The 70,150-nt window shown below is 46.0% G+C and overlaps 3 protein-coding genes across 6 annotated transcripts; 2 read left to right on the plus strand and 1 right to left on the minus strand.

The window, feature by feature from the left end:
* Positions 1–2,779: 2,779 nt before the first annotated feature.
* CEBPB (CCAAT enhancer binding protein beta) lies at positions 2,780–5,143 on the minus strand. The gene has a single exon (XM_076351674.1). The coding sequence runs from the start codon at positions 4,904–4,906 to the stop codon at positions 3,920–3,922; it is 987 nt and encodes a 328-aa protein (XP_076207789.1). The 5' UTR covers positions 4,907–5,143; the 3' UTR covers positions 2,780–3,919.
* A 9,901-nt stretch (positions 5,144–15,044) lies between these two features.
* PEDS1 (plasmanylethanolamine desaturase 1) lies at positions 15,045–37,206 on the plus strand. The gene is made up of 6 exons (XM_076352007.1): positions 15,045–15,303; positions 18,740–18,859; positions 30,207–30,298; positions 31,845–31,989; positions 32,658–32,870; positions 36,017–37,206. Exons 1-6 carry the CDS (start codon positions 15,045–15,047, stop codon positions 36,136–36,138), a joined length of 951 nt encoding a protein of 316 aa, XP_076208122.1. The 3' UTR covers positions 36,139–37,206.
* Positions 37,207–42,042: 4,836 nt separating this feature from the next.
* UBE2V1 (ubiquitin conjugating enzyme E2 V1) lies at positions 42,043–60,280 on the plus strand. 4 transcript variants are annotated; one of them, XM_076352010.1, is made up of 4 exons: positions 42,043–42,093; positions 53,694–53,842; positions 57,268–57,393; positions 57,781–60,280. In XM_076352010.1, exons 1-4 carry the CDS (start codon positions 42,072–42,074, stop codon positions 57,925–57,927), a joined length of 444 nt encoding a protein of 147 aa, XP_076208125.1. In that variant the 5' UTR covers positions 42,043–42,071; the 3' UTR covers positions 57,928–60,280. The 4 variants fall into 4 exon arrangements, with proteins under 4 accessions (XP_076208125.1, XP_076208126.1, XP_076208127.1 ...); XM_076352011.1 differs by having other exon boundaries at positions 42,043–42,087; XM_076352012.1 differs by lacking the exon at positions 42,043–42,093 and adding an exon at positions 45,350–45,365.
* The last annotated feature ends 9,870 nt before the right edge of the window (positions 60,281–70,150 follow it).

Raw genomic sequence — 70,150 nt, forward strand, 5'->3', positions numbered from 1 at the left:
TAAACATTGTGCACAAAGCTTTTTTCAGGTTGTAATTTTGATATCTGAAGGCTATTGCAGAATTTCAGTGAGGAAAAAACCATACTGTTATCAAATGTGATCAAGTCTCCCGCCCAATAACCCTTTGGTACGTGTGTGCAATTTGGGTGATTTTATTTGATAGAGGAGAAACAATTAGTATAGAAACAAGCATGAATTTTCCTGCATTTCTAAGAGTCACTAATGGAAGGCAGCGGGAAAAGTGTGAAAGCAACAGCGCAGTGCCAGAGCTGCACGGGGTTGGTTATACATGCTTTGGGCAGATAAGCAGAGAGTAATAATTTCTATTAACAGATAGAAGAACTGCTAACAAAATTATAATTGTATTTTTAAATATTTTGTTTTAAAATGATACATATGATTCCTTTTGCAGAACTGAGCACAACTGAATTCAAACACCTAGCAAATGATAAAACGGTGCTAGACGCTTCGGAAAGGGGATGTCAGTGCTAGGGATTTGGTCTTACAGACTTATTTCTACATAGGAAGAAACTCTGTTATTTTAGTAGCAATGAGAAAGACCTGTAGGAATCAGACAACGTAATAAATAATTTGAAAGGGGGAAAAAAAAAAAGTCCAAATGAAATGCTGTTTATAAACTTCCATAAAATTCAAAACAGACTACTGGAGTAAGTGCCTTAACTTCTCTGCATGGTTTGTCTGCATATGGACTGCAAAGTCTTACCACAAGCTGTACTGAGTCGCTTTAGGAAAAGGAGCGCAAAAGACCCTGTTAGAAGACAACCGAGACGTACCAAGTACTGCTTTCAGTCAACGGAATCTTATTTGTAATGGGAAACTGTATCAATATTTGGAGCTGAGCCACTGTTTGGACAGGGATTTTCCAATTCCCCCACTGTGATTAGAAAAGGTATTTGGAATCTTTTGTCTACTTTAGTGCTTGGAGTTTTCTCAGATTCATTTCCAAACTATTTTTTTCCAGACTATTTTTTTCTAGGAAATGTTTTAATTACAGGGGCTTTTTCATATGCTTGTTTATAAAGCAGGGTATTTCATGACCTCCATGCATTTAATAGCACTACAAAGCTCCTAAAATCTAAGCTATGTGGGTAATACAAGATTAAGAATGACGGATTCGGGAATTCTTTTTCCGACTCTTTCACGGATTCCTTCTGAGACTACTGTAAAATTGGTGCATTCATGGCCTCGATTTTCCTGTCTGTAATTGCATCTTTCTGACAAAAACTCATTGCTGCACGTTTCCTCCTGAATGAGAAATCTGTAATCCTAATTAAGAGATACATTGGAATACAGCAGTACTTCAAACATCATTCTTTAAATTGCAGCAACACCGCCCTGGCTCTCCTGAACTGTGGCAGCCAAAGTTTAAGGACAGGGATTAGCTCATTCATGCCTGATAGAGCTCTATCTCCAAAACTGGACTATTATTTAAACAAATATAAATACCTTTAGTACATCTTATCTTTCAGTCTACCCTGCCTTCCAGCCCCCACAAACTGAACTTTTGTTGGAAGCTTTGTCATTTATAAAGAAAGAAAGAAAGAAAGAAATGTATCTGAGGACATCTTCAGTCCTCCAGCAGTTCCACCCTCCGCAGCACTCGGTTCTGACTGGGAACACTGCTTGAAAGTTTGGGTAACATTACATGGCCTACAGCACAACAAGAAAATAGGATCTAACGATGTGGATAAGTTTCGTAACTAGAAGAATAGTAGAATAAACAGCCACAGGAGGCTGGAGTAATCATCGTCACGAGGGACAGTCAAGACAAGATCTAACGTCTATCTTGCCTGCAAGAACTTGAGTCATGCTGGTATAGGAGCTAGCTCACCCAAGAAAATCTATTCTTAGGGTCTCACAAAAACAACTTAACTGCACTGTACAAATTAAAAAGCAAACGGGAGAAATCTGTATCGGGACTAACACTCCACTGCTTACTACTGCACAGCTCCCAGCAGGAGCTATGGAGGCATTGTGGGAGCAGGGAATGTGTAACAAATTTCAGTAAGAGCTCTGGGAGATTCACCCGCAGGAGGCTATAATCTTAAATGTCAAAAAAAGCAGAACAGTTCTTTCAGGAGAAAACATGCTTTGCTTAAAGAAACGCTAGAAATAAGCCACAAATTCAAGATCTGTCCTTCTGCAATCCACTGCTGTTTGTATTGGAATGTATAGCAGCAAATTCAAGTCCACTATCTTTATACTGAAAAATCCTTCTGCGTTCAGCTGTGAAACAGAGCATAGACGATTAAGGAGTTTGTTTTCTGGGGCACTGGGAATCTGGATCTAAAAACTTAACGCTTAAATTTGGCCTAACAGGAAAATGGAAAATGCTGAGTAAGACCCGATCATTTGCCCAACTCCCTCCACGTAACCAGCTTGAGACTGTTAACTTCTTACAGACCTTGACACAGCAGCATACGGTGGGGGAAGTAACACAGCCTGGGAGCCCTGGCAAGGCTGGCTTGTTCCATCGGCAGACAGAGCCTTAGTTCTCTCTAAAACAAAGTTATGGCCTGCTACAAGCTTCTTCCTCCTCTGCAAACCCCCCCCCCCCCCCTTCTCTGTCGCTTGCCCCCAACAAACACGCATGCACACAGAAACAAACACCTCTCCACAGAGAAACTCTTATCTACAGGTTTTAGAAACACGTCTCAAGAGAACAGATAAGGGAGTTGTTCATATGCCTCTCACCTGGCCGGGTTTCATGAGAGCTTCCTGAGCAACGACCGAAATTACCGACATCCAACAGAAATGCTACTTTCTCATGTTTATTCCTGTAAACTACAAACATAAGAAATGCTGAATCATAACCTAGAGAATAGAAACTCTGTAAAGGAAAAAAAAACAACCAACTTTTAAGCGTCCTCCCTTACTTTTTCTTCCTCCCTCCCACTTCAGACTTGGTGTTCCTTTGCCAAAGATTGGTCATGGTTTGGATAGCACATCTCGCTCTACACGTTCGGAACAGCAAGAAGTGCAAAAAAAACCCCAACACAAACACCTCCTCCCCAAACAACACCCCAGTGGCACCTAAAGCAAGTGATGAGAGGAAATAAAATGAGGCAACAAGAACTGGCTAAAGCTTCCAGCTCTGCTCTTTGCTGGGTTTCTCTTGGGGTTGTTGGTTTTTTGTTCTGTTTTGTTTTGTTTTCCTTTCTCTGAGTCACAGAGAAAGTCGAAAGACCAACAAAAATCCTGATCCCTGATCACAGCGGTGAGCCAGATTCAGCTAGAATTTCAACCCTGCGTTTAATCTACCTTTAAACGTGCCTTCAAAATAAAACAAGCTATTTTTTTAACCTAGTCATAAAGTTTATTAAAATTGTTCATTAATGCTTCAAATGTAGCAAGAATGCATAGATCCCAAAATATACATATGTATTTTCTTATAGAAATAGATTATTCTTTATAATAAAAAAAACTGTAGGAACATCTTTAACAGATTACTCAATTCATGACTGACAGTTACACGAGATTGCATCATGTACACAGCATTCCCAGCCATGCTTAAAGGATTGCATCACTTTGCCCTTGCTCTCCTCTCGCTCTTTTAAATAACCCCAGCGCCCAGCAGCCTGCAGAGCCCGCCCGGGGCCGGGGCCGGGGCCGGGACCCCCGGCCCCACCGCGCCGGCCCCACCGCGCCGGCCCCGCTGACAGCCCCCGGTGAGGTCCCCGCGCCGCGGCGGGGCCTTCCGCCAACATGTAAATAAAGACCAAAAAAAAAAAAAAACAAAACCAAAACAAAACCGACCAAAAAAAAAAAAAATAAAAACCAAACCAACCAACCAACCAACCCACCCGCCCCCCGGGCTCCCCCCTCGCCCCGGCCCGAGAGGAGCGCAGAGCAGGGCAGGGAGCCGGCGGCTCCGCTCGCCCCGCGGCCCGGCCGGGGGTCAGCAGCGAGGCGAGGAGGCGAGCAGGGGCTCGGGCAGCTGTTTGAACAAGTTCCTGAGGGTGCTCAGCTCCCGGGAGAGCTGCTCCACCTTCTTCTGCAGCCGCTCGTTCTCGGCCGTCAGTTCCAAGACTTTGTGCTGCGTCTCCAGGTTGCGCATTTTCGCTTTGTCGCGGCTCTTGCGCACCGCGATGTTGTTCCTCTCCCGGCGGAGCTTGTACTCGTCGCTGTGCTTGTCCACGCACTTCTTGGGCTTGTTCTTGCCCGCCGGGGGGGCGGAGTAGCCCCCGCCGCTGGCGGCGGACTTGGAGGACTCGGAGGGGTTGGGGGTGCCGGGGGGGCTGGAGGAGGACGAGGTGGACAGGTTCCCGCTGCTGCCGCTCGGCACCGACTGGTAACCCAGGTAGGAGCGCACGGTGCTGCCGTAGGGTGAGGACATGCCCCCCGGTCCCGGCCCGGCTCCCCCTTCTTCCTTACGGGGCCCTTTGCAAGAGTCCAGGGTCTCGAAGACCGGCTCCACTTTGGTTTCCACGATCTGGGGCGGGAAGCAGCCCGGCAGCCCCCCCGGCTTGTGGCTCTGGCTGGCGCAGGGGTGGCTGTGCCGGGCGAGGCTGATGTAGGTGTAGTCGGGCTTCTTGCTCCCGCCGCTGCCTTTATAGTCCTCGGCGAAGAGATCGGAAAGGAAATCTTGGCCGCCGCCGCTGCTGCAGGGAGGCTCAAAGTTGCCCCCTGCTGCTGCTGCGGGAGGAGGCGGCTGCGCCGGCTGCTGGGATGCTAAGGGGTCCAGGTAGGGGCTGAAGTCGATGGCTCTCTCGTGGTCCCCTACGGTGAGCTCGGTCATGGAGCGGCCCCCGGCCGCCCGCGGGTGCAGCTTGTTGAGAGCAGCCAGACAGTCCGCCTCGTAATAGAAATTAGCCACTTCCATGGATTTAAAGGCGGGCGGCTGGATGGGGAGGCATGCTGCGTCCCAGGCCACCAGGCGTTGCATGAAAGCAAAGGGGGATGCGGGGAGGAGAAGACGACGCAGGGGGGGCCCCCCCGGCAGAGGATCAAGCTGCCGCCGTCGGGGTGGGGGGGCTCCAGACCCTGCCTCAGTCTCTGGCGCTGGGCACGGCCCCCGGCTGCGCTGCCCACCTGGGCTGGATCAGTTCCTGCGGCGCGGCGGGGCTTCACCGCTCCGGGTGCTGCGGCGGGAGCTGGCGCGTCTCCTCCGGACCATCTGGTTCTGGGTCCCGTGTCCTAAAGTCTCTGACTTAGGAAAGTTCCTTTCCTCAGTTATTTATAGGGGCGGTGGATCCCATAGCAACAGGCGCGTCACCGCCTGGCCGCCTGCCACGCTGCACGCTCGGTAACTGCTGGCCCCGGCCCCGGAGGAGGCACCCGGGGCGGGTGTGCCGGTGCGGTGCCCCGCCGAGCCGGCCGCAATAAAAACGGGGCTTTGCTGGGGAGGGAGGGAGGGAGGGGAGCGGGCTGCAGGGCCCCGCAGGTGAGGGGAGGATCGGGGCTTGCCGTGGTGAGGTCCGGCGGGGGCGGCAGCGGGCACCGCGCAGCCCCGGAGGGGCCGCGGGGACACGCGTGTGCCGGGACGCCGCTGCTGCCTCCGTGCCAGCGTGGGCTCCGTCTTTCGCGCCTGAGAGCGGGGCTTGGTGCTCGGGGCTGACGGTGCAGGCGGGCGCAAATCCCGCCTGGGTCCCGTTTTACTCTCGGGGAAATGAAGGCAGGAGGGATTTTTTCCGAGTCCTTTTGCCGAGGCGGGGGGAAAGCTGCAAACAGAAGACGGATCCCGTTATTCTCCGTCCAGTGCTTGACTAAGTGAATCCCACTGGCAGGCAGAACTGTCCGTACGGACGTGCACCGAGCCGCTTTACAGCGGCGAGCGGAGAGCCGAGCGGAGTTGGAGCAGGGCACGGCGCTGCTCCAGGCTTCCTTCTCGCGGCTGCAGGCAGCCAGAGCCGAGCAAACCCAGAGCTCCCCTCCCCATCTCTTCATGCAGGGATGATGGCCTTAAAGTTTGTCTTGGTGTGTTTACTTTACATGATATGGTGCAACTGTCAGGGTACACAGGGGATAGGGAATCCGCGCGCTGAAACCAAAGGGGACCGTATGTAGCGCGATTCAGAAGGAAAGTGAGATACGTGCGTAGAAACATGGAATCCAAATGCTTTTAGAATCGCGGGGTAAGTTTGGGAAGGAAGACTGAATCGCGATGTCCGTTTTAATTAAAGACACCCACCTTGGGAATCAAACTTATATTTTCACTCTCTTACTCCCACATTTACCTGTCTACAAGCTGGTGATTCATCCCCAGAATAAAGGACATTAATTTAAAACAAAACATATAATTAAAGGAAGTAGGAGTGTCCTTCACCTCAGTAAAGAAGACCTAGCACTGCAGGGAAAATGACACTGCCTCTTAGAATAATGTGAAGCAATCCTGCGGTGTGGGAAATATTGTAACGTTAAGCCAGAGGAACAGGTATTGCATTATACGATTCAGTCAACTGTTCATAATGTTCAAACCTCAGAACTTCGAAAAGAGGAAGAATTCAAGAATCAGTCAGTGGATCATCGGACTTTTTCTTTCTTTTATTTTTTTCGTTTGCTTTTTCTTTTAACAATTTAAAAGGGTTTTTTCTTTCCATAACAAAAGTACCCTAACAGGTTTTCAGGCTTCAAATATTTCTAGTTCCATCTTTATCTACCAAGTTAATCTTTGGTGAATGCACCAGAGATTAAATTGGAGCTGGGCCTGGCCAGAGAGCTGGGTCTGGAGGTTGTAGTTGGAGCCCATACCTTCATAAATACAAACATCTATATTGGGTGCAAATACTGGCAAGTTGCAGTGAGCCAGGGCTTGTTCTTCTGGCTGTTTACTCCCTCATTCTGCATCTTTATCCTGCATTCTGATCTGGCAGTTACATCCAGTGGCTGCCCTAACTGGCCCTTGCAACTGAACTCTTGAAAATCGGTCTCATGTGCTTCCCACCTCCAAAACATCTCAGGGACTCACAAGCAGAAGGTCTCCTGCCATGGTGGCCTGCTGAAATGCATGGTTGGTCTTTCTTGGCATTAGCCCGACAGGTCTCCAGCTGGCCACAGCCGTTGGCTACAATTGAACGTTAAAACTGGTTGGTAAATTTCCTGGGCAATTTTTCAAGATATTTTCAGAGATCTAAATTTGCCCTCTTCAAATTTCTGCCCTGATCTCTGCTGCTCTGCAGCAGAAAGTTGTACTCTGCCCAGGCTGATCGTCCCTAACAAAATAGAACATCTGTGCAACTGTCATGTGAAACAGATTATATCAGGGATGGTGTGGCCCACACCTCCTTTCCAGGCCAGTGCTGAGTAATCCCGTAGTCACCGGGATCACACGTCAGTCGGGGTGGTAATTGAGGTTGGATGCCCAGCTTGTCCCCTCCTTCCCTTCTCCCCCCTCACCTCCCTGCTGTACCTGGATCTCTTTAAACTTCCTCCAGCTCACCTCAGATCCCAACATCCACTCTCACGGAGCCGACGTCCGTTCTCAGCTTCTCATGGGAACCTTGTTGGCGGGACTAACCACTTACCCAAAACCCTAGCATTTGGCAAGCAGGTTTTGAGCTAAGTCTGGTCTCTTTTAAATTGTTTCTGCACTTGTTGTAACAAATGCATGGCCAGAAATGGGGTTTTTGAAATAGGAACAGGTGCAAAGCGAGGCTCGCACCACAGAGGATTGGGTGGGGGTCTGGGCACACCGAGCTCTGTCCCTGCAAGTGCCGTGGCTTGGCCTGGCCAGATGTGCAGAGGCTGCTAATAATCGTCCTGGAAAACCTCCTCAGAGAGATGCTTTAGATAGGAAAAGAGATGCAGACATTCCTGCTGAAGGGATCTGGGCACTGGTCTCACGCTGTGAAAAACCCGAGGGCAGCAGCCCTTCTTGCAGCATGTCTCCCAACAGAGCAATTTTCAGCAGAAAGGCAGCACTTCTGTGAAAAGCACCTTCTTTCTCGTGATTTCATGATTTCTTTTTTTTGAAACTAGTCAGCTGAGGAAGGAGACAGCATAACTCACAAATTACTTAGTAAGAACATCAACATTTCTGAGCAGAAAAAAAAAATTCTGATGCAATAGAATCCAGATTTGTCTACATTCATGTGTGAAACAATATAGATACTGGGAGGGTAACAGAAGGATACCAGAACGGTGAAAAGGTGGAGGGAAGAATCTCATCCTCACTGCTGCTTTCTGTCATGAATTAAATCCTGCTCTCCAGTTTCCCTTTTGTACTGTAGAAGCCACAACTTTCCAGCTCCAGGCTCAGACCTACAATAAAGCATTGCAGAGGCATTTTCTTCCTGGAAATCGTCTTCTTTTCCAGGATTTCTTGCAAGCTCTCCAGTTCATGTGCTCCAGGTCTACAGCAGCTGTCCCTGGAAGGACACCAGCTTTGGGGAGATGCTCTTTAATGGTGACCGCTCAAACACTGAAGTGTTTATAAGGAGGTCTGTGGACAGAGGATCATACTCTAGAAAAAGGCTGGCTGTAATTTCTCATGCTTCTTGCTGCAGACTTGTCTGGTGTTACTTGCCTTGCAGTAGCTCTTAGCAGATCAGTAAGATCAGAGCTGCATTACGCTAAACCCTGTGTGAACGCAGCTGCTCACCCATAGGCCTGCGGTCTAAAGCAACACAGAAGGGCAGAAGAGGGGCAAAGAGGAAAGAAGTTAATGTCAGAAGTTGACAGCTGCATCAGCGAACAAGATGCTGTAGTCAGGTGAGCTGAAGAGGAGAATGTGAGGGGTTCCAGAGCAGTATCCATGCACGCGGGCAGGCTGGGAGAGAGCACAGAGGTGGTGTGGGAAAGTCTCTGGGGGGTAGGAGGGGACCTTGCCTGAAAGACTGACTTAAGTGGAGCAATGTTGCAATAAAGGCTGCAAAATAGAGAAGTAAAATTGAAATTTACTTCTGTGTATGTTGTGCGCTCTGTTTTTTCTTCTTCCTAGCCCCAGGTCCTTCTTTATACAGCCCCACATCTCACGCCAACAGCAAGCTCATAAGTTGTACCTGGCAGAGGCCAGATTTCAATCTATTGCTTTCCACTTGCCCTTCTCTGCTGTGAAAAACAGCACTTATGAAATGTCAGACAGAGAGAATGTCTCAACTCGGAGAGAGGTTGGCTTTCCTTCCGTCTCCCCCCACCTCTCAGACCAGGCTCGAGACTTTGCCTCATTTTAACATAAAACCCGATTGCCACATGCTTTCCTCTCTTCTGAAATCGCAGCTGCGATACTCTGCCTTGCAGTCCCCAGTGGCAGGGAGCTCCCCAGGCAGTTGCAGGCCATGTCTCCCGGCCTCCTTCGGTTCTTTTGTTACAGACCAGAGTCTTCCCCCTCCCTAAGTGCTCCCTCACCCCTTGTTCCCATGTGACATGGTGATGCTCGGGTATTTGTTGGTCTTCTGCTGATTTTTCTGCTCACCTCTGACCTAGCATGCTTGGCCTTTGCTGTGCTGGGTTGCTCAATCCCCGCTTTATCTACATGTTGCTCTTTGCCCTACCGAGTGCTGCAGAGACGACACCTGGAGATTGGCACCACTGCCTCCAGCCGGTGGGACAACATGAGCGAAATACCTTCCCCTACCAGACTGAAAATTTTCCAGAGCAAATTGGAGGTCAGAGCACCCACTCTGTGGCTCAGCGAAAGAAAGAAAAGGAAGGGAGAGCCAGAGCGCACACAAACGCCCGTGGAAGGGAACGGTGACAAAGCAGAAGCTACAGTCTCCAGTCCTGCATTGCAGAGAAAGTCCATGTTGAAGCCATTTGGCTGGCAAGACGTGGGCTTTCTTTCTGAGTGGGGACTGTAAGAAAGAAGTGACTTTGTATTTTATGGGTAGCCTGTTTCCTTGTATTCAAAACAAAATGGCAGAGAAGCTGCTGTCCACTAATTTTCCAGAAGTTCTCCATAGTTGTCTGACATTTCCTAGGTAATCGTAGCCTCCTGCTTTGATGAATTTGTTACAGATCACAGGTTAACGCTTTTTTCCGGGGTATCCAAGCTTTCAAAAGATCCATCAAGGGAATAGGAACCCTATCCTTCCAGGATACCCTGCCAAGTGTCAAAAGATCCCAGTAAAAGCAGTTGGCAATTCATTTAGGAAATTTCTAAAGGAGAAGAACTATTCAGAGGTCCTCAGGCTGCAGGCCAGGTAGCTGGAACTCCACGGTTTGTATTGCCAGGGGCAGCAAAAACCAAGGGAAGCCTTAGAGTGACAGGAGAGTGGGCTTCCGTGAAGAATTAAAAGATTTTTTTCTTTATTAAAAGCATTAAAGGTCTGTGCCCTAGACTGTACAATGACTTATTTTTCATCTGCTCTCCTCTTGTGTCGAGCACCACGGGGAAAGTGGGGCTGCCGGGGAATCAGTTAGGACTTGTTGGTTGTGAGTACTGGCATCTAAGAACAGCCCCTGGGCTGGTGTGTGTCATCTGGCAGCTGGCCTTGGTGGACTGGCTACCAGGTGGGGATAGCCACAGCGTACCGTCCTCCGCACACCTCGCTTCTTGGTCCCTGTCATCTCCCTATCTTTGCATTTATGGCTTTGGACGGGAGTCGCAGGAGTGGCTATTCCAGCTCTCTCACCCACTGACACTTTCCCATGCCAGAGAGAGTCCAGCAAGGGAGCTGCAGCCAGTTTCTGCTCCCTTCCTGCCTTGTGGCTCAGGAAGAGGCCAGAATTGCACATGTGAGGGTGACAGGCGAGAGAAATGAGTCTGAAAGCTGCTCTGCACCGACGAGCCAGTCTTGATGGGCAGCTCTCAGGTACGGAGGTGTAAGGGGGAAGCGTGTGGAAAACTAGAGGTGATCTGACTGGTGTGAACAGGGTGAGACAGTAGCCAGGGCTGTGCCAACGGAAATCATTGCCATCGTTTAAGCTGAGGGGCCGGCCTCCCTCCTGGCCCCACTGCTCTTGAACACACCGCTGGGGCGGCAGCCGCTGTTGGCGGGAGGCCGGTAAAGGATCAGGTGATGAGTTTAATGAGGAACGCACGAAACCTCGTTGTTTGCCTGATGTCTCTAATACCTCATTAGCAAACGGGCTCTGCACCTGGAAGCGTGGAAGGTTTTCCCGTGGGTGCCTCTGCCCCGTCCCCCGTCCCCGGGGCGGCTCCGGCGGGGGCCGCTCGCCAGGGCGGGGCTGACGCGAAGCACGGCAGTGTCGGGAGGGCACAGGGTTTTGCTCGCGGCATGCTCCTCGGGGTCTCGGAGACCCCCGCGGCTCGGCCCCCCCCCCCCTCCCGCTCCGCCTGCCGCCGGGCACAGCCTCGCCGCTCCCGCGCGGCCCGCGCCCTGCGCCGGGGCAGCGCCGCCGTCACCGGGCTTGGAGCGCCACCTAGCGGCGCGCGGCGGGGCCGGGGCGGGGCCGAGCGGCGCCGGGGCGGGGCCGGGGCGTTGGCGGGAACGGGCACCCCCAGAGCCGTGTCGGGCCGTCCTTTTCGCAGTTCTTGAGGCGACGTGAGGTGCCTGCCGTGCAGCCGAGGCTGTGTCTTCTGGGGCCGTGTCTCCGCAGGCCTCTCAGAACGAGAGCGAGCGGCCCGCCCCCGCTGCCCGGCAGCAGGCAGCCCCCGTGCCCTCTGTCTCCTCGCTTCACCTTTAAGGTGGTGTTTCCTCCTGGAAGCTATGCTAAGGCACATGGAGGACAGGGAGGTGATTCGAGACAGCCAGCATGGCTTCACCAAGGGCAAGTCCTGCCTGACCAACCTAGTGGCCTTCTATGATGGAGTGACTACATCAGTGGACACGGGAAGGGCTACAGATGCTGTCCGTCTGGACCTCTGTAAGGCCTTTGAGACGGTCCCCCACAACACCCTTCTCTCTAAACTGGAGAGGTATGGATCTGATGGGTGGGCTGTCCGGTGGGTGAGGAATTGGTTGGATGATCGCATCCAGAGGGCAGTGGTCAACGGCTCAACGTCCAGATGGAGGTTGGTGACGAGTGGTGTCCCACAGGGGTCCGTACTGGGACCGGTACTGTTTAATATCTTCATCAATGACATAGACAGTGGGATCGAGCGCACCCTCAGCAAGTTTGCAGATGACACCAAGCTGAGTGGTGCGGTCGACACACCAGAGGGACGGGATGCCATCCAGAGGGACCTGGACAAGCTTGAGAAGTGGGCCTGTGTGAACCTCATGAGGTTTAACAAGGCCAAGTGCAGGGTCCTGCACCTGGGTCGGGGCAACCCCCGCTATCACTACAGGCTGGGGGATGAAGGGATTGAGAGCAGCCCTGCCGAGAAGGACTTGGGAGTACTGGTGGATGAAAAGCTGGACATGAGCCGACAATGTGTGCTCACAGCCCAGAAGGCCAATCGTGTCCTGGGCTGCATCCAAAGCAGCGTGGCCAGCAGGTCGAGGGAGGTGACTCTGCCCCTCTGCTCTGCTCTGGTGAGACCCCCCCTGCAGCACTGCGTCCAGCTCTGGAGCCCTCAGCATAAGAAAGACACGGACCTGTTGGAGCAGGTCCAGAAGAGGGCCACGAAAGTGATCAGAGGGATGGAACAGCTCTCCTATGAAGAAAGGCTGAGAGAGTTGGGGTTGTTCAGCCTAGAGAAGAGAAGGCTTCGGGGAGACCTTATTGCAGCCTGTCAGAACTTAAAGGGGGTTTATAAAAAAGATGGCGGCAGACTTTTTAGCAGGGCCTGTTGCGACAGGACAAGGGGGAATGGCTTTAAACTAAAGGGGGGTAGATTTAGACTAGATATAAGGAAGAATGGACTAGATGACCTTTAGAGGTCCCTTCCAACCCAAACTATTCTATGATTCTAAAAGCCTTTGCACTCAGCAATGCTAAATCCTCATGGCTCCACCCTTTCTTGGGATGCGGTGGTACTGCGGCTGTACCAGCTCTTGGAGGTTCACCACAGCCTGTGAACTAACCTACCGTTTCTCCCTCCTCCCCCAGATAACAACAGAGAGGAAAAGGAACACTCTTCAGATGTGTCCCCAGCGTGGGTTCGTCTCTAGGAACGGACCAAACCCTCTCCTCGACGGTCTTTTGTCTTGTCACACTGAGGTGAGATTAGAAGGGGCTTCAAAGCACCTTTTTCCTTTTGCGAGGTTTGTCTTTAGGCAGCTACACGGACGTTATTACAGAAGGATGCAGCTTTTTTCCAGCCAATGCCAAGGCAAAACTAATAACCATTTTCCAAGAGAATTTGATAACCCATCCAAAGCCCAACCTCGCTGCCCATTTGCTGCCTTTTTCATGCTGACAGCCCTTGTGCCTTGACAAAACAAGATGACTAGCAGGTCTTGAAAGTATCTTGGGAAACACTCCCAAGAACCGTACCTCAGCTAAAACCGTTTATATCGTTCCTCTGATTTACACATTCATAATGGGGACATACGGTCACATATCTCAAAAGACATTTAAAGGTGCCGTATCCTACTGAACTGACGTTAATTCATTCACGTTTACATCACTTCTGTACTAATGTTATCAAGGTCACTGTGACCCTAAGAGGATCTTGGCAAAACCCTTAGCATCAGAGCAGCCTAACCTCACAAACGTCTGATGAAAACATCGGCATCCCTCGATGCCAGAACGTCCCCATCCCTCAGTCTAAACGCAGCCCGGTCCAACAAATTGAGGCACCCCAAGCTACTGCCTTTTAATTGGCTTATGACCCAATTAACAGAGAACAGAAAAATCCCCCCCGAGATAAATACCTTCTTCCGTGTCAGCAGCAAATCGTTACCATTTATAGTTTCCAGAAGTTTTGAGAGATGTGTGTGTATATATATAAATATGAGCCCAGGACTCATCGAATTCCTGAGCCATTTTTTCATTAAGAACCGCTAATTTGAGCACGTGATTCCAGCCAATTATTAATTAACTTGTGATCCCCCAAACAGCAGGGCAGACTCCGGGAGGCACACGGCATGCCTTTTAGCCTGCTTCGGAAACGCGGTGGTTTCAGAGCACCATGAAGTGACGGTGCAGAGCAGTCCTTGACTGTTGGCTTGGTCAAATTTGGGGAATTTCCCGGGTGGTTTGATGCAACCGGCGTTTCTCTTCCAGCTCTCTGGAGGGGGAGCCCGCAGGGCAGCCCCCGTGTCGCATCCTGCAGGAGCGGGATCAGCATTTGCCCCTCGGGTAGGTGTGATGTGCTGGTCTGCGCCGTCAGGGCGGGTACAGCCGCAGGGCCCAGCCGACACCGGCCTGGGGTTGTGCTTTACTGTCATTTTGGCCTTGCCGTCAAGGCAGAGGGGGGCACTTCATTCACCGCGGCGTGTCGTTTTCCAGCCTTTGGGTTGAACAGACATCCGGCTTAGTGTCTCCCGCTCTCTAAATGGATCGATTCTTAATGTTTAAGGGAAATCTACTTCATTATTTGAAACGCTTCTTATTTTAGTGCTGTTTTATTTGATATGCAAATAAATCTTTGCAGAAATTGTTTTTTTATAGACATGATGCAGTACTTGGATATGGCTAGGGGCTTTCTTTTCTGTTTTGTCCGTGCTGGGTGTACTTATTTGGAACACAGCGAGTACAGCGGCGAGCGGCTTTAACCGCGTCTGTTAAGGGACACGGGCTGGATTACCAAACGGAGGGACCGAACACGATTTTATTGGCACGATTACGGTCTCGCCGTGTCACAGTAAACGCAGGGGCTTCCAGAAGCCCAGTCACTGCCGTACGCCTAACGACTACCGGCAGCACCCGCACACCCGGTGACGTCCGGTGGGACCGTCTCCGCACCGAGGAGGGGAGCGCCGGGCAGCAGCGCCGCCAGGGGGCGCGCGAGGCACCGGCCGGAGGCGGGCGGCGCGGGGTGGGGGGGCACCGCCGGGACCTGCCCACCCGGCGCCCGCGACGCCGGCACGGCCCCGCGCCCGGCCCCGGGCACCGCCAGCGCCTCCGCCCGGTCCCGCCGCCAGCGGCGGCCCGCGGGGCGGGGCGGGGCGCCCCCAGATGCGCCGCCGACCCTGCCGCCACGCCATTGGCTCTTCCGCGCCGGGCGGCGCGGCCCATTGGCCCGGCGGCAGCGCGGCGGCGCCGGCCACAGGCGGGAGGCGGTACCGGGGCGTGGCTAGCCGCGCCTGCCCGGCCCCCCGCGCCGCAGCGCCGCGGCGCGGCCCCATTTCCCGATGCTGCCGCGGGCCGCAGCGCTGGCGCCGGGCGCCTCGCCGGGGCCTGGGCGCCGCTCGCCGCCGCCCGCCGGCCTCGAGGAGGAGGAGGAGCCGCTGCGGGGCCGGGCCATGGCGAGCGGCGGCGCCGAGAGCGTCCCGCGCCGGGCGGAGGCGGCGGGGCCGCAGGCGGAGGCCGCGGATGAGCCCGAGGGCGGCAGCCGGCGGTGGGGCGCGCAGCACGCCGGGGCCCGCGAGCTGGCCGAGCTCTACTCCCCAGGTGAGGGCGGCGGCGCGCTGCGCCCCGCGAGGGCGGCCGGGGAGGAGGGCGGGGGCGGCTCCATTCAGGGGCCGGGCACCTCTGGCGGGGGTGGCTCCCCTCGGGCCCGGCTCCCCTCGGGCCCGGCTCCCCTCGTCGTCGTCCCCCGCCCCCAACGGCCGCTCTGAGGCGGCGCGGCTTCAGGGAGCCCCGGAGGAACGCGGGGGGGGGCCGGGCCGGGCCGGGCCGGGCCGGGCCGGGCCCGGCCCTGTCGGGGCTGGGCCCTGCTGGGCGAGGCGGCCCGGGGCTGCGGGCGGTGGGGTGCCGCATGCTGGCGGCCCCACGTCCGCCTGCTGCCCGCCCTCATCTCGGCCTGGGCAGAGCCGGTGAGTGTGGCTACTTAAAGCAGGTCTGAGAAACGGGCTGTGCTGCTGGGGTGGAGGTTTTCGAACTAGAAACCGCCCGGAATGAATGCTCCTCCCTTTAAAAACGAACAAAAAGTTAACCTTTCCATCCAAAAGCAGGTGTGCAAATTTGGTTGCTAAGCAAGGTAACCACAGAAGCTTTCGCTTCAGAATATTTATTCAGTGAACCACTCTGAGATACCCAGTCCTGGCGCCTCAGAGAGGGGCGGAGGGATGTTTGAATTTTTGTTTTGGTCTTGTCTTCCCAAAGCTTGCTATTTGTCAGAGCTCAATAAAGTGACAACAGCTATTCGACTATGCTATGGAAATAACTGCAAACTCCTTATAATAAAATATGCCACTTGTTTTTAGCTCACAGTGTGAGCAGTGCTAGGTATTCTTGCCATTCCCAGTGAATTCATTTGCAGGCGAAGGATTAGGAAGGGGAAGACGTGTTTCCAGCATCTTGCAGTTTCCAGCAGGTCAGCTGAACAGCCTAGCTTACACATCCAAGGCAATTACTGGAGAGGCAGGTGTTCCTATTTGCACAGAGCCAAGTAATGATAAGAAAGCAAAGGCATTCATTACTTTGTCAGTTTTCTAGACTGTTCAGGGCAAGTCTGCCCATTTCAGCTTGTATTGGTCACCTCTTCCTTGCCTTGGTGGTGTGTGACGTCACCACCCTGTGAAGGTGGTGTGTGACATCTTTCAGCTGGTCTAGGTACACTGTTCTGATCCAGGCAGTGACTGATTCCTGGGCTTTACAGAAAAGCAGTCACTAACTTTACTATTGCACTGTGCTCTTGCTCATAAGGAAAAGATTTTCCTCTCCAAACAACTTGCTACCCTTATCTTTAGCTTGTAAAAGGAAGTTCCTGGGAAGTCTGTGAAGTTGTATATGCGTAGTGATATCTGTCAGCAGTGAACTGTGATAATATATTAGATGTGCAATTTTTTTCTGGCATTACATAAATAACTTAGATAACATCAGAATATGTGTTACAGTGGAAGCATGTGATGTTGAACCACTGAATTCTTAAGAACGGGGATTACGTATAATTGTGCAGAGTGAATGTGACCCTGGAGTATTTCCACAATTTCTTTAAGCATATACTTTGTGGCTTTGGCACTTTATTCCTTCATGTGGGACATACTTTTAAATTTGAGTGTTCTTTAAACACGAGTTATTCGTGCTGACTCCGCTTCTTCGACTGATTCCCAGTCTGTCCAGAGCTGGGGCTGCATTTCTGGACTCAGATATCTCCAGACAGTTGTCTTGGGATCCCTGTGTTCAGAGTACAGTGGTGTTTGCATAGACTGAACCCGTGGGACTTGCTAGTAAGGAGCCTAGTGTTTCCCTGCAGTCAGCTAATTGTTCCGTGAGGATCTACCCACTTAGCTCCTCTAATCAGGGTGTGGTTTTCTTATGCAGGAAGTGAGTGTTAATTAACTCTTACTTTCATTACTCCAGGGATCTCTTTATAGAATCTCCCACATTGTGACCTGATGCTGTCTTGAAATACGCTTGTTCTTGTGTCTTAATTTAATTTTACGATTTTCTTCTCTGCTACTGCAGAGGATGTTAATTTATATACTGATGGCCTTTCTAGAACAAAACTCTGAACTGTAAAAAGTCTTTGTTCACCCTTCTTTAAAATATTGCATTGTAGGCACATTGGAGGTAATACTGATCCTCCTTTGATGTTCCTAGTTTCCTTTTCATTGCATGGTATAGTTAAGAAGAAGGACTTGACTCAGCATTTAGGAGGAGAAATTTGACCAAACAGTAGGTCAACATAGAGGATTAGTAGGAAAGAAGCTCCTGTCCTGAAGACGTGCCAGACATGGGAGTGTGCCTCCACTCCTGTGAGAGGATGCTTACCTTGCATGTAGTTGTTACTGATTGTTCCCCTGCATGTTGCTTTGCCTCAGACTCGAGTGGTGCAAAGTGTGTAAGGCTGCAGGAGGGAGTGAGGAATGGACCGTGGGGTTAACTGCTCTGGGGAGCCATGGGCAAGAGGCAGCTGTGCTGACTGGCCCCCTAAAATAGGTGAAGACAGACCTATCTGCTCCTGAGCATGTTAAGAGCTAACTACAGCTAGGACCCTTCTGGGCCAAGGTGGCAGCTCAGATCTCCTTGGATTTAGGCATTAAAGGTCTGTTTCTGATGCCTTAATCCCTATGGGTCTTGTATTGAGCGCTCCCTCGCTCTCAACGTCAGCGTCTTGTGAGGATCTAGCAGTGATTAGCAGCAGAAAGCTTCTGCCTGTCAGTCTGAATATTCAAAGTGTTACCATACTCTGATGTGTCTGTTCTCTTTTTATAGGCAATAAATTAGGTTTTTGTAGAGGTACAAAGTAGTACAGCGAGGTACAAGAGAGAATTTGTGCCGGGTCTTTCTCTTTGCTTATTCTGTCTCTTCTCATCTCAGAACGGCTGAGAGGTCGTAGCCTTCTGTCTGGGAGCAGGAAGGCAAAGACGAGACTGCAGGAGTTAAGTAAGCAAGCTCAAAAAGTATACTTGCAATGTTAGGAAAGCAATTCTAGGGCCACCAAAATACAGGATGATGCTTTTTCCTGTTAGTACAACAGCTTTATTTACAAGCTCTGAGATTTTAAATATTACAGATCATAAGGTGATTTAATTACAGGGCATCTGAGGCCAGAAATTTGTTGCCAGATTCAGCCATACCAGCAACACTGAATATTGAATGAAATGCAAATTTGGAAAAAGATGTGATGCGGAGGAACGTTATGCCAGCCACCGCAGGGGAAAGGAAACTAGGGCAATGTGAGATGATGTCTGATTTGTCCTTGTTATTTGGGCAAGGGCAGAGAGAAGGGATAAGTAGTGGCTCGGGGAAGACGAATGTCATTTAACAAAATATGCACACCTCCCATGGATAAATAAGTTTCTGTTTCAGCTCCCTGTCAGACAAATGGAGTGAGTCATTCAGGCAGTAGAATCGTCTGTCTGTATTATTTCAGACTTCAAAATGTTCTCTCAGATAAAAGTAAAACATGCTTTTTTTTTTTCTCCTTTTTTCCCAACAGGAAAGAGACTACAAGAATGGATCTCTGTCATCTTATGCTTCTCTCTGATCTGTTTCAATTTTTACAATCTTCTCTTCTACTTGCGACTGGAACACACGCCCTCTGTTATTGTTGGGATATGTAAGTAGGAACTGTTCACTGCCGTGAACAAGGCAAGACTGTCTGTTGTAATGCTGGAAACAAATGTGTGATCTTTTAGGCTTGACTTTCTACTGGAAAGGGAGAGGGATGTTTGTGCGTATGCAGTTGTAGTGCCTCTGAAACTGAGACCATCTGCAAAAATTGTTACTGTTTTGTGTCTTTTTTGTTTCAGTGTATTCTCGGTATCTCAAAGGTGAAGTTTTTAATGTAGCTATTAAAGTTTGGTGTTCTTACATAGTCATTGCAAGTGTAAGGACTATTGAGAGGGAAAATAGCTGTCAAGACTGTCAGAGTTGGAAACAAAATACAGTGATCGACAAAAATATTTACAAGAACTTTTCAGAAAGCAAAAGCCCAAGAGAAGTCTATAAAAGGTGTTCCAGGCATCAAACTGGCTTGATTTCTGGGGACTGATAACTAAAATGAAGGTTTTGGAGTATTATGCTTTCATGTCAGATGTGAAGTTTGGCCTTTGTCCTGAATGATGACTTTTTTCCAGCAATATAAGAAAAGTTGCAGCTTTCTTGGGTTAATAAATGTGACTCTTGGTCTCTTATTACTTTGTTTGATTGGAAGCGTAGGCAAGCAAGCTCAGTCTCATATCTTTGCCTTAGATGTGTAGAGGTATTTAAGTTGGCTGGATCTTGGCAGTACAGAGCTAGCTGGTCTAGATGCAGTGTGAGTTGGTGATTTCACCTTTTCAGTGAAGGAGAGGAAGAACTAGTAAAGGATTGTAGTTTGATGCTATACAGCTTTACTGATAGAATCGGGAATTGCATGGAATTAGCTAAAGGAAAAACTTGTCTCAGAATAAGCTGGGTGTGAAAAGGGACTCCACAACATTCATTACATTCATTACATCATTCAAAGCCTGAACCTGTGTACAACTTGAATGTTGCTTAACACTCAGAGCAAAAAGTATCAGTGTTTACGTGAGCTTTGTGTTACTAGAATGGTATTGAAATGCTGTTGCACAGAAGCTTTCTTGAGAACAGGCAGAAGGGAGGGCAGTGAGCAGGCTGAGCTGAAGCAGGTGGTCATCTGTGGCTGGCTCAGTCTGGCATTATCTGGGCAGCAAACATTACTGGTAGCTGTATGACCATGTATCTATGGGAGGGGACATGGGAAAAGGAAAGAGGATTAAGTTTAGAAATCGGAAGAGTTGGCTCTGCAGTGCATGCCTTTCATAATTTTCTGGTAAACTTCTAATATGGGATGAGGGAGGGAAGAGAATAGCAACTAAGCGTTTCACCAGTCTTCTACTGTACTTGTGATGCATACTGAATGCAATATTAACTTCGTGTGTTGGGTGTGTATATAAATGTTTATGTATTTTCATATGAATTGCCTTGTTAACTGAAAGAACATATAGTGTCATTCATTAGGACACCATATAAGCTAGCTACAGGTGTTCAGCTTCTGTGCTTTATAATAAAAGTAACTTTTTTTATAAACTGTGTGAGGTGGTGTGTGTGTTAGAAGAGAATGGTACTTGTTTGTAATCACTGTTGCATATTGCTAATGATTTAAAACCAAAACAAACCAAACAGCAGATTCTAATAGCGATATATGTGAGATGCTGTGAGTTTCAGTCAAAGCTGAGGAGTGGTAATTCCTGATGTCTGTTTAAAGTTTATTGGCTTTGTGTTGGGGCTAAGGGGGAGCAGTGGCCTCCCACTGTGAATCCTACCAGCTCACCTGGCCTAATTTAGTCTTGCCTGCTCTCAGCTGATGAGGTGGAGGTGTTGGGAGGAATGGAGAAGAACATGGCATGAGAACTGCTCCACAATGATGAGGACAGATCTAGACAAGAGAATCGGTAATGATGGTTAACCTGTAGTGCAATCTGTTTGCAACTGGCTTTCATCTCAAAGTTAATATTGATAAAAGCTTGAGTTCTCAGATATCCTGGTTACCAGTTTAACTGATAAAGCAGCCAATTCACTGATAATATTATTTAAGTAGTAGTGAATGATTAAAGTAGCAGAATCTGGATTCTGTGTAAATAAAGCAGTGTGGAAATAACTGATAGTGTGTACAAAAATGAGTGCAATAAAATAAGCGCTGCACACTATCTTGTTTTGCTGTCTTCCTTCAATACATTGTTTCTCCAGATAAAGTGTGAATGATGTCTGTAATTTCCAGTGATGATCAGGTTTTATTAAGTTTTGTGAAACTCATCTCCATAAATGTCCTGATTCCTAAATACCGCATGCAACACAATGGGTAAGATAGGGAATATTGAGTCACAGACATCGTCAGATGTGTTCCCATTGAAGGTTTTCCTGAAGCTTAGATTAGAATATTGACCTTTGAGTTGAGGTCACAAAATAAACATTCTGCTAATAACGACATAGCTCTAGATGAAGTTCACATCAGGTCTTTGAAAATCTGAAAGCGATCAGTGATCCAATGGGCTGGATCTGATCTGCTGCGCAGACCTGTTCATTAAGATGCGTTGTTGGGATTCCCTGTGTACTCTTATGTAAATATATCTTTTCATTTAAGGAATAGGGAGTAGTCTGAACCTTCTGCATCACTTCACCCAGCCTAAACCCTGTATCTATAATTAAAGGCTGAGTTAATCTTCTTTTTTCATGCCTTTAAAGGCAGACATAATTGTAACATGGCTAATACTGTAAATATCTTAATCTACAAATTCTTGGGACAAAAAAGATCTGATCCTCCTCTTACTGGCAGTCCAAAAGCACTCACTTCCTTGTGTGTGTGAGCAGGCAGTCTGCGAAGAAATGAAGTTGCGTGGCATGCTGTCATTTGCTGTGCTGAATCACCTACCGGTACTCACGCTGTGGGGTGAGGGAAGGCAGGCGAGAACTTTATGGCGTTGTTTTAGAATAGCTTTTGAACTGGGTTGTTTTCTGCTGACTAAAGATGATATTGCCGGAAAGGAAAAGGAACCCGTTGAGTCTCTTGTCTTCCAGGCTGGTTTAGCAGAGATATGAGACAATTCCTTTCCCCTCCTCACTGTCCAAAAAAAAAAAAAAAAAAAAAGGCAGGGGATGGATTTTTTTTTTTGTTTTCTGTGTTAAATCCAGTCATGCCCTATTCTCAATGTCTTCAGCTGCTGAGGAGCTATGAAAATTTTCCTTTTCGTGCAAGCTGACAACTATATAGATTTGAATTTGGTATTTTATTTGCATGCACATGGTTAACTCCAGGTAGGCTTGGTTAGGAAGGCTGGGTGTGGTGGAGGTTTAATAGCCCCAATTTTTCAGCTGCAGCTGAACTGTCCCACTGCAGCGGGACACCATCCTAGCAGTACTGCAGAACCAGAGCAGCCTCTGCCACTATAATAGCAGCTCAGTAGTGCTGGGGACAAGGCTGGCATAGGTATTACTTGTGTGATAAGCAGAAAAGCCTCACCAAAACATGTAACATTAGGCTTGAAAGCTCTTATACCTTCAGGTGTGTTTGTGGTGTCCAGCATATGATTCTATATACATGAGTTGTGTATATATAGGTGGTACATTAATACCATCTAGATAAAAAGTTTGGCAAGTTGCACCATGGATTCTGGTTTTCATTCTTCCCTCCCTCCTCATGTCTTTGTATAGGGTTTTAAAGCCTTTTTTCCAAATTGGTTGACTTGTTTCTGACATTTGACTTTTATCTGCAGCCACGTTTGTTCTTAATAGATACTGTTTATTGCAGTCCTAAAAAAAAAAGTTTGTGTTGTAACCTGTTTATATGCGTAAGAACTGCCCCACGTAGGGCAGATATCTTTAGAAACATCTTGTGACACAACACAAGATACAATTAATCATTGCTAACTTGAGAGTTAGGGAACTAATTCTTTTAAACCCGTCTGAGGTACACTTTCATTATTGCAAATGTTGTGGGTTGGCCAGACAGAGCATGCAGAAAGAAATGGCTTAGTTCACTTTCAAAATAGAAACTTGTTCTGATCAAGGCCCAAAACCTTTTTGTTTCAAGCTTGAGTAGCTCTGCAGAGCTGCACTTGGTTAGCTGCATTGCAGAGCCAAATGAGTGTGTAATACATATGAAAGCTCTGACACACACTGGTGTAAAAGCGCTCTAGAGACCATGAATGCTGTATGAAAGGGGCTGCTGCGCATGTGGATCAGCTGCTTCAAAGTCCCGCTGCCTTACAGCAAGAGACAGAACTGTAACGATGTCACTTCACTTTGGATTTACTTTGTACGTTAAAATGAGTTTCCACTTGAAATTTTAATGTAAAAGGTCCTTGAAATTACACCAGGGAAACCTCACTTAACAAAGGAAAATTATCCTTTATTTCAGTGTTGGTCCAAATAAGCCAAATCTTTGTCACCTGTCTCACCCCACCTGAAGTAAGTATTGGTTACATTATAGCTGTAGGTAACTGTGTTTTCCATCCTAAACTGTATCATCTCTTAAAGATGGAGACTCCACAAGTTGTGATTAAATAGGCAAAACTTTGATTCTCTGTTTTGTTGCACTTTGTATTGCACAAATACAGTTGCATTGCACTAACACGATTTGTGTTACGTCTTCTTCTGTTGATCCATTTTGTAGTGGTTGTGTGTGTTAACTTAGGAGCTCTAGGCCATTCTGGCACCAGAGGATCCTGGAGGCTGTTGGTTTTGAAAGTGGAATTATGGAATATAATTGCTAGTTTGCACTCGGGCAGGTGATGTTGACACCAGTTATCTGTTCTTCATGTAGCTTGGATTAGGGGGGTGAACTCGAGTGTGCTAGGAGCTGTTCTCGGGCAGGGTGGGTGAAGGCTATACCCTGATGGGGGAGAGATGAGCCCTTCTCCCTGCCTGAGACTGCTTACCCTGGTAGTGGGGGGAAGCTGGTGACATGGCCCCATCTGTGCTTTCCCACTTGTGTGCACAGCGGACGTGCTATCGCTCTTTGTCAGCAACGGGGACTGGGACAAAGAAAGCTCTGTGTGCTTGGCGAGTTGTCAGGGGCTCTCTTAAAGTTGCAGGGGACTTTGGCTCGAGCATTTAAGAACTATAGGTCTCAGTGGCCCTGATTCACTCAGAATAGTGCCTCTTGCACTTCAAAACACCAACACGCGCTGGAGTGTTGCCCTAATGAAGGAGTGGGTTATAGTGAATGGTGACAGAGTGATCTGCTTCGGTGGGAGAGCGCAGGCCTTGAACAAAACCAGCATTATGGCTGCTTACGTCCTGCGCCAGGCAAACGTTCAGGTATTAGGTCTCCTCTGGGTGCCAACCTGCGTGCACAAAACTGCCCGGTGCTCCCAAGAGCTGAGCTCACCCTGCTTGATTCCTGGGAGCGTTTTAAATGGATGAAACCAGAGGATTAGTTTGATTAGTCATACTAGTGAAAGTATTGGATTTTTTTTTTTAGTGAGGGAAAATTTGGTCTTGGTTTTCATTTAGTATCCATTGTTCTCTGTTCTTTTAATCACTTTCTTCTGGGATGGCTTAATTGCTTTTTCTAGTAGTGCATTTTTGGGGAAAAGAAGTACACACAATGGTACTTTTTGTTTAAGAACCTGAGGGCTAGGTAAAGCTGTCAGGATTTTGTCATTTAAATGTGACGGGTTCTTTCCAAGCACTCCATCAGCTGGAGAAATAGTAGCAATAGCTTGCTTTGTGCTAATAGACTAAGATTAAAGACGTGAAAATAAAATTTGGCGGTTCCTATCGTTAAGTTTATCTGGTAGTGATTCTTAGCCAAGTCATGCTTTTGGTAGAGGAATATTTGTTTTAGGATCTGCTGTTGCTCGACTCCGGGGAGATGGTACCCTGATTCCTTGGGGATCTCCTTTTCCTGCTAGCTTCTGGCGGTGTTGCAAGCTGCGTGGTTTCTGCTGAGGCTGGGCGTTCAGGTCTGCCTCAGTTAGAGGTGAGGCGAGAGGTGTGCCCCGTTCTCAGGCGGCATTGCTGGGAGGCAGTGGATTATACGGGGAGTAACTGGAGTATGCGGGGGAAGAAGAAATGTCTGCTATATGGGTAGTGTGCCAATCTTGCAAAATAAGCTTGTGTGACTTAGGATAGACTTTTCCCGTCTCTGGAGTGCATGTATTATAGACATGGCTTATTTGAAACCCCACTTATAATGTAATATAACTACTATATATAATAATAATACATATAATATCCAGGCCCTTCTTTTATTTCATAGTTCAACTGTGTTCTCTGCTTACTTGCACTGTTAGGTCCAGTTCTGACTGAATGTTTCTCAGCTTTAAATAGCCAAAATGATTAAGTCTTCTTTTTTGCTTTTAAGCTGCTACACTTTATACTTGTTGAAGTGCTCAGGGATTATTTTCTTAGCCTCATAACTTGCCATAGTATCAAACCCCTGCCTTCTTTGTACTAAAAGCCACTAAATGTGGAATGCAGATGACTAAGGCATTTTATTTTTATAAGCATATAAGTAACAAACAACTGTTACTTTAGCATATTGATTTTTAGAAAACAAATTTTTTTCTGTTGTGGAGTTAGCCACTCCCCCGACTCTTTAGTGCTGTAACATTCAACTAGTTCATACAATCACTGATTAAAAATGACTGTACTTCTCAATGATGTTATGCAATAGCATCAAGTTATTTAATAACATCTTATGCTGTTTTTTTTTCCTCTCCAGAGACTCTAACTGAATTTTTACAGTAAATATGAAACTTTATATACTCTACTGTAAGGCTTCTGGGTTACAATTTGAGAATTATATCTATGCAAAGCCAGGCTTACACTTGGCTCTGTAAAATTTCGGTGAAGTACAACTTCTTGTTGCAAACATAGTTTCCTCTCTTGAACACCTTCTACCTCAAATGTCCCGCTCTCATTTGGCTTCCTTCCGCTCGCGCCTGGGAGCAGCCAGGTTGCAGGACGTGGTATGTGACTTGCTCACAGGAGAAGCCCTTTGTTGAGGTTGCAAGTTGTAATATCTCGATTTGGTACTTAAGCAAGGAAGAGGAGTGGGGGCTTTTCTGTGACACAAATCCCTACATATTTTCTGGTTTCTGAACACAGAACAGAGGCGGGAGCAAAGCCATCTTGTGTCGATTATATGTTTGGGCTAGTTGCATTTCCAGCCCTGCGACCCACCGCCCAGCAGGTGGCTTGGCTGTCTGAGTGCCAGTGGTCATGCTCTGGCATGTCCCCTGACTCAGACAAGAGGCACTCACTTCCTTCCTCGGAGGTGTCCGGCGGGTGCTGCTGTGCCTGTAGGCATGCCTGCACAAAGGATCACAAGTACAGAGTGGCTGGAAAAGAACAGCCATTCTAGCAAATGTGTGCATCAGTCACGTGTTCACTTATTTTAAAACATCTGCTACTGGTTGAAGTTCATTTGTACACCTTTGGTCTCCTTGTATGCTAGGCCTTTTTCTTTTCTCCTGATTCCAGCAGTCTACTTCCAAAACAAAGAAATCCTGGTGTTTTGAGCAAGTTCTGCAGCTCACTTGTTAACTACAATGCCTTCTTCCCCTCCTCCTGTGTGTTCTGAGTACTCGCCTCCTCTTCAGATATAAGCCATAGATGGGCTGATCCTCCATCCCACTGCTCAGCAGGCTGGAGTAAAACTAATGTATACAGAGCAGTACTTCTCTAATGTTTTACCGATCTTGCTTCTAACGAGTGTGTGAATCCACCATTTGCAGTTCATATGTATCTATACTGTGGATATCCTGCTTTTTCTAACTTTATGATTAACTCTTAATTCATGTTCATGGCTGTCAATCTTACCTTGCCCTCCCAACCTTGATGACAGAGCATCAAGATCTTATACCACCTTGGAGAAGTAGCTGAACACCTGTGCCCTGGTTTTCCCATTTTAACTAAAGACAGCGCTAGGTATGTGAGAATATTGAGTTCAATTCGTTGCTGTCTGATGTGCCTTCTGAGCCTGGAGACAGGATGCAAACGAAGTGTTACCATGCTAGTCATGTATAATCTTTGGTACAGTTTTTGCTCTTTTATTACAACTGGTCATACACAACTGCTGAAGAGTGAGCAAGCGCTTCTGCAATACAGCTGAAATATGATTTCTGGTAGTTAGTTTTTTTCAGATTGCTTTAGTATAATGCACTGCTTCAGGCACCTTTCATTCTTTCCTCTTAGCTTTCTACCAGCTGATGTCAAAGTAACATGTGAAATATCTATTGAACTGTCAGTATTTTGCCTCTGTTTTTGTTGTTGTTCTTGCTGTTACTTCAAGCTCTGATAATGCAGCGTGCTGGAGGCGATGTGGGTTAATAGGGTGATTACCTCGGCAAGAATGGTATTTTAGTTGTTGTAAAGTGAAGTGTTGTTTGGATATCTTCCCCCTGAATCAAGGCTGTTTGCTCTTTCAGCTGCTTAGGTGGAGATCTAAAAGCTATTATGCTCCACCCTGTCTCACTGTAGTTTACATGTGTGGTCTGAAACAAAAACAAGTGTACAGAATTTAGTGCTTATTAAAAAAAAAAAGCTGTCTTCAGTACAATAAGGTGATACATAAAGGATGAAGTGTCTCCTGCTCTATTTAAGAGTTTGGGCCAACTAGATAATGGATTCAGCAGTGGGGATTGATGTATAATACAAAAAGAAAGCCTTTTGGGTAGTAGGTGCCACACTAACCCTGATTTTATTTCTTCTCCCTCTTTGAAAATGAAAGGCAAGGGGAAGGACTGTAGAGGTGAGGGATCAGCTAAGCAAAAGGTAGCCACAAGGAGGGATATATCTGAAATATGCTGTGCTGCATGCACTGTAGGTAACTGCTGTGCCCTGAAGATGAAGAGCATTTGATCAATAGTAACAGAACAACCTCATCCTCTTTCATGTTCTAAAAATTACCTGCTCTTTCGCAATCCTGCTAATGTTACAAGAACTTCATTAAACTGGACTCTCAAGGTGATTGACCTAAGCGTCCTGATTGGAGTAGGAAAATGAGGCAAAGTCCAGATCATGACCAGGGTAAACAAAAGTTGTGTGACTTACGGGGAAAGATGCACATTTGTTGTTTTGTTTCCTGGCATATCTCAGATTGCTTTTAAGTTTCTGTGAGAGAGGGAGGAGTAACAAGATGCCTTGGAGTCAAAGCAAGATGAACCAGTATACCAACAATTTTAACTTTTGGTTTGGATTACAAGTGAGTTGGAATTGTCTTGCCTAACATCTTAGCAGGCAGAGGGGTACTTGCCCATCACAAAAGCCTCGATTCTATAAATGAGAAGCGGTGCTTGAAGAAAGTCTTCAGACAGAGAAACAAATGCTGGCTAGTGGAGGAGAAAGCCAGGAGTTTTCCTAGCTTCACAGACATCTGAAGAAGAGTTGGTGAGGCAAGCAGAGCAAAAATAAATGTCCTGCATCACCTCTGGTTTTGCAACTCCCTGCTGTTTCTGGTGCAAAGACTGTGTTACAATGAGTAACTTGTGTAAACAACCCGATTTTTGTAAATATCAGCAGGGAAAACTAAAAAAAACTATGTTCAGCCACTCTGACCTGGCTCTGTGACTATTTCTCTGGTTTGCATGGACTCGCAGGCTTCCCTGAGAACTGCCAGACATGCCAATAATAAGTGACTGTGCCTTATGCTCTGAGCACCAAATGAGAATAGGGAATTGCTAACTGAGCTGCTTTGAAACATACTTTTTGAACGCATAATCTTTGTATTTCTGTTGCTGTTACTCATTTAACAGTAGATTGCAAGATCAGTATATAGTGCTTTAATTGGCACGAACTTTGTATATGATTTTGAGGGATTTGCACTGAGATCAGGCGCTATCAATTCCCAGGTATATCGTATTTGCACAGTACGCAGTAGCTATTTTGAAATCTGGGTTGTGCTTCTGCTGAATTCTTTTAACCAGACCTGCAGGTAAGGAGCGTGTGCTGCCTTCCTCCTTCAGAGCCTGAATGCTGGCTCTGCAGAGAATGACCAAGTATGCTTGTATACATATTCACTGGGTGGTGGATCTCGGGGGAAAAAAACAAACAGACCTTTCTGATATTTTTATTAACCTGAAGGGACGACACTGCAGTGAAAAAGGATCCCGATTCTTAGTCTGGTTCATTCTTCAGCAAATCTAGACTCCATTCAGACCTGGTTAATCTCTCTTGAAACCTCCTCAGAGCAAGACGTGCAGGCTTGAACTGGTACCTCTTGGTGTCTGTTCTTTAAAGGGCAGGGTCTGACTGTCCTAAATCCCTCAAGCGCAGAGGTCCCGAGGCAGTATCTCTCTCTTTGCTGTGTTGCTATAGCCATATTGCTATGCTGTATGCCACACTCCCCCAGCCTCTCTGTTAAAAACAAGGGAACTTCTTTGGCAATCTTCTCTGAATTTTCTTCCTCAAAAGCATAAAGAGCCTGGCAGTAGAGCTCATGCAGGAGGGTGTCTCAAACTGGGTTGGAGACTTCATTACTAAAGAGATTAGGAACCTGGGAGTCAGACGACTTCTGCAGGTGAAGTGATAGGTGTCTGTTAAACACCATCTGACAGATCTGTGGCTAACTGGAAAATATACAGCTGTTCTGATCAAATAACATCTCTTACGTCCTTACTTTTAAATGTCAGGATTAGCCGGAAACTTGGATAGGTAGATTATCCAGAACATGAAGGCAAAAATAGGGCTTTCCATGCAAGAACTGAAAATCACCTTTACTTGACCGCAGTTTTAAAGTTATTGTGGTTGGCACCTAGAAAAATCTCTACGCTTGTTGCAACAACCTCTGTTTAATGGTGTATCTAACTTTGTACACCTGCGATATTTGCATACTATGTCCCTTACAGAGAATCATTAGCATGGTTTCTGGGGCCTTGCCTATAGCTTTGCAGATTCCACAGTCTTGAAGTTGTTTGATGTTCCAGTCTTATTTTGTAAATAGTATTGCTGTACCCAGGAGTGGCTTCTTAATTAGTGCTTATCTGTAGTCATTGGAGTTCAGTGCTTCTTGTTTGCAGGCACAAGGGACCAAGAGAGAAGAGGAAAGGTCTGCAGATAGTATTGTCTGTTGGGGTGGCTTTAACAGCTATTTTATAGCCAAGTAATCTGTTAAACACTACTGAAGAAGAGGGTAGGCAGATCTAAGTGATTCAGTACTACTTTACTAGTAGTAAAGCAATTGTAAATATTTGTGAAGCTCCTCTGTAGAAGATGGGTTAAACACAAAATCTTGCTATAGATTTAATGAAGATTGTAACCATCCAAATGGTACCTTGTTAACCTCTTTTTTCATAGTTGCCTGACCTTATGTTTATTCAGATTGGGTAGATCTCATGTGGTTGTAAATATCTAAGTTAGTGGTAGATAAACAAGTAAACTTGTAAAACCAAGTATAAAATGTGAGTAAGTCGGTAAAAATGCTTGTGTATTTCTAACTGTCTCTCTCCTCACTCAAGTTGCAGGAGTTATTACAGCTGACTTTCTGTCAGGATTATTTCACTGGGGAGCAGATACCTGGGGATCTGTGGAGCTACCCATAGTTGGAAAGGTTTGAGATTCTTATCCTTAAGCTTGAAAAAGTTACAGAATACTTTTCTGAAACACTTCCAGTATTCCCAGCTGTGTTGGACAGTGTATATAAGCTGTATCTTTCTTGCAGTCTTGCCAATGTAACCAGCTCCCCCACCTGCAGAACCCTCCTCCACTAAATGGCACGGTATATTGCTGGTAAAGTGCCATGTTTACTCTTGGCCTAGGTGACATATGCAAGGTGACACTGTTCCATTTTATCACCTTGTTTAAGGTTTGCACTCAGTTTTGCAATACCAGTGTTCGCAGACCTTCCCAAGGTACTGTGGGAATGGCCTGTGACACCACAAGCGTAGAAACCTGGCTAGACTAGTGTAGATCTTCCAAAAGGCCAGTAAACAGAGTTGTGGATTGTTCCTGTAGCTAAACTCTCTAAAAGCTGTCTTATAAAACATGAAGATGGTCCAGTAAGAAGTCTTTCTAGTTCTCTGTGCTACTGGCCTCTATTGTAAATGTAGTCGTATTAGAATGATGATGACTGAAGATTTCCATTTGAGGTGTATTATACATCTGCAGCTACAAATGCCAGATGCTTAGTGGAAGGTGCACTGACTTCTATAGTAAGCAGTAATCTGTTTTTTAAAATAAACTTCTTCATAGCTACCATTAATCACTCCTCACAGTGCAATATTAGAAGGATCTCTATTAAAAAAAAAAAGTATATGGGATATTCCACGTATTCCTCAAATACATGAACTAGAACAGCAGAATTAAGACTGTTGGTTTTAAGCTTATTTTTGTTCACCTTCAATAGACTTAGTAGTCCTTGAATCCCTGTATCTCTGGACCATAGTTCAAAAAAAACACTGCAGGAGACTATGCACTAAATAAACAAGAGTTCAGACTGATCAGGACACCTTTGCATAGCCTGTACATGATATATGTGTTGAAGGCAAATAAGTATGCTTGTTTTACTGTCCCAGTCCTACCTATCACATTTGCTCTGTCTCCTCTGGGATTGTGTATTCAGATGTGATTTCTACTCCTAGAGGAGACTTTTGTATAGTCTGTTTGACTTATATCGGTTTGTCTAGTCACTTAACTTGCATTTAGTCTGTTAATGCTGTCATCTGTAGCCCATACAAAATGTTAGACTGAATTTTCATTTTTTTTTAGTGTTTTCTTGGTTTATGCTGCTTAGCAAGTTACTTCTATCTGTGAATTTCACAGGCTTATTTTGTCTGTGAAATTAGGATGCTGATGCTTTGTTTTTGAGATCTAGAGGCTAAAGGTCCTAAGTGGAAAATTAAGAAGAATAAAACCGAAAAGCAATGAAAAACTGGATTTGAGTCCGAGATCTGAATTGCTTTGCAAATATAAATCAAATTATCTGAAGTGTTGTCATCAGAAAAGTTTGAATCCTGCTTACATGCTTTGTACTATGGAACTCTCTTAAACTCAGTCATCAGATTTGAATGCATGCAAGGTTTTTTGGGTTTTTTATGTTTTTCTTTCCAAGATCATTATTGCGCCATGGTGTCATGTTTATCAATTTGTTTTTTCAGGCTTTCATCAGACCCTTTAGAGAACATCATATTGACCCCACAGCAATTACCAGACATGATTTTATAGAGACCAATGGAGACAACTGCTTTATGACACTAGTCCCGTTGGCAAACATGGCATACAAATTTGTTTCTTTTTCCCCAGGTAAGCTGTTACTTCTGACTTATGAGGATTTAGCATTTTTGTTGATATTTAAATGAACATTTGTCTGTGTGAGGCTAGGAGAAATCAATGAGCACGAGATGACAAGTAATAGCTGTTGGAAGCATCATGCTCCTGGGAGGAGGGAGGGAGGGAGGCTATTTTTTTTTCTTGAAGGTGGAGCAACTAGAAGGTGGGACAGCTAGATTCTCTAGCTCAACAGAGAATCTGTGGCTGAAGACTCTTGCAAGGAAGCCTTAGAAGTTACAGTAAATAGTCTTTTTATAAAAGGGGTCAAACTGTGCATATAGGGAAACTCATTGTTCTAAAGTGTATAAAAATGCTTCATCTCTGTGTAGAAGTACTTTATTTGCAAACTAGAAGTGCAAGAATTAAAGGATTAATTTAATTTTATAGATGGCAAACTCAGTTTAACTTCCTGTTTATGGCGAGTCGACAGGCATTGGCACTTACCAGCCTGTCTTGTAGCATTCTGGAATTGCTTATGGCTCACTGGCTCTCGTGACACTTCTGCCAAAGCAGCTTCGTTGAGGCCGTTGTTAGTTCCTGCAGCACGAGGCAGCTCTGTCTGGGCAAGACTTCATTTTCCTAGTAGAAATTTAGCTTGTCATATATGGTACTTAACTTAAGATACACATCTTGTTTTGCAGAGGCGTTATATGAAACATGTCCTTGGGAGTGTTATGTCTTTGCCCTTATCATCTTCATAACCATGACGAACCAGATTCACAAGTGGTCTCACACGTACTTTGGTCTTCCACGCTGGGTCATATTTCTACAGGACTGGCATGTTATCCTGCCACGGAAGCATCACAGGATCCATCATGTGTCTCCACACGAGACGTACTTCTGCATTACAACTGGTACTACCATCTGGTTCATACTGCAAGCTCTCTTTAGTAGTCTAGTGCAATTCACCTGGCAAGATGTAATTTAGTGACAGCCTATTAAATACCTAGAAAATTACGTGATGAAATTAACTGTGCTCTTAGCTGCACAAGCTCGTAGCAAAACTATAGTTGTTTTTGTTGTATAAAAAATGGAGGGGGAAGATTTGTGATTGGCTAAAAGGTAACTTTCAGCCTGACAAGGGTAGCCAGTGGTACTGAGATCTGATTGCATGATATCTTGGTAATCTCATGCTAGTAATGGATTTTGTTCATTAAAGTCTTAAAGCTGCTGTGCCTTCAAAAGAGCGTATCATCTGCAAGTGCAACTTACCTTGAATGCTCATTTCTAAAGCAAGGCTTCTGGATTTTCAGCATTCATTCATTCTGATTTGGGCAGAGAAGCGGACAGGCTTACAGGAAACTGGCTTTAGGTTCCTCTTGCATCTATATTCAATTTTATGCCCACTGTACAGGTGGGTATACTCAGTCACCAATGTTGCACAATCCTGAGTAAGTTATTAAGTTAATCAGACAGCTGGAAATAAACCACTCTGGTTCTTCATTCTGTCATTGGCTTTGACAAACAATTTATGTCCGTTTTGAAATCTCTGCCAAGAAACAAATCTAGTTCTCATGACCAGAACGTTGTGTAAAAACACAGTACAATTAAGAAGCCTGGCTTGACAGATGATTGCAAAAATCTTGCTACCCTAAGAGCTTTTTTCAGTCTTACTATGTCCTGAAAGTTTAAGCCTGATCATTGTTAGCAGTCTTGGGCTAGTTGCTTTTTTTCTTGTTAAAAAAAAAAAAAAGCATGCGCTTCTGTTCACTCCATACTTTCTGTAAGTGTTCATGCCGTACTAGTCTGACATAACACAGCATGATAGATTGTATACTTGGATTTTCCAATGGAACAAAGTGTTCCTGCAGCCCTAATTCTCTTTCTTCTAGGGTAGAAGTGAGGAAGAGGGCAGAAATATGCAGTCAATGTGCTATTTAAAAGGGGCCTTTACCAAGTAAAATAGGACTAGTTATTGTAATGCACTTGTTAGTGACTTAAGAGTAGACAGTCAAGTACAAAGAGTGTACTTGATTTCAGAGCTGACCTGCGTACGTAAAGGTCTGCCGCTGTATCATTGCCAGGGAAGGTGTCAGATAACAGAGCTTTCTGGCATTCCCAGCGTTAAAGCTTTCGCACTGACTGCCATTTTTAGACACCAGGAAGGGGTCATCCATTCCTTGAGGGGTGATGGCTGTGTTAATGAGAATTGCATGGGCTGACTTCCTAAAGGGCATCAGTATACAGTGAGTTGAATGGAGCTGCAGCATCACAGGTGAGCTGGGAAAGGTCATGTCCAGCTACAGAAGGTGGCTGAAAACACTGCCTGTTTCGATAGATTGTTAAAGCTGCATTGTCTGATTAAGAACGATCTAGCTCTCTAGAAATGCGATTATTTTTCAGCAGTGAATATCCTGAATGTTCTCTCCCTTTAGTATTTCTGTCCCCTAATAGCTATACACATAGTCTAAGACATCATCAGCAAGAACAGTTGTTTTCCTTCTGCTGGCTGTGTCACCACTGTAGGGATGGTACTCGGACCTGGCAGAGCTGGCTCTACAGCAGCTTTTCTGTGTTCCAGTCTTGCTCGTGTGTGTTAGCTCTTTCCTCTAACACGAACCGCTGCTGCTAGCTCACTGTTTCATTGTGGTAACAACTTCATTCCTGCCTCTCCTTTGGTTTTCTTTTCGTACGCTTTTTTCCCTTTTCCAGAAATGTACATGGAGTAAAGTATAACGTGTGCTTACAGAACAGTTCTGTAAGTGTGGGATAACTAATATAACCCTGTGTACATCCATCTCTTCCTGGTCGTAGGAAAACTTCTACAGGGAAATAACATTTCCCGGTGCTGATTTCTTTTGGTTTTCCTAGTTTTATGATATTTAATAAAACAGAGGCCTAAAGTTACTGTATAACACATCGTAATAAAACCCTGTGAAATTGCCTCTTCGTGCACTCTCCTGTCAGTTATATTGTAGTTAGGTCAGTTATATGTGTAATCAAAATACAGTATCAGAAAATCAAGTTAATGTACTAATTAATACCCTAAAAGTGAGACATAAAGCCCTTCTGAATTCAGGATGAGGCCTATTAAGCCTGTGTGAGTTCCGGCCTCATAGTCTGTACAGCGCAACGTTTCTACAAAGCAAAATACCCTAAATCTGTAGGCTGGGAAAGATGCATTAAACTCCTGTTGCATGCAGAACACGATGGCACTTACTGCCATTTTTACATAAAACGGTAAAAGCCCATCCCATATCAACCTGTTACAGCCTTTCTGGTTACTGGGAAGCAGAAGTGCTCCGTTAGCAGTCGCACAGCTTTGGGAGTGTGCTGCTAGCGGTGCTGCCCTCTTAATCCAGGAAGCGTCCAACGCTGCTACCGTTAAACGCAGCGTGGTACTACAACAAGATTTCTCCATCACAGGCTTCATTAGCAATCAGTTATGCAAACTTTAATTTTGCCCAGGGAGAGCATAATACACTAAAGTACCTTAAAAATGAAAATTGATGTTGGAACTATCTAAACTTGAGGTTTTATTTAAGAAGAAACTTTGTTTAGTTTGCTGACCCTTAGTTAGTGGTGTTTAGGTCCCAAACAGAAATCTTGGTTTGTTTTTTTTTTTTTGTTAATTATTTCTTTTTTTCTAGAAACTGTGGCATTGATAATGTATTTGAGATTTCAGAGCCATGTTGTGCGTATTTACTTTCTTGCAGTACTACCTAATGAGAAACACAGGGAAAAGCAGGGCTGGCTTTGGTGATGGGGAAACTGATCGGGGAACAATAGCTGAAATTGCTGGGTTGGGGTTTTTGTTTGGTTGCTTAAATTTCAATACTAAATCTAAGATGCTACTAATAAAAATGTCTTGCTTCCACAAATCATTCAACTTGGTGGTCCCTTTTCTGGCTTTGCAATGGCCATAGAGGAGTCCACCTCTGAACTCCCCTTACATTTACCTTGTGTTTAATTTAAAGAATGTTATTAAATAAACATTGCAAAACATTGAATTTTGGATGCTACGACAAACTAATCCTTTTTTTCCTTTGCAATCACTTAGGTTGGCTGAACTATCCATTAGAGAAGATAAGATTCTGGAGGTGTTTGGAGAACATTATCCAAGGAGTTACTGGGGAGAAGCCAAGAGCAGATGACATGAAATGGGCTCAGAAAATGAAATAACTTTTGCCAGCCTTCTGCAATCCTTAACTTGTTGCCAATGTTGGGTTTTTTTTAAAAAAAAAAAAAAAATAAAGCCATCAGCCAAATTCAAGACCTGCAAAGAAATAACAGACTCTACAGCACAAACTAAAAAGTGCTAACACGGACTGTAATGAAAAGAACTAATTCTTAAAACAATACTTGAAATGAAGATGATTACTCTTACTGAGCACCTTTTTGTTTAGCCATGTCTGCTTACATCTTAGAAAATACTTCATCACTGTATCTCATAAGGCTATCAGGCAAGCCAGAAGGCAGGACAGTCACTCCATTGGTACGTGGTGGCGTAGTAAACATGTGTTGTATCAACATTATTTAACACTTCAAAAATAGCTTGTTGCTTAAGACCTATGGGGGAATGGTGACAACAGTTGGTCACTTCATGTTTGAGTCCAAATACACTGCATGAAAACAGTGTGTCAGAGTAATGGAAGCCTATAAAATCATCACTGTTCAATGCACTTAGTGATTGATAAACTTACAGTTCTATCTTTGCTATCATGTTAAATCTAATTGATGTAATGTGGAACAGACTTCGAGAATCCCACTACACCAGTGGGCCACGAATCCTCAAGTGTCTTCAGTTTCCCTTAAAATAAAATTGTTCTACTGTCTACATGGAATTGAGCAAACTGTTTCTGCATAAGCCTTCAACTTAACAAGCCTGTGAGGAGAGGGAGGGCATCCAGTACAACACATGCTCGCGTCTGTTCATGTGGAGTGCTCACTGATGAGTCTTCTATTAAGTGTTTCCTACCCTGACAATGTATGTTTAAAATAGTTCTAGCATTGGGCACATTGCAAATAGCTGTATTCAAGAGCTCAAGTATCAAACTTGTAATGTTAGAAGGGAAATGTCAATGACTGGTGTTTTTGTTCTTTTTTTTTTTAAGGTGCTTGCTTGTTTCTGTAAATAATATAAAGCCTTAATCTCTTCTGGTGTAATGGAATAATATTTTAATGTGATGTTTGAATGTATATAATATATTTATAACAAAGCAGTTGGATAATACTAATCATGTTTGTTAAGTCTTGTTGCTGTTCTTCATTCATGCATTGTCAGCACTTAGGCCAAGAACCTGATAACTGGTTGCAAAATGCTTGATGCTACTCCAGCCACCTGAAACACCTTGCAGCCTGTTAAGTCTGGTTTAGATTGAAGTGATCAGTTGTTTTTCAGCTTTGTAGGAGGTTGACACTATTACACCAGACTTCAACACCTTTCAAGAAATGCAACTAATTCTGCTTTGGAGGCTAAGGAGTAATTCTGCTGGACTGGGGGAGGGAGTTCCCCTAAGAACATCCAACAGGCTCTTTATCAAGTGAATGTGGCTTGGATCTTGTTTAGTTCTCTCCTAGATGAAATCTTACTGAGGGTCAAATCTAAGACTATTTTCCCTTCCCTAACTGTAAATTGTGTTGAATTCAAACTGTCTTTTCCTGAAGTGTATGGTAAAGGGGTTTTGAGTCACGGGTTTGGATCTCAACTTCTTCAGATATGATGGACCACAACTTCTTAAAGAGTTGGGACTTGGCAACTCCTTCCATGGAAATGGCTGAATGCAGATGTGTCTGAGCTGAGTTCTACAGATTGAAATTGCAGTTGGTTCTTTGGTTACAAAATATTTAACATGTTTAAATGATTCAGACCCTTGGAGAACTTTATACCATTACATGAGACTATTGTCTGCTCCAGTTGTCATAGTCAATATGAGGTCTCCATGTAGCTTTGACAGTAAAGAATACTTGTACTTCAGAGGGAGTCTCAAAATGTGTTTAGTTGAAATGGGAGGAAGAGGGAGTAATACTCCTGTCATGCTGTTATTGTGGAAGACAGGTGTGTGATTTCATGCTATCTTTGGTGAAAAGAGCAGGTTTTCCCCTTTTTTCTCCCACCCATGCCATCAAAAGCCTTGGCAAGGAAGGCCATGTGCAAGAATACAGAGCGCTGGGGGGAGCAGCCAGGAGGTTGCAGGCTTGGTTAGGGAAGATTGTTCCAAGCTGCTATGTTCTTTGTTAATTATTGCCTATTTCTCCCAGATCAGGGTGTTTAAAAGCTTTGATTCTGTGCCAAACCTGTTGGCTCAAAGTTGTTCCTAGAAGTCATTTTATCTCTACTTGTTTTAATTTCCAGGCACTGATTGTTCAGCTTTCTTAAAAAATTGAGATGTGAATATAAATTTGGGTGGGAAGAAAGGTAACTTCCACTATCGTGGAAGTCAGTGTGGCGATCGCTACTCTGAATCAGTGAAGTTGGATTCCGTTAATATTTGCTATTTGTGGCTGAAACTTATTTTAAATTTCTTTGGCATAATAGGTGTTGAAATGAATATATGCTGAATGCTGGTGAGGTGAGGATGCAAACTACCATGTGTCCAGAGCAAAGAATTTCTCCTTCCTCTTCTCCCCTTCCAGTGTGAGTGTCCTGCAGTTTTAGAGGTGTAGGAATGCTTAGGGAACAATATCTATTCCTGTGAGTACAAAGAACTGCAGTAGTTTTTTCTGCCGCCTTGACAAAAGTTTAAATTCACGCCTGCTTCTACCTTGAGACTCCCATAATCCATATTCTAACGGATTTGTAGTCCTTGGTTGTCTGTCCCTCCAGCACTTGTCCCTTTCTTCCCCTTTCCCTCACCCTCAACCCCAGTTTGAGTTAAGTAAACCAGTGTCAAAGCCCAGTACAGAACTGGGTGGATGCTCAGGACTCCTGCGTAAAACAGCCTTAAGCACTAAGTCCTTTTAGAGCTCATCTCTTCCTGCAAATTTAAATGCCAAGTGAACAGCAGTGGTGCAGTGTATATAACAAATGGATATGAAGCACATAAATTATTAGAATTCGTACTTCAAGAGTGCTGTTGAAGGCAGTTGCTGTTGCCCAAACCTCTCTCAGCCACTTGATTTATAGTCTTATTGGAAACAATTCTGAGCTACTAATACTGGTGGCTGCTGGGACTATCTATCTGTTAATCTTGCTAAATTATGAGAAACTGGGACAGCAGTTAATCTCTGGATGCTGTTTTACATGTTGATGCTGTGCTCAACTCCTGAGGCAGCTCTCGCTCAGAGTCACTCAATGTGTCCGACATCGCTGGCATCGCCCAGGGTCCCGTATTAATGTCACTGCTCATAAGGCAGTCGAGGGGCACGGCCTGTGAGGAAGTTCTGGTTTTGTAATCCTTGATCTTTCCCTCCCTGCTGTGAGTTGAGGTGTATCTTAAAGCTTGCTACTCCTTGGAGAAGGGTTAATGAATACCTCTATGAATTGGCTTGTTCTTTGGTCTTCAGTTGGTTTCTGGAATCTGTTCCACCCATTTAAAGTCGTGGATGCTTCCGTAAAAACAATACGGCAATTTTGGAGCAAAAGGCTACATGGATTCTTCTTAACAGATGTAAATCTGGCTTAAGATAAATTTGTCTTAAGTTGATTAGGAACAGATTAGAGCTAAAGCAGAATAAGGCACTGCTTTTAAACTCCACAGAAATGGGCCTGCATTTCAGTTTAACTAAATGCCTTTAAAAGCTATTTGATTTCAGTCTGTCACTTCCACAGAAAGATGCGGTTAGTCTCCTGCTCCCTGGACCTTCAGGAGAAGGCCTTTCAGCCTTCAACTTCTGCCAAGTCTGTAGCTGCCCTCCAAGGGGCCGGCTACTCGTGGTAATGCAAGGGCCTAGCAGGAACAGATGTGTTTCTTTACGTCTATCTGTGGCGTTGCAGAGATCCTACAAGCAGAGCTGTCTGGGGACTCGTTTACAAGGGGAAACATTGCACTGTGGTAAACTGAGGAAAATTACTGCTAAGTGCCTTAAAATTCCACTCGGCCTTTTCTTAAGCCAGTCTTCAGGACAGCCTGCTGGGGTTGGGTTTGGTGTTTGCTTTGAAGGTCCCCTGGACGCATTTCAAAATGCTCAGCTTTCTGATGTGTCTTGACTTCTCCAATTTTGTTTCATTTTGCTGCTGCTGTATCAACTTACCTGTGTTCTCTTCACTCTCCTGCAGCCTTGACCTGTCTGCTGCCTCTGTGAAATACTGGGGACAAACAAGGAGAGCCCCTTCTCAGAGTTAGCATTTGCTGGAATAAACGTGAAGCAGTCGCACCGTACAAGGGAAGGGGGTGGTCTTTAAGCGAGCCTAGAGACCATATACGCATTGACAGAAGTGTGTCTGTCTGGCATGTTTTTGTTCTGCACTATTTAAAAAAAAAAAGCTCAAGAACTGTTCTGGCCCACAGCTGTTTGCACAAGACAGCAGGGCCAGCATCAGCAGACTTGCCTATATGAAATAAGGCCAAACTAGGAGCTTTTGGCTCAGGTGCGGTGTCTGTCTGTAGTCCTCCTGGAACTTGACTAGCAGCAGGCCTAAAAAGTGGAAAGGGAGCTCTGGCTGGTAAGGGGTTAAACTATAGTCACCCACCTTGCTTCCCAAAGATTATCCTGCCCCAGCGAGAGGGACTTTGGCTGCTTGGTATGGAACGTTGTCATCCTGCAGGCTGGTTCCCCATCTCCTGGCCAGGTTTACTGAGCTCTTATGCCACCTAGCTGCTTTACTGTTGTCTTCATCTGTTGCTGCTCTCAGCTGTGTCTGAAATGCGGTACTAGAACTAAATGAAATAAAATCCAACCAGCAAGACCAACATTGCTATTTTAAAGTAACTTCGAAGAATAATTGATAGAACTGGTACCGTGGCTCTGTTTGCTGCTAAAAGCTGAGTACGTTGAAGTTGGCTTAACGGAGTAAATGGCTTAAAATGCAATGGGTCTCCAAAACATTTTGCTTTGTAATGATTTCTGCAAATTTTCATATGATGTCTTGGGGCACAGTTTTTGGAATATGTGTTGCAAGACAAAGCAGAATTAATTTTTTTTTTCTTATTACTGTATTAACTGGAGAGGGATAAGGGGAGATGCGCTCTTGATTAAAACACGGCATTGTAGATCTTCCTGATGTTCCTTACGTCTCTTCTGGCTACAGCTCTTCTAGATTCAGATCAGCTAGTTTAGGCCTGAAAATATTTTTCATGGCCATGTATCGGCCAGCAGCAACCTCCTGGAACACAGGAAGAAAGACGTGGATGTGCTTTGTGTCCTCTGCTCTGGAGAGAGGGTGTCCCAGACCCTGCGCTCAGGCCCCGTACCCGCCTGTGCTGCTGCGCTCCCATCCTGGACCATCATCCCGCCCCACGGAAGCCCCTTGCACCCTGTCTGCGTGTTCCCGCGCCCCGGTGTTGGGCTCCGTGCCGCCGGAGCGGGGATTACGGTGCGTCTGCAAGCGTTGGGAGGGCGACAAGCGAAAGGCAGCGAATTAAATTACCCTGCTCGGCACACCGCTGTGCCCCGGGGCTTCCCCTCGCTGAACCACCGCAGGAAGAGGTTGGGGATGCAAATGCGTTAACAGCGTCAGATTATTACAGCGTGGCTATGAGTGCTTGTAACGCAGCAGGCGAGGCAATGCTGCTCGCGTTCTGGCCGTAATGAACACGGTTCGCCAATTACTCCTATTAATTGCATCTGAGCGCGATGGGCTGTTAAATGCGCGAGAGCGCGCCCGTGTTTCAGAGCTCCCCCGGGGAGCTCGCTGGGGTTGCTTTCCCCAGGGCTGCCTGCCGGAGGCGGGGAGCGGGGCGGGGGCAGCCCCGCGGTGCCGCTGCCGCAGCCGGGGGGGCCGGTCCCCTCGCCGGCAGCCCCCGTCCGAGCTGCCCCCCCCCCCCCCCCCCCCCGGGCCCCCGCCCGCGCGACGGCGCTCCGGAGGCGCCCTGCGCGCACCACCGCGCTCCCCGTGCCGCCGCCCCGCCCCGCCGCGGCCTTCCCTCAGCGCCCGCGCCGCGCCCTCGGAGCCGCACTTCCCGCGTTGCGTTGACGTGTGGGAGGGGGCGGGGCTCCAGCGGCAGCGGCGCAAGATGGCGGCCACCACGGGTGCGGGTGAGCGGGCGCCGGGGCGGCGGGGCCTCGGGCTCGGGGGGGGCCGGGCGGGGCCGCTCCTCGCCGCGGGGCAGCCGCGGCCCCCCGCGGGCGGTGGCGCGGCGGGCGGCCCGGCTGGGTGTGTCGAGGCTGGAGGGGCGGCGGCGGGCGCTAGGCCGGGAGGCGCCCGACGGAGGGGCGAGGGCGGCGGCGGCCGCGGGGGAGGGGGCGGCGGCGGCGGGGCCGGTCCGAGGGGCGCGGCGCGGAGGGAGCCCGGCGCCCGGCCGGGGGCGGTGGAGCCGGTCCCCGCTCCTTCGCGGCGGCTCCCGGGCGGGCCCGGCCGGCGCCTCCCCGGGGGCTGCCGAGGCCTCGCGGTGGGAGCGGCCCCGGCGGGGCGAGTCCGGTCCAGGGCCGGCAGGGGTGCGTGGAGCCTGCCCGGGACCAGCGGGAAACCTGCCGCGGCTCTCTGCGAGCTGGCGCTGGCCGGGGCGGCGCGCTGGGCCGGGCTGCCGGGGCTGGGACCGGGACCCCCTGCCCGGGGCCGGCCGGGCCCGCAGCTCCCGGCTCGGTCCTGAGGTACGGACCTGGGGCGAGGACGCCCCGGCCGCTGACAGCCGCCTGAGCACAGCCGGCGCGGCGGCTCGTGCCTGTCCTCGCAGAACCGCCGTGCAGGCGTTTTTCTTCACGTACTCCTCTTCTGGTGAGTTCTGTGTGGTCAGAGCTGGCCCTCGGTTCTCTGGTCTTAGTAGTCACCCAGCCGTGACTAGAGTTACGTGGGTGAAATTAGCCGCTTTAAAAATCTTTTTCGCTAATGATATCTTCCTGTTACATCAGAAGGATGTAACTTCCTTGTCAGGACGTGTATGGTTCAAGAAGTCGGTATGGGGTTTTTTTTCCCCTTTAAAATTGCTCCTCGCCTGCTTTACGTAGTTAAGCAAATCCTATCTTTGCATTTATCATTACACATTATACAAAAGTACTGCAGCTAGATTTTGAATGTTTTTTTTCTGCTGACACCCTCTAATGAACTTTGACAGATCGAATAAATTAGTTTCACTTCTGTTTATCCAGTTTCATTTTCCTGTCTCCATAAGTCCATATAGGGTTTCAAATGTGCCACTGTAATACTTGTTTTCAAATTGCTTCCTTTGACGTTTAAATATGAGATTACCAGAAGACTGTTTTTGAAGATACAACAGAAATACTTTGGAATTTATTTTTTACGGATAGGTCTCTATTGATGACCACTTTCAACTTTTAAGAATAACCATCACAATGCAGATAATTCATAGTAATCAAGTTTATAAAAGCACATTTAAAATGCAGTGGATGCTGTCCTGAGAATTATGTTTTACAGATCTGTGTTTGAACGTACGTGATTGTGAGGTGTTGGAACACTTGATTAAAATACACAAAAAAACCGTAGTGGAGCCTTCTTCCCCCTCTAATGTCACATTATTCTGGCTACCATACTTTCTCAATAATCCTTTCAAGCTGCTGACTTTTCATTTTGTATTTGGCTGGGAGAACAAGGCAAATATTTTTCTTTTTAAGCCAGTGCAGCTTTGTGAATTAATTGTCTGGGTGGTCACGGAGGGGTATGTGTGGAAAGGGGCTTGGACTGCGGTGATAAAGCTGTCCTACCGCACAGCTTTCCTTTTGTGGCAAACAGTCTTTGTGATAAGCTGTCGTTACCATCATCTGCTAGCCACATTGTGTCTTTTGGATTGCTTCCTGTTACTTCATGGATTTCTGAAAGCTGTCTCGTTTCTTTGATGCTGGAAGCATGAAGCAATACACAGCCAGGTAGATGTGAGTAGGGGCCTCAGTTTCTTGTGTCTACGATGTGGGCATCTGACAAGCACGGCACTTCAGCTACTCATGAGATCCTGTGTGTTTAACTGCTGCGGGGGGGAAGAAAAAAAAAAAAAGAAAATCAGTGTGTGACTTATAAACACGTGCTGCAGTAACACTGAACTTTTGCAGTAAACCCTAAATTCAGCATGGGAGAACCTTCAGATACAGACCAGCAGCTTACATTGATGGGAGCCTTGGAGCTTTGTCCAACTGTAAATCATAGGCTGCCCTACCAGCAGTGGTCTGCATTTTCTTGTTGCGTTAGCAAAGGATGGAGATTGTCCTCTTCTGGTAGAGAACAACATCGTGTCCAGTTATTGATAGTGGTGGTGGCACTGCAATGCAGTTTGTATGGTTCCTTCTTGACACCGCACTGAAGGCATTGCCTAGCACATACAAATAGAGCCTGGAAGTGACACCTTCTTGTTCTCTGCTACTGATTGATTCTCTGTGGGGCTTCGGGCAAGTAGCTTAGTAGTATCTTTACCCATATGTAAAACAGATTTTCCTAATTCTTCGTTCGTGGAATCTTAATGTGTTCATATTTGTTTATAAAACACTTGAATACGTTTGATATCCTAGGTTTATAGTTATTCAGCAACGGAGCTTAAACAGAGGTTGAAGATGAAAAATACTGAGTCTTTCTTTAAAAGCAGCTACTGACCCAGAGGAAGAAATGGTAGCAAATGTCCCTGTAACTTAAAAAAGTCATAGGGCTGGTCTTGGGAATTAGACAGGTAAGCGTTATATTTGTATCTAATAAACAGGTAGAAATAATGGGGGGAAAAAAAACCAACCCTTACCTGGAAGAAATGTTATGATGCAAGGTCTACCAGTATCACTTACATAGAGGAGAATTCTATGTTGCTGATAACGTGGGGTTCCCCCCCCCCAGTTAATACATGAATAAAAAGCTAGGGTTGACTTTAATCATTCTAATAAGGCTCTTCATAGGAGACCACAAACACCCAAACTGTAAGCGTATGTCTGTCCATCCTTCAGACTGAAACGTCATGCAGGAACGCTCAGCTGGCTCAGGTACCAGAGGTGATCTGGCTGAGAAATCAAGGGTTCCGCAGAGGCTCACGTACTCCGTGGCCCCGCAGGGAAGTTGAGCTGCATGGAGTCTATGTTGCAGTTAGACTACAGGAGCTCACTCCACGTCGCTGTTCTGCAGACTCTGATATTATAATGGGTCAAAACCTGACCATGTTGGCCTATGGAATCCTGTTTTTCTCACTTTCATCCTGGGAAAAGTTTAATGACCTCATTTAACCCACTTTTCTCTCGTAGGTCCGTCTAGGGCGTCTGCTGCAGGGCTGTGGTAGACACTGCATTTACCAACATCCTGGAAGAACTTAGTAAATTGATTTGCTCAGATTTAAGTTATTCAAAGTCAGAGGAATGTGAAGAACTCCAAAAGGACAATTAATTAGGTGAACGGGCGCGATAGTACTGATATATGTGGCTTAATATTGCTAACAGAATAGCACAGATCGGTTTTAGTACAGCATATTAGAAGTATATATTTGTAATGGTGGGGGGAGCCATAACATCACTGTAAACTCAAAGTTATGCTTGTGAAAAGCAAACAAGACATTACAATGCAGAAGAAACTGCGTGTTGAAGGATATAGAAGGTGTACCCTGCCTCTGCAAATGGACCGTGATGTCTCCTTTGGAGTGCACTGCATATAATAGTCATTGTTATCTCAAAATAAATATTGCCAGCCACCAAGTACTTTCTAAGTCTGTAAGTAAAATATTCAAGGGTAGAGAAAAAGTAATTGAAGGGTGACTGGGAAGATAAATTATGCCTTCTTAAATAAGATGGACTATAAAAGCACATGAAATAGCAGGTGCTAAAGGAGTCGATTGCAGAGCTTCTTTGTGTATTGTAATGGAAGGATGCAGTAAATTAAATAAACAGGTGAATGGTTCAAAATTCTTACAAGAAGAGACTCAGTTGAATCTTCTCGTGTATAATGATATAAATTACATAATATATTTGAAAAATGCCATTCTGGCTGAGAACTTAAAATGATTCATTAGGGTATTAAATATGTAAGTAGGTAAGGATCATAGAAGATATAATACTGACAAATTTTGTAAGGTGTATGAAGTTGGGATTTTCAGGTTGTAAGGGTGTTTTTTTAACTATTGCAAGTCAAGATGAAATTACTCTGTTTCCACCTACTGATTAGTTTGTGCACTTGCCTCCCAAATCTGACCTGGGCCTAGCCCAGAAGCAAAGTCCGGGGCGGCGTGCATCCTGCCTCTGCTGCTCCCCGCCTGTGCTTATCGGCTCTGGTGTTAAAACTGGAGTCCTGTATGAACAGGTAACTTTGCCTTAGTCTGTCCATGTGGTGTCTTGCTCTTCAAAGCTTATCTTAAAATCAGTGAACCTACTTGTGCATTCACCCCTTGGTGGGTGGTGCGAATTTAAGAAAACCTAGCGATATTTTGTGGGTAGAAGAGGCAGCTGGAGAAGGGTGCTCAGCTCTCGGTCAGTAACAACCGTTTCTTTTCACAACACAAAGAGGAAATGGTGGGTTTTTCCCCGGTGAGATTTAGTGTAAAGATTTTGTCCAGGACGCTAGTTCAGGGTGACTTATTTTCTAGAGTAAATTCTAGCTGAGCTGGTAATGTTTTGCTTTTCAGCTGTGATACAAGCCACAGAATGCATCTGATTTTAACTCTTCTGCTGCTGGAAAGCTTTATTTGGCTTCAGACCTCAGTGACACTGCCAGTCTGCCTCAGACAAATGTTTTAAAGTGATCTCTTTCCAAGTAACATACTTAAAGTATTGAAAGACAGAACCAGCACTCTAGCTCCCACAGAACAAAAAACACTTCAGATTGTTTCAAGTGCTCAGGAAGTTATTTTGGATCTGCAGAATATCGCAGTACTTGTCTGCATTATCGGAGTAGAAATTGTGACTATAAAGAGAATGCAAGAAATTTAAAGTTCCTGTCTCCTGAAAGTTTTTGTGACAGTTGCTGAAAGCCTTTTATTCAGTTTTAAATATTCCATCAGAATTTCCATTAAATATTTCCATTCAGAAACTTTATATACCATTGTGACAAGGAATGATTTACTTATTTTTCACAATTGCAGTGCTGCAAGGGTAAGCTATCAAATTTTCGATAGTTGCAATCTCTGCAAAGAGATGAGAAATACATGGGAAAGGCTATAATTAAGGCTGAGTATCAAATACACAAAAACAAGCAGCAGAAGGGGCTTTAACATACTAAGCAACAGAGGTGTTTAAAGCTACTGGATTTCAGTTCATTTGAGTTACTGTAAATCAGGAACTAGTACAGAAAGCAGAGTTAAATTTGGCCTGAAAGGCCAGTTTGATAAGTTGCCTGTTATTGGTGAAGATGTCAAGAAACCTTCAGCAAAAAGAAGGTTCCTCTTTTTAGAGCCCCTAACAAGTGAAGTGCGTTTTCTGTGTGCTTTGCTGAGGTGTTCTGTGCAGTATATTTGTGCTTTAATCCTGAAGAGAAGTGCTTGTAATTTGATTTCACTTTAGAAAGGAAAGAGAAATGTATTCTTGAAGTTTTTGTGAGAGGTGTGTATTTTGTTCTACTGACACTGATGAAAAAGATTCAAGAAGAGGATCTATTCTCAAAGGCATATTGTCCACCTTGTTTCACTGTGCTGTTTTCAGCTTGATAAGGATTCTGAATTTGGAATTGCTTCCGCTATATAACTGGGGAAAAGTAAAAGATTAAAAAGTATAGTCTGTCAGAAAGTGTTGTTTTTAACTTGTTAAAAACACACTGTGTACTTCACATGAATGTAAATTTAAGATGAGAAAAATCTCAGACTGGTAAGATCACTCATAAGACACATTCAGTTGTGTATCTTTAGTGGTGCTGTGATATAAAGTAAACCTGAGAGTGCTTTAAGGTCTTTAAAAGTCCAAGTTGGCATTTAACTGTCTTCCAGGAATAATTCTGTTCTTTCCTAATGCAGAACTTTCCTCAGTGAGATTCTGACCAGACACGGTCAAGCTCCTTTTGTCCTCATTTCAGCTTACTGTCTCAGCCTTGCAACTCACTGCTTAGAAAACAGCTGAGTTGCGAGGTGCCGTGGTAGCGAAGGCTCATCAGTACTGGTTCGCCTGGCAGCACTGGTATTAGGTGAAATTTTTGACAAGGAAAACAGAAGGTCCTGATTCTGTTTGAAGGCTGAAGAGGATGCCGCCCAAAACCTAGCAGCTTCTTAACTGCAACTTTAAACTATAAAGTACACATCCTGACTTTCTGGAAAACTCAGTTTGTGGTTTAGTTTTGTTCTCTAGTTTGCCATAAAAATATTTCATGAACTTTTTGTAACTGGCGAACTAGTGTGCGGGGTTGAGGCTTCACAAATGCACACTTACTAAAAGGTGAACTTTTAGAAAGACTACAAACCTGTGTGATTGGTGATCTTACCTTTTCAGTACAGGTGTAATTTAGCTTTCATAGGTTTGCTGTTGCGATTAATAGTAAATACCTCCTTTTGCTCTGAAATGTTTTTTCAGTTCCATTTCTGGGAGTATTTCTGTGCAGTCAGGCAAGCTGCAAGTGAAGCAATTATCTAGATATTATTGTATTTTTGTACCAAATGAAGCTGCTATTTGAGAGTCTTCTTGAACCATAGCGAAGGCTAAATTAAAATGTGTAACTGAAAGTACTTTCGACAACCTGATTACTTTTTAATGGCCTCTTACTTTATTTAGATTTTCTTGTGTTAAATGAAGGACTCTTAGAAAAACAGGTTTGTTTGGTTACTGCCTTGAAAGTCTCCATTGCTACACTGAAAAGATTATGCAAGGTATTTATTGGGGGGCGGGAGGATGACACGCAGCTGACTCATGGTTGTGTCAGCTGGCGCAGGACATCTCCTAACTCTGAATCTGCCATGGTTTAGCCATGGAAGTTATTTGGCAAATACTGTGTATGCCTAGAACAGATCAGATCACTTTCTAGGAATCTTAGTGGACAGCAAACATGATGATGTGTTTGCCTATGACCATGAGTGATAAAGCTTGTGTGGTTTCTGAGGTTCGGGTCCCAGCAGGATGTGGTAGCTGACCATGAGTGCTCCAGGCCATTGCAAATGAAGAGGAGACAGGGTTGGCTTAATGGCTTCATGCATCTTTCCAGACTGACCAGAAGGGTGAATCTGGTCTTTTATTCTGCCTTGCTTAAGGGCAGGTTATTTAGAAATGATTTAAAGCATTTATGATCATATGGCCATAGTCTTTTATATGTATGTGTGTGGTTTTCTTCCTGTTGAATCTCCTGAGAACATGTCAGGGAGGGAGCTGAATTACCATCTTTGATGTGACTCTGAACTTGCCTTCTGTAGTGGCTGAAGGTGCTGGTCTTCCCTGTTACACCTCTGAGCTTTAGCATAGGGATAAAACATTTTTAGAAGGCAACAATGCTGTAGGACAGGGTGGTTTATTGTAAAGTGACCAAGCATCTCCCATGATCACTTTATTTTCTGTGAAGTGCATAAAAACTCAAATATATGTACTTCACTTTTCGCATCCCCCTTTGCCACTGATGCTCCTGTAGTGTTCACAAGTGAGCAGTTGCTGTGGAATTAATAATCATTTATGTTAACTTTTTCCATGTGATAGGAGTCAGTGCACGGTATGACTAGCTAGCTCTCTGTAGACCTCAGACTTACCAGAGAAGTCTAAAATCTGTGTGACTCTTTTATGGCTCTGATTCATGCTGAATCAGAACAGCTGTATCTGGGGAGAGCTTGGAAATAAAGTTGCCTTCTCTTCCTGTAAGGTTGTAAAGCCAAGCCTAGCTCTGGTTAGCAAATGTCAGAATTAAGGCTGCCTTTCAGCCTTGGTTGTGGCCTCCTCAAATATATATGTGATGATGTAATTTTTAATTACATGATCACTTAATTTTTTTCATGCAGAATTCCTACCTCGCTTGGTGAACAGGGTGCGTGATACTCAGAGGAGGGGTAGACAGGCAATATTTTTGGCTTCCTACTTCGGTGTGTGGCCTCTGTCTGCTTACCATAAAGCTGATTGCTCCTAGGTTATTTGTTTTGGTCTAAGTAAATATCAGTAAATTATCTTTGCACCACTGATAAATATGAAGTGGTATTATCAAGTACTGGCATACAGAGGCTGAGATGGTGTTTGTTAAGCATCGTGATGTTGCAGTCCAGGAGAGTATTCTCTCCCGATACATTCGAGGCAGGTCTTCTGCTGGCTTCAGCTTATTGCTTCTGTGAGCAGGGAGAGGCTCAGGTTGGGTTTCTAATAATAGCCACAGACGGTTTCATTTGCAGCATCACCTGCACTGTCGAAGAGCTGCTGTGACAGACTGAAAGGTGGAGTTCCAGAAGGACCTTTTGTTTGTCTTTTGTTTGTCCTTCTTCCCTGGCCGTTTCTTTCCCAGGGCGTCAGCAGGCAGGGCTGAAGCCCAGACAGCAGCTTCAGGCATCGCACAGCCGTGAGTCATTCCCCATCACCAGCTCTCCCGTGCATCCGCTGCAGCAAAAACAGTGAAATAGGTAGTGTGTGTGTAAGTAAAGGTGGCACCTTGTCCTTCAACTCGTACTCCATCTCTTTCTCTTGTCCCCCAGCTCTCTTACCCCCTGCGTTGGAGCTAGACTGCTCTCTTCTCTGCCTCCCCTAACTACAGCATGGAGAGCGTTGGGAATATAATTAAAAATGGGGTGGCTAATCTGTCATGATTCAGGTATGAACTGCATACTTGAACCTTCATATGCCCGGGGTACACAAGATACATACTTCATGCTTTCGAGACCTTCTGGGAGGGGAAACGCTGGAGTTTTTCGTGCAGGGGAAGTGACAGTGGTCTCCAAGAGGTCCTGTTACAACCGAGGGTTTGGGGCTCGGTTAATCTTATGGCACTGGCTTCACCAGCCCCAACTGACTCATTTCCTTTTGCAGCCAAAGATTTGTATTACTCAGCAGCCATGGTAACAGCCTGGTCTCGCTGGGAGTTGAAGATATAGATTTGGCATGGAGTTGTATTTGAGTCGTGCTCAGCAGCCCCCATACGTGCGCTTTGGTATAGCCAGTGCAGGTCTGGCGCCTTTGGACGCCACTTTTCTGATTCCGGGTTTCTCTTCATACTGTTGCTACAGCTGTGTTACTGAATTGTGTTTCCCCAGAATATTCTTGAACATGATTATGTTAGATGTGTATCAAACTGGCCAACAAACTAATTCCTCTAGTAATTTGCTTTTTTTTTTCGGTTGTTTTTTTTTTTATGCTTGCTTTGTAGTGAATGAAATTTGGGCAACTCTGATTCCACAGCAAAACCATCATTGACATTTAGTTTCTTTCGGTCATTAATATATTTAAAAGGGATTTTAAAGCTACTGGAGTTACTCGATTTTAAGCGCTGCTACATTTCACAATGCCTTAGGTCCTCTGTATTTTCCACATTGCCAAGCAGCTACAGAGATGATTTTCAAAGCCCTTGGTCCCTTTTTGACGTCCTCAGAGCCTGGCGCCCCAGCCATGCTGGAAGCGCTGGCTTCTGACCGAGAAGTTTGCTGGGTTCACTTTATACACTGAAAGGCTGATTTCCCGTTCTCTTTACGCTGTACTAAATAAGTGACAGTGAAGAAGGGGATTAATTATTATTTTCTGTTATTACATGTTGGTGAATAGTTAACTTCGTACTACTGGGGGGGGAGAGAAAACTCCAAAGCCCAAATCCAACTTTTTTGTATGTTAGGTAAAAATAACTTTATTAAATATATCCTGGCAATAATTTTGTTGCTGTTGGAGAGAGACATGCTTCACACAGGTACCTGGAAGGATGTGGTGGGTTGACCCTGGCTAGACGCCATGTGCCCACCAAAGCTGCTCTATCACTCCCCTCCTCAGCTGGACAGGGGGAGAAGAAATACAATGAAAGGCTCATGGGTCGAGATAAGGACAGGGTTAACCAGTATACCACTCAGCAGTTACCATCACGGGCAAAACAGACTCAACTTGGGGAAATTAGTTTAATTTATTACCAATGAAATCAGAGTAGGGTAGAGAGAAAATAAAAACCAAATCTTAAAACACCTTGCCCCCGTCCCTCCCTTCTTTCCAGGCTCAACTTCACTCCCGATTTTCTCTACCTCCTCCACCCCAGTGGCACAGGGGGACAGGGAATGGGGGTTGCGGTCAGTTCATCACACGTTGTCTCTGCCGCTCCTTCCTCCCCAGGGGAAGGACCCCTCACACTCTTCCCCTGCTCCAGCGTGGGGTCCCTCCCACGGGAGACAGTCCTCCATGAACTTCTCCAACCTGAGTCCTTCCTCTGTGGGCTGCAGTTCTTCACGAACTGCTCCAGCGTGGGTCCCTTCCACGGGGTGCAGTCCTTCAGGAACAGACTGCTCAAGCGTGGGTCCCCCACGGGGTCACAAGTCCTGCCAGCAAACCCGCTCCAGTGTGGGCTCCTCTCTCTCCACGGCTCCACAGGTCCTGCCAGGAGGCTGCTCCAGCGTGGGCTTCCCACGGGGTCGCAGCCTCCTTCGGGCATCCATCTGCTCTGGCGTGGGGTCCTCCGTGGGCTGCAGGTGGATATCTGTTCCACTGTGGACCTCCATGGGCTGCAGGGGGCTGGCCTGCCTCACCACGGTCTTCGCCACGGGCTGCTGGGGAATCTCTGCTCCGGTGCCTGGAGCACCTCCTCCCACCACACTGACCTTGGAGTCTGCAGAGTTGTTTCTCTCACGTAATCTCACTCCTCTCTTCAGCTGCAGTTGCAGGTTTTTTTTCCCCTTTCTTAAATATGTTACCCCAGAGGCGCTGCCACTGTCGCTGATGGGCTTGGCCTTGGCCAGCGGCGGGTCCGTCTTGGAGCCGGCTGGCATTGCCTCTATCGGACATGGGGGAAGCTTCTAGCAGCTTCTCACAGAAGCCACCCCTGTTGCCACCCTGCCACCGAAACCTTGCCACGCAAAACCAGTACAAAGAAGCAGCGGTGGCCTAGGGTGCACTTACGTTTTGCGATGACTGAGGTACTCATTCTTGAAGAAGAATGAGTAATTAAGTGCCCTGTGGCCTGGGTTCAGGATCCTCCTTCGCCACGGCCTTAGGGTGTGACCTTGGATATGTCACCTAAGCTCTCTGTGCCATTGTTTTCCATTAATGTAACGGGGATAAGAAAATTTCCCTGTTTTGCTGTGTGTTTTGAGGATAAATGTGCCAGCAATTAAGTAGTGCTGAAATTCCTTGGTGGTGGTGGTCTTAAGTACAAAGGGTGCTATTGCTGCTGACAAAGCCCACTTAAATTAACTTCAGATTAACCTACTAAAGTTATGAAAGAGTTTTATTTGCTTTGAATGGTATTTTAAAAGCTCCGAGTGACTTGAATGATATTAAGCCTCTCATGGTGTCATTTTGTAGAATATTCTAAATTTTTCACTATAAACCATGTAGACAAGTGCTAATTAGAGCTCCATAATACCATGTGTATCTCTGAATGGACAGAGATTTCCTTTCATTTTACTGCCTGCCCTAATAACTGGCCTGTCAGCCTTCTAGCATGTTTAATTGTGGATACCTTGATTTTGCTTGTAAAATCCAAGCTAAATATGGGGATATCTTTTTCATAGTGTTGAAATATTGTCATTCAAAAAATAGTGATTTTTATGTTTTTACCCAAAATGTTTTCTGTAGAATGACCAAAAGTATCAGTGAAATCGCTTTAGCTTTATTTCTTTACTAGATGTCTCAACTGAAAATATTTTTCTGATTGTTTTCAGGAGTAAAAGTTCCTCGTAATTTTCGTCTGTTGGAAGAACTTGAAGAAGGTCAGAAAGGAGTAGGTGATGGAACAGTTAGCTGGGGCCTTGAAGATGATGAAGATATGACACTTACAAGATGGACAGGAATGATTATTGGGCCTCCAAGAGTAAGTATCCACTTAAATATTAAAATAGTACTGGTTTTTTTTTTTTCCCTCTCCCTTTTCTTCTCTTAATCTAACTACTGAAGTAGAAAACAAACAAAACGCAAATGAGTGAAAAAACACTTGAGCAAGTGATTTATGTTGAAAGTTCAAGTTCCGTATAATAATGGGTTTCATGTATCTATATGTCTTTTGGCTTATAATTTGGAATATTTTTAATGCCTTTCTCTGGTTAGTTCTGTTACATGTCTGCTTTATATTTACAGATTCATTAAGGCATAGCTTTTGAGATTCCAGGATTCTAGTATCCTGTACTCTTGAATACAGCAAGGTTTAAAATCGTTCGGCTAGTGAGATTACATACGGAGCTAATGTAGGTAAAACGTGGATATTTTGTTCAGTACTGCTAGTCTTTCTGCTGTTTCTTGTTGAGTTTATGGGTTGTTTTTTACTGCAGCAGTACTGACTTGCTCTTGTAGAGTTTCAGCTAACTCGGGAAACTCAAATTTTAATGAATTCAGTTTCTTCTCTGAATGTTCTCTCCCAAAGTACCTTCTTACAATGCTACTGGTCTTCGTGGTAGTATTGTCGCGTTCCCTCTCTCCCCCCCCCCCCCCCCCCCCAACCCCTACTAAACTGTGGGTCTCCGCTCTGGTAGTGAACTTGAGGACTTAATTGTGCATTGTATGCATGTATTCTAAAAACAGAACTTGTCTGTTGTCTGCAGTTTCACTGTGTATCTCTGTTCTGTTTCCTTAATATCCTTACCATGAAGTGCAAGTAGCTGATTCTCCATCCTGCAATAGTAGATGTTGCCTTCTGTACCTGGCCTCAGTATTGCTTCTCAATAATTCCAGTGTTCTCAATCTATTATACGGAAACCTTTACAGACCTTTAATCATGCTACTGCCCTATGTGTTTCCATTCCATCAGTTGCCTTTTCTGACATACGATGAGGTTGTACAAGAATTTATATTATAATGGCATTACACGTGCAGTATTTTCTGTCTTATCCAGAAGTGTTTACTTTTTGTCTGCCATTGTTTAACATCTCCCCATTCGTGATCATTTTGTTTGTTTATGATATGCCAAAATAATTTTCTAGAACAGCATTTGATTTTAGAACATTAGGAGAGTGTTAATGAGCCTGCACTGAGACTGTGAAGAAAGCTCACTGTGTGCATACACTTTATGGAAAATTTAAGCAACCTTGAAATCTAATTTAGAAGATTAAATAGAAACTGAAATGTGCTAACAGGCATGTGCTGACTTGTCAGCAGTGATAGAGATTTGTAGTTCATGTCATACTGCTAACCAAGGCTAGAGGACTATCACAGAAGATGATTCAGCTGTGCCTCTTTTGTCTTTCTGACACTTTTGGAAAAAAAAAATCTATATTCATAAGTGTCTTGACTTCTTTTGAGCTTATTGCTTGAAAGCAACAGGCTGTATTGAGAGAGACTTTCAGTCATTCTTGTTTGCTAAGTGGCTGTCCTGCTTTTTAGCTCTGTTCATACTCAGTTATATTATTACCTTTTTTTTTTTCATAATAGGATGTGGGAATACTGGCTCTGGAAGAAAATTTTAAAATCCTGTTTCCTTCTGGGTAGAAAGCAGTCACACTTCTAGCAGGTGGAAGAATCTTATGTTGGGCATCCTGGAGGGAAAAATGAACCATGGTGCAGAGTTAGATACGTGCTGCTGCTCTGAGTGTCCCTGCTACCATACATGGAAGCATGCTTCTCCTTCCCAGACTTTGTGCGGATGGTTTCGCAGCCAGTGATTCATCTTGTTTATACAAGCTATTTAAAAACAGCGGCACTGTCAAAACTTCAGCTTTAGCTGCATATATTTTATATTGGCTATAGACATGCGCACGGTCAAGGCTTTCCATTCACTAGTTTTAATGTGCTGCGGTTATTTGCAAAAACCCTAAAAACCTGCACGAACCTCTGGGCTGTTAGATGCTCTGTGCACAAGGCATGCTCAGGGACTTGGTCAGGAGACCTGGGCAGTCTGAGCAGAGCTGACAGATGATTTTTTTCCCCCAAAACTTTGGGACAGCATTCAGTTTGTCACGACCTTGGCTGGACATCTGAAAGGCTGTCTGGCCGAGGCGCTGGAGGAGTGACCGAGGGATACCACTGCCGGCCAGCCCTGGCCAGGTGCTGGTCCTGCTGCGGGGGGCTGCAGGCTGGTTTAAAGCCACTTCATTTGCACAGATGCGAAGCAGCTGGATCAGGAAGTCAGTTCTTATGTTTTTGGTAGTGGTTTGCATCAAAACACTCATTAATATTAAGGTAAATATTAAGATGTTCAGGGGCATAACAGGCCCTTGAAAGGGATTGCATGGAGTTTTATACTGAGAAGTTTTTGTATGTTGGGCAACTGTTCTTAAGATCCTGGTGGAGCCGTGGTGCTCTGCTGCCACTGGTGAGCAGGAGCTGCTGGCTGCTTCTGGGCTTCTGCGCTCACACATTCACCTGGATTTTTGCTCTTGGTCACTGCCTTGTAAGTTTGATGTTCATTGCAATGTTGAAGGCTGCAGGAAATTGTGTCAGAAGCTCTAAATCTGGAGATCTTGTCTGCCTAAACTTCCCCATGATGATCCTGTTCCTGTTGTATACTTCTGCCGGCTGCCTGCATTGCCCAGCTTAGCCTGAGCTCTGTGCCAGGCTGCACCAGATCAGCACATCAAAAATAGTTATTCTCAGAATGCAGAATAACATTAACTGTTGTTTCTTTTAATTAATTTTAAATATTGAAGAATCAGTGTAGCCTTGTTACATTTGTGTCTTTTCTATACCCGTTGATTGGTTAGTTAAAAATTCATGATCCAGGATTTCTCTCTATTAGCTGCTAAGTACAACAGAGTGTTACTGCTGTGGAGACAAAGGGATAATGCTGTTTGGGATCAGCATGTACTTTGCAATGTGTTGAATCTTGGAGCGTTCCCCTTTCTGAGAACTGGCACATTGGTTTATGACCAAAGAATATTTTTCAAGTGCAGTTCTAGGTCTCTAGATAGTTGCCTAAGCTAAAGCTGTGGCTTCAATTTCAAGGTAGTGTGTCTGATTAGTAAACTGATAAAACAAAGCTGCTTTATAAAGATTGGTTGAAAAGTAGGTATCTGAGCTATATGATGATTAAAAAAAATCATTTCAGCTGGTGAATGGGAAGCAATGCCAGTTTCAATACTTACATCAAAATTCGATGCTTAAAAGACCAGTAGAATTTATTACCCTGAAGAGGTGATGTTTGATAATCTGAATATTATAAAATGAACCCAAAACAGAGGTAGCCAGCATAGTATATAAGTGGCTGCCCTTATGTTTAGTAGTTTGCATGTCCCTAAAGTAACCACTGTTTTAACCAAATACTTACTGCACTGCCTGATGTAATTGTTCCCCCCTTTCTTTTCCCCTCAGACAATTTATGAAAACAGAATATACAGCCTTAAAATAGAATGTGGGCCTAAGTATCCAGAAGCACCTCCATTTGTAAGATTTGTAACAAAAATTAATATGAATGGAGTAAATAGTTCTAATGGAGTGGTAAGTTTTTGGTTTTTATTCATTTTAACGTGGTTTTCATGTGCAGCTTCGAATTAATGCTTTGTTTATACTTGCAACTTGCTTAACTACTTACTGCTTGCTGGTGCCATTTTCTTTGAGTAGAAGGAGGGGGGGGGTAGAAGGGGAAGCATATGAGCCAAGTATGTTCTGAAATCAAACCGTGGAATTTACTTTTCCTGCCCTTTGCAACTCACAAACATCATGCGGGTATTTATTATGCTTTTAGGAAACGATTTGCTCGCTTTTGCTTTCTTTGGTTTTTCCCACTCAGATTCCTTATAGGATTTTTAGTTGGAGGGTGTGGGGGGGAGTTAAGTGTATCAAACGTATCGATTCTGACAGGAATGGTATTTTTGTCTATTTTAGGTGGACCCCAGAGCCATATCAGTCCTAGCAAAATGGCAGAATTCTTATAGTATCAAAGTTGTTCTGCAAGAGCTTCGGCGTCTAATGATGTCTAAAGAAAATATGAAACTTCCTCAGCCACCTGAAGGACAATGTTACAGCAATTAATTAAAAAAAAAAAAACAAAACAACATGCCCCCCTTATTCAATTTAAGCTGTCTTCATTTTCCACAGTAGTAAATTTTCTAGATGCATCTTGTAGACCTCAAAATACTGGAAAGGAAGTTCCCATTCAAAGGAAGTTTTTCTTGAGATACTGTAAATGATACTAATTTTTTTTTCATTTGAAATATAAGTTGTGCTATAACAAATAATCCTGTCGTGTAACCACTGTCCACATAGCTGAACTTCTGGTATCAGGAAAAGTCTATTTAAATTTATTACTGTCAAGACCAGTGTGGCACATCTAACTTAACTGTGAAAGCATACATCCCACAATCACCTTGCTGTGTGTCTGGCCTAGGTTTTTTTTTTTCTTTTTCTGTCTTTTGCAATAGAGTCGAAGCTCAGGGCTATTTATTAGAGTAGACACAAAGGTTTTTGCTTCCAGTACTACACTGGGCTTTATGGACTACTAATGGGGATGTGTGCTAACCTCAGTCATCCCTCCCTTTGTGTTATCTCTAGTAAAGGCTGAATGTGACTGTGGTCGTTTTTGGTTTTTTATTATTTTTTTTTAAATGCCCTGATAGTCTGGGGCAAGCTTTCCTTCTTCTCTTTGGCCAAGGCATAGATTGTATTTCTCTTCCTGGTCCCCCTCACCGGTGACATGGGCTTTGGGTGAGGGATTCAGGGTTCTTTTAATCTCTTCCCTCTTCCCCTCTTTTTAGTGGGGGTGCTGCTTTCTTTTTGCCCCTCTTTGTGACTCTTCTCACCCCTGGCCGGCAGGGGTAAGCATTGGGGCAATAACTTGACCTGTTCCCTCCTGCTTATCATTTTGGTTTCGCAACAAATTTAGTCTTCACCAGCCTGGGAAATGAGTATTCTGCTCACAAACTTGGATTTTCCCTGTCCCTCCAGCACTGCTGCCACACCGCCAAGCTGGCCACAGCTGATGTTATTAGATAGGCTTTTGACGTGGTGAAAAGAGCAGTAATTTACCAGGATTGCCTAAATCTTCTGCTGCCAAACTTTAATGGGGAAACTCTGCACATAGAGATTCCGAACACACACTCCAGCTCAAATAGTTGTGTTTTGGTGCTTTGGATTGACCCAAGAATGTTAATTAACGAAATGTTGCACTTATGTTTGGCCCTTCTAAAGATGTGACGACTACAGACAAATCAAATCAATGTAGTAGATTTTATTAGGAATCTGTAAGTCTTAGAAGAGAAATCTCTTCAGTGAAGATTTTGGGGAAGCGGTGCATACAGCAGATTAAGGACCTTCATTGGCTTTGCATCCTGGCAAATCACTGCCTTTTCTGGTTTACTGTTTCGGACCACTAACTGCTGAAATGTGGATGCAAGCTTACATACAACCAACCTAGTGTGTCCTAAGTTTTATGAAAAATTCAGTGTTTGTGTAAAAAAAGAAAAAAAAAAAGAAAAAAAAGAAAGAAAAAAGTAAAAATAAACACATTTTAAAGCAGCAGCTATCAAGTCAATGAACAATTGATGTTTCCATTAACTCTTTTGAGGAAAATATTAGTTGTAAGGATTTAACATCCTCTGTAATTAAAGTTTAACATAACAGTATTCCATAAGCAGCCTTTTTATTGTATCAGACCATTGCCTGATTTTAATATAATAAAAAGTGTGCATTAATATTAGAAGGCTTTAATTGTATTTATGTTTAGAATTTTGATCCCTTATGGAATTCTTGATTTGTTGGAAGTATCTTCCTACAGATCACATTTAGCTAACAGTATGTAAATTGGTGGCGAAAGGCAATTGTCTTTATCCAGCTGCTGCTGCTGTGCCAAGGAGAATCTTTATTTTCAGACTCCCGTAGACTTGGCAGTTGGTAACGTTACAAGATGCGAAGGAACTGCTGAAATTAATTTCTAGATACGTGTGCTGTCTGAAGGTGCTCTGTCATTGCAGTGACCTTTATGTGCTGTAGTCCTGAGGAAATCAAATCCCCGTACAGTTGCATGTTACGCTGTCTGTCAAGTTCAAGGAGAACTTCACAACCTGAAATTTCACCTGTTTCCACTCAAATAGCGAAGTGTAAAAAGCTGACCTTCTCTCCAAATCTGGATAAAAACGGGGCTGTGAAATTTTTGCCTTTTCCAAGTGTAAAGTGTCTCCACTTCAGAGGATTGCCGGAAGGTACTCGTTGTGCGTTCACTTCAGCATTGTGGTGAAACAAGGTTCTTCCTGGGTTAGGAATGAAAAAGGGAATGACCTTTTGTGAAACTTTGTGAAACTTGCTGCTGGCTTCTAAGCCTGGAATACTACTCAGTCCTTTGGCGGCTCGGAGGGTATCTGAAGACAATACGACTAATACTTTGTCAGCATCGTGTGTCTGTGTTTATTTAAAATAGCTTGGTATCTAAAGATGTTAAATGGGAATCGGAACAATGCTTGATAATTATAGCGTGCTGCTTGATAATCTCTGTTTTTCAGAGCTGTTGTAAGAGTGCCATTGCCCTGTTCAGGAGGATATGGTTGGTGCATGTTTGGGGCCTTCCCCAACCTTCGTCCTTCAAGTAACGATTTTAAAACCTTGGAACTGTCTGTTTTGCTTTGCAAGTTGTACAGGTTAGAGCACTCCACCCTGACCTGGGCCGTGCTCCGCCGGGAGCTGTGCTGGCAAGAGCCATGTGTTAACAACATTTGCCATACGAAGTTGGGTGGTGCTTCAAAAAAAAAAAAGGGGGGGGGAGTTCACTGTAAATTTTCTCACCTAGGAGTTGCATTCTTTGAACACTTCAGTGCTCCAATGCATTGCTGTTCCACCCTCAACCAAGTAGGAGCGGTATGGAAGAATAACACCCTAAGAGTCAGCTACCATTGAATCTACGTGTTGTAGCTTTCTCAGTGTATGCAACCTACACCCTACTGGAAGAGACCAGTCATCCCACAGCCTGGTTGCTTGTTTGTGCTTCAGAAATGAGGTGGGGAAACGAAACCGTGTCTTACCTGTGTTTATTCTAACTCTGGCAGTGTAAAAGCAAAGTGTTTAGTTGATACCCACTGACCCTCAGTTTATGTCCTGAACCAGTGTCACTTAAGAGAAAGATATGAAGGGATAATAAATAAAATGAGTGGGTTGGCTGTAAAATAAATGCTGTTCCTTGGAGCAGGTGCTGCTGGAGGTGGCTGAAGCAGCGCTCAGGGAGGAGACTGGTTTGAGCAGGAGGTCTCCATGCGGCTGCCCCTTACTGCTTCCTGCAGAGGTTATATGAGCCATCCTTGGACTGGACGCTTGCAATAAAAAAACCTCACCTGCCAGTGCTTTCTGTGGGTGTGGAGCGAGGTTTTGACTCAGCTCGTAGTATGATAGACGGTAGAGGGAGCTAGCAAGCTTTACAAGGCTTGGGTCCGAGTAAGGTGCAAATGCTGCTCAATTTAAATTTTAAGTCCTCTTGTGGGAACCACTTTTCATATTTATCCTGAATCAATTTCAATTTTAAAAGCCTGTTTATCATGACTTTCTCACTGTACAGGCATTAACTTGCTAGGCGAAAAACCGGCACTGCAGTGAGGTTTTAATTGTTAATAAAGACTAATTGTTGTTTGCTTCTTTGTTGTAATTAAGCTCTGTGTGTGTATGTAGGGAGTATATATTTAAATATGCCTTTTCTGTACTCTTACAACTTCTTGCAGTGCTTTGGATTTAAAATTTAAGTTTCTTCCACTATCGTTAGAGTAATAATTTTTAAGCCAAAAAGTGTCATCAGCTGCTCTATGAGACGCCAGTGCTGCCTGTGGTTCACCCTAGGGCCGTACAAGGATGCAGAGTAGGAAAAGCAGCCGGGGAGCGCGGCCGTGCCCATCGGTCTCGGGCAAGCAGCCTGACTGAAGGACGGGCTGCTCTGAATGTTTTACCTTGGTGCTGCTTCAGAGCCGTGACACCGGAGCTCCCTGTGGCCCTACCAGGCAGATGCCATGCAGAGGAAGAGCGTTAAGTTATGCCAGTTTTAACGCGGGAAACAAACCCAACAGGGCTATACAGTGGACATGCTCTTACTCCTTTGCCGAATACCAGCCTTTGTAGTGTTTTGCCAGAATTGTAGGAGCTGTTTGTGGCTTACCTTGCTGTTTGTGGGAATTGGCCATTAGGCGTTTGAGGCCGGTGCTTTACCTACAGGACAGTGTTTCCTACATCAAGAAACAGCACAGTGAATTCAATATTTTTTTCAAGCTGGCACCGGCTTACACTGAAACAAGGGAGTTCCAGTTCTGCACATACCTGTAAATGTGTCTCCTTCAAGCTCTACCTACTTTGAACGCAAAGAAGGTAAAGAGGATTTGATAGTGATATTCTTAATATCTAATTTTTTTTACATATTATTTTATATTTAAGAAGCTTTTTCTGATGGCTTAGAGTTTTCCTAAGTCAGTGGAAATTGCCATATTGCATTAATCTTTGGCTAGGGTGCTTTCCAAAAGCATGCTAACCTTGCTGTTATGTAAGATTCAGCTTCTCGTTTTCTCTGGTCTTGCTGTAGCAGATTGCTGGAGAAGGCTTAAAAGTTAAGCACGTGTGAAAAGCCCCAGTGAAGTCGAATTTAAGTTAGGCGCATGCTTAAGTGCTTTGTTGGACCAGAGCCAGCACACTCGGCCTCTGCTAGGAAAGAGACTTTTTTAGTCTTTATTGAGCATCTTCTTCCTGGTCCTCCCTTCTTGGTGCTACGTCCTTGGTGCTTGTGCCTTTACATTTTCCCCCAGTGTCTCCCACATTTGTTGTAACAAAAAAGCAAAGAGCAGAAGATGACGTGGAAGATAAGGAGATAAGCTAGATTCTCATCATTTTATATCTGTCAAGCATCTTGTAGTCTTTTTCATCCTTATCTCCTTTTAAATAAAGCCTACAAAGGGTTTTCAGAAATGTGGGTCCTGTCCTAATTTTCTGCCTCTCGAGCCAGGTTGTTGGTGGCTTTGCCCTGACATGTATAGAAAGCCCCGTGGTACCTTGATGCGTAATAGGAGGGGAGAACAAATGGCAAATGGTCTGTCTAAAAGTCCCTTTCCCCTCTCTGTTGCTCAACATTTATTCTTTCATGTTGTATTATTTCATTAGCTCTCCACTAACCAAAGAACGTTTCAGGATAGCCAATGCTGAAGTTTCTTTTGGAAGAAAAACAAGCAGGAGTTTTGGAAGGAAAAGGGAAGCAAAGTTCTGAGCCATCTTCGTCAGAAATGATGAGTCCGTTTTCCCTTCTGCTCGCTCTTTTTATAGAGCTGCTTTAAAACCACGTGTTCATAATTGGCCTGATAGTGGTCTCCAGACTTACAGAGAACAGGATTTTTGTTTGCCTTATGGAGGCTTTCTGGGGCAGATTCGTGCTTATTTGTTGGTAGTAAGTGCAGGCAGAGGGAAGATGGAGCGGAGGGAAGGCTGGAGGGCTGGCGGCACTGATCCTGTGCATGCAGACTGGGGCAGGGTGATGGAGAGAGGTGTGTTTTTGTGAGCTGGCAAACAGCTGCTTTCTCCCTCCTTGGGGTAGGGGGAGCACACACAGTCACACACCTTCAGGAGTATTCCTGGAAATTAGGAGTAATTTTTAATTACAGCTTTTTGTAATCACTGGGACTCAGATGCTGTGTAAACGGGATCGGGATGTACACCGGCTGTATGTGTCATCCCGGAGCGGTGAGCAGGACTTGAGAAACAACTGTAGCAGAACAGAGATCTCGGTAAGGTATCTGCCAAAATTCTGTCCCTCCAAAGAGACCTCTTAAATCCCTGGGCTACCAGATTAGATGTTGTCCAAGGTTAGCGGCCAGATGTTTCTCAGCTGTTTGGACTGCCTTCCAGCTGAGACCAAATGAGTGGCTATCCAACATGTAAGTATTAATATAAACATTTTAGAGGCCTTGCCTTGAGCGAGCCATTAAAAACTTCCCACGATACTGTGAGCGATGCTGGCTTCCTTAGAGAGCATCAGTATTTTGTATATCGCACTTGAATATCCTGAGCGGGTCAGACGCGGGCTGCCACCTGCTCATGCAGCGCTGGGGCCGGGCCTCCCCCTTGTTTTAGTGGCGCCAGAGCAGTGTGGTCCCTGGAATTTGATTATTTGTGTTAGCAGATAATTTAGGCCAGAAGGCTGAGAGTGTTCCCTTCCTTCCCTGGATGTCATCATGCTTCCCAGCAAAACACAGTCCCAGGTCCTTTGTCCCTTCCCCTCCCCTTGCCCTGCAACTACAACAAAAACGCTTTCAACACCCCCTCTTCTGAAGGGTCACTGTCCACTCGTTTTAAGCTTGGTTTTGGCTTGTGCAGGCCTGCCAGAAGGGGAGGATTTTATTAAATCCAGCATGTAGAGCCATGTTTTTAATTATTACATGTACTAAAAAAAAAAAACCAGAATGAGTTTTTAATGTGTGGTTCTTCTCCTGAAATATTCCTAACGCCACCCATGAGCTTTGATGTTTGAACACGAGTGATGGGAAATGACCCTCTCTAGTCTCCCACTGGCGTGAAACGAGACCCTTCTAATGCTCTCCATCACTTTCATTGGGTTTTAACGCTTCGGTTCTCCAAGACCTGGCCTGCTCTAGCCCTAAACTGAATAGCATCTTATGCCAAAGCTAGGTCCTGCTGGAGGTGCGGGATATTTATTTGCAGAGGCCGATGCTGTTCCACAGATGAGAGTATCGGGGCTGGGTCCCAGGGGGTGAGTTTGCACCTCGGGGCTGGTGCCTGCAGTGAGTGCAGCAGCTGACCTTGTTCTCCTGCCTTTTAAGTTGCTGTATCACAACCTGAGAAGATGTCACGGGTCTGCCTGGGTTACTCATTGGCGTGAGCCACTGCTGCAGCGGCACGAGGAGGGTGTGCGTGGGGAGGGCGACACGTGGGCCCATGTTGTGGTGGCTCCGCTTCCTCAGATAGACCCTGCTCCGAATTATCTGTTACCCGGGATTGCTGCTGGAGCTGCTCGGGGCGAGATGCAGTGGGGAGAGTTCATCTTATAGAGGTGTTTTTTCCTATGAAAGGTTTGAAAGCCACAGGTGTTAAGGGCATGGGCAAAAAGGGAGGATTTAACAAAAATAGTTCTGGCATTTAGGGTGAAAGGGTTCATGTAAGGCGCCTTCATCCAGCACCTGGCAGCTTCACTGGGGACAGTCAACCTGGCCAAACGCTCGCTGAAAGAACGAACCCCTAAAACACATAGCTTATTTATAGCTGCGGTTGAAAAACCAAAAAATATCACCATGGGAGATGTTTGCTGTATTGGGCACTGAATGGGAGCTCCTGAAATCGGGGCCCATAATTTAATTTACTGACAGCCAAAAAAATCCAAACCTGAGAAGGCCAGGGCAGCCTTTGCTTCTCGCTTGTTAAAATCCTCCCTGTCACTGCAGAGCAGTGGGGGAAAAGGGCTCTTTATTAACGAATCGCATTCCCTCGGGAAGGCAACGCTCCCATCGGCTGCTCTGTTCAGTGCCCTCTGCTCCCGCCCGGGGAGGCACGGTCCTGCCTCTCCCTGCCAGGTTTCACGTTGTTTGCCCAGCAAACAGTGCGTGATCTGCAGGTTGAATCCATCCTTCTGATAGCCTCGTGGCATTCCTACCTGGTGTGTATAATTACCTGTAATAATAATAATAAAGTTTGAGAAATAAGACTTAAATCAGCTTCTCAGAGTAGGGTGGTGTCCCATCAGTTCGCGTGCTGTGGTTTAAATCAGTTATCTCTGTTTACAGGTAATGAAATTTTGTAAGGCAGAAATGTGCCATTATAACCTATTAATTTTTCAGGGTTTGGGCTGGAGTGACTCTGATAAGCCCCACGTGTGGCTTTTATTGTACGATCCACAATCATGCTGCTCGTAAGTGAGAATCTAAGACCAGCGATTGCTGTTTCTACCCTGGGCTTTTCGTGTTGATTTTTCCCCTACTCCGTTCTTGTGTTGCTCCTGACCTGCCTACGGGCCAGCTCCTTCTGTGCCTTGTGTTAAAGTGTGAGACACGTACAGCCCCGAGCCGGGCAGCATCGTGGGGTCAGAGGCATGAGGACCGTGCTGACACACAGCTGAGGAACGGGCAGAGGGGCCGGGGGGGATTTGTGCCCGAGGAGGTTGTTTTACACCTCTGCCTCGCTTGGCCAAGAAGTGTATGTCCGTGTGCCTGCATCCTTCAGTCTGTCTGCCAGCAGCGCGTCTGAGCCGGGGAGTCCTCTTTCTCTTCTTGTGCAGCAGTTCACCTCAACCGGAGATTGCTGAAGTAAGTGGGAGCCAGTGGTGGCCTGTCAAAGGGCAAAACGCGTGAGTTTGCTCAGCGTTCACATGACGCCGGTCTGAGCTGTGAGGCACCGGCGGGTGTGTGGGCTCTGCCCGGCCGGGGCCGTGGGTGCCGCCTGGGTGCTGCTCGCCCCTGCTGCTGGCTGTGGTCCCCCCGCCGCTGGTGCACACCTCGCTGCATCCCCCTCGGAGCATGGTTTGCAGGATTGTTTTGCTGCACGTCTCCACTGGCTTGATGCAACTGTGACAGTTGTGCGTGCTGGGCAGAAGGGAAAGGGAACCAGAAAGACTGTAGAGTTATATTTTGGGTGAAACCTGCAAAATAATGAGATCAATGTTGACAAAGCAAAGATTCCTGTTGTTACCTTGGTGAAAGCATGAGTTTCTCCTGTATCCTGAGAAGCAGCAGTGCAGGAATGGGTTCTCAACACCCTCTTTCTTATTAACAAGTATTCAGCTAATGCAAGGTGTGGATTCGTTACTCCTTGCAAAGACCATCCCTGTTTTCTTCATGGAGACCACCTGGAGGACATGTGATCCAGACAAATCGACCCGCTGCTTCTAAAAACATCCTCAAGTTGCTTTACAGCCCTGATGTTCAACGGGGCAGTGGAGCTCCTGCACCAGGCACTCTGTTCCTGCTGCTGTACGTGCCTCGTTGCCGAGTCATTTCTCTTCGGCGTCAGTAAAAGTCAAACGCTTGAGTACGACCGTGTTGGACGTGGACTCCACGGCATGGAGTAGTGTGATTCTGGTGCTGGTCTGGAAGTGGGAGAGCGGCTACGGGAGTTCGTTAATAGAGGATGAGGGGGCCTGTTGCGTTGGGTCTGAACTGCCCTGGGTTTATGGAAGGGAGAAATAGTCAAGCCATGTTTTTAATGAGATTATCAGATCAGCTGGTAGAAGCAGCAGTGCTGAGATAATGTGTCCTGGCTCATGATGTTTCTTGCCAAAGAGTCTCGGGTATCCCACCGCCGGCAAGGCGCTGGACTGAAACCTGGCTTGTCAGCCCCCGCTGTTACTAATGGGGGGGACTCTGGTTTGGGGTGTCCCTAACCCCGCTGAGTGGTGCCTCTGCCCTCCAGCGCGTTAATGCTCTCGCCAATAACTTGCAGTGAAAGGCAGAAAGAGCTGGGCGATGGGCTGACTGACTGCTTTTTAGCCACTTGGGAGCTCTTGCTCCAAGAAGGGTGATGTGAAGGAGGAGGGGGAGCCCACCTCCAGCCCCCGGGGCAGGCACTGCTGCAGGGACACCAAGGGGGGCAGGCGCGAGGGGTGGCACGGGGTGCCAGAGCGAAGGGATGCTCTGGGCCAACCCACCCCGTCGGGCAGCAGGTGAAAAGTTGCTTGTCAGTGTGCCCACCCGTGCGTGCAAGTGAGCCCGAACTTACCAGATGCTTCGCTGTAACTCGCTCTTCGTGTCTTCCCATGTAGGAGCCGAGAGGTCTTGCTTTTGGGAACAATTCTAACTTAATTCCACAAGCACAATTTTTTTAGCATTTGTGTACAATAACACCTATATTTTTGACGTGTCCTGGTGTGAACAAGACTAGCATGCAGCTTCTCTGTTTTTTAAAGATTAAGAATGTCGAGTAATTGAGATGCTCTGAAAAGAGCGGTGTAATGAAGCGGCCCGTTCCCAACCATTTACCCCCTGGGTGTGCCTGCTGCTGCCCCAGCAGGACCATGATTCATGTCTGCAGCTCCCACGGTTCAGTCGTAACCACGGACTTTTGGGCCCTTGTCCTTTAACATCACTCCCTGCGCATCCTCTGTAATCCCGCACCCTGTGCCGATCCCCTCTGTGCATCCCGGCCCTGCCTCTCGCCAGGAGGAGAAGCAAAGCCAGCGCCTCGGGACCTGCTCCTGGGGCTGCTCCTACCGGGGGGGCGTGCGGAGGTGCTGCCCCAATAACCCTTTGCAGGGTGACAGCGGGCTTCTGGTGGCACTGTCACCCGCCGTTTCTGGCTCGGCCAAACCCCCGCCGCAGAGCGTTGCTGCAGAAACTGCTCGCCCGGCTCTCATGAGCTGGCGGGGTTTTCAAACGCCCTCATGGGCACACAGAATGCGCTGGCTTTTGCTCGGCGGCCATCCGTTTTGCAGCAGGTGGTGTGCCTGTGAGATGCTGCACTCGCATCCCTTGGTGGGAGCGATCGTGTGCCGGCACTAATCCCGGTAGGAGTCCAGGAGCGGTCGGATCCGGGGCTGAAAGTTGGATCTGTTCCTCTTTCCATTCCCTGCAGCTCGGCATCCCTGGCTGGGAAAAGGATGCAGTTTGGTTGAAAAGAAAAATGAGAAGTTCTTTTCCCTCTCTCTAGCACAGAAGGCATTCCTGCAAGCGGGAATTGTCGGCCCTGGATACTGGGATGGGTGTTTTCAATCATTCCGTTTCCTTGTATTTCTTGTTCATTTTTTACCCGTTTCGATTTATTTTTAATGGCCCTGACACCCTTGTTTGTAATAATAAATAGCAAACGTGTGGACACAATGAGACTGTTTCAGGTTCAAGTGTTTTTAATAACCTTGCAGCAAGAAATAGACCCGAGCTGAAATCTAGAGAAACCCGATGAAGACTCTCTGCTGCTGCAATGAAATACGATTTCGGAGTTGCTGCTGTGCAAACAGCCCCGGACAGCGGTCGCTTCACTGCTTTGACTCCCAGCCAGTCTTTTTAGACAAGACTCCTCTTTGTATCGCTCCAAACCCTGACTTCTAAGCAGTGTTTTTGTCTTCCAGACACGGCCTGATTTAAGCAAAGGAAAGACAAGGGGGTAGGTAAAGATATTTTTTTAAATTGTTATTATTTACCTGTGCCTCCGCAGCCCTCCTCAGCGCACACCCCACCCCGAGCAGGGGCCAGGTAATTCCCATCTGGGATGCTGCAGCGGTGCAAGGCGAAGGGAAAAAGTGACGATCAGCATTGTGAGGCCTCGCGCCATATAATTAAGTAAAACCTTATTAGCTACTTTCAATGGTTTAACAACTTTGAGGGAGTCATCATTTGCCAAGAAAAATAATCGGGCGGGTCTGCCGGCAGCCGAGGCAAGCTCCTCGTGCCTGTCGTTTGAGGCAGAAAACCGGGGCCGGCTGTTGGAAAAATGCTGCCCTGGGTTGGAGATGGGTATCTGCCTTTCAGGAAAACAAGGATTTGTTTTTGGGGAACCACAGGATGGTAACGCAACCCCTGGGGAGGGGGCCAGCCCCCCGCGGCCGGTGGGACCCCCTGGCAGGGCTTTGAGGCGGGGTGGCAGAGGGCAGCAGGGCTCGCTGGGCAGTGGAGGGGCTGAGCACGTGTGGTACCTGGGTCCTGGGGCTGAGGGTCATGCCGGGAGCCCTGGGGAGGTTTGGACAGGCACCTCCCGCGTGGCCCCAGCCCCAGTGGCTTGTCCCATCTCCCTCTCCCATATCTTAGGGTACGTGCCGTGGTTTCCCTGCCCGTGCAGGGGCAAGTCTGGACTTCCCTGCTTGCTCGTGGTGCTGCAGCATCCCCATACCACGGGGCAGAGGCCTGCCCAGATCTCCTCTTCCCTATAAACCCCCTGCAAAGAGATGCCGGGGGGTGAAACCTCCTTGGCTGTGCCCTTGCAGGGGTCCCCAAACCTTCCCTTGCAGGAAAGGTCCCTTTCCCTGAACCTGGCAGCTCTCCCGTAGGGGTTTCCCCTGCTCCTGCCCGCCTGCCTCCCTGGCATCCCTCCCAGGGACACGCATAGACAGTAGCTGTAGTCATGCCACACTATCGTCTGCCTTGGCATCGAGCCATGCTTTCCTGACCAGTTCGGGGAGGGGTGTCATGTCTTATGCCTGGCAGGACTTAGGGGAGAGAGAGTGGTGATGGCGAGTAGTGGCCCCAGCGCTGTGGCTGGCAAAGAGGTGTCGGATCCCGGCGAGGAGGGAAGCGTGGGGCACCCCGCAACCTCCACGGCTCCCTCCTGGATGCCCGGTGTGCCACGGCCCTGCTGCAGTGGCAGGAAGGAAAGG

This window comes from Aptenodytes patagonicus, chromosome 14, assembly GCF_965638725.1.
Source record: "Aptenodytes patagonicus chromosome 14, bAptPat1.pri.cur, whole genome shotgun sequence".
Classification (NCBI taxonomy): domain Eukaryota; kingdom Metazoa; phylum Chordata; class Aves; order Sphenisciformes; family Spheniscidae; genus Aptenodytes; species Aptenodytes patagonicus.

Bases quoted from the DNA above. Each gene is read 5' to 3' on its own strand.
- PEDS1 (XM_076352007.1), top strand. From the start codon at position 15,045: ATGCTGCCGCGGGCCGCAGCGCTGGCGCCGGGCGCCTCGCCGGGGCCT. The intron at 30,299-31,844 runs GTTTGAGATTCT...TTGTTTTTTCAG, and splicing joins AGCTACCCATAGTTGGAAAG to GCTTTCATCAGACCCTTTAG. The intron at 31,990-32,657 runs GTAAGCTGTTAC...CTTGTTTTGCAG, and splicing joins ATTTGTTTCTTTTTCCCCAG to AGGCGTTATATGAAACATGT.
- UBE2V1 (XM_076352009.1), top strand. From the start codon at position 50,629: ATGGGGTGGCTAATCTGTCATGATTCAG. The intron at 53,843-57,267 runs GTAAGTATCCAC...TTTTCCCCTCAG, and splicing joins TGATTATTGGGCCTCCAAGA to ACAATTTATGAAAACAGAAT. The intron at 57,394-57,780 runs GTAAGTTTTTGG...TGTCTATTTTAG, and splicing joins TAAATAGTTCTAATGGAGTG to GTGGACCCCAGAGCCATATC.
- CEBPB (XM_076351674.1), bottom strand. From the start codon at position 4,906: ATGCAACGCCTGGTGGCCTGGGACGCAGCATGCCTCCCCATCCAGCCG.